Source organism: Zeus faber, assembly GCF_960531495.2.
Source record: "Zeus faber genome assembly, chromosome: 12".
Taxonomy (NCBI): Eukaryota; Metazoa; Chordata; class Actinopteri; order Zeiformes; family Zeidae; genus Zeus; species Zeus faber.
In genome coordinates, this window is record NC_137196.1 from 20,115,182 (window position 1) to 20,187,270 (window position 72,089).

Here is a 72,089-nt window from a genome sequence, read left to right on the forward strand (position 1 = left end):
AAAAAAAGGGTTGTACAGTCTGTGCCCATCAGGCTATCAGACTGCCATCACCACATCGAGGCTCCCACATCAACAACAACGTTTCTCGTATATAGTGCTTTATTTGGATATTCCGCCATCAGACCGGTTGCATCAGAATACCGTATCATGTGATTATCAACATCGTGTCAACAGAGGCTTTGACAAACTGTCTCAAATACACGTCAACCAAGTCTCAACTGATAAAGTAAAATTGACGTCCAGTAAACTGGAAACCAGGCAGAAATGTAAGGATAATACATATTAGTTATAGACCTTTATACACCGTGTCATTTAGGGTCGAATACTCCTTCTATAGTCTAGTCCTTACAATTACATGCATTACACGTACCCACTGCTCTAAAAGATAAAGTAGGAGAAGACTTAGACGACAGATGAAAAACCCTTTGACTTTATCATACTAAAGGATGACCTCTATGAAAAGGTTCTACATCAATTTCACATAAATTTGATTCTGTAAACGAAACCTGATTTGAGATTTCAGCCAAATGTTTCCGACGGCCCGTTTCAGATAAAACACGTGTATTTTTATTTTTATTTTTTCGTTATTTTTTAACCTGCGCTGTCAGCATGCTGGGCATACAACACAGAGTGTTTGTGCTGTTGCACCTAGGACAGAGTTTGGGTCTATAAACAACCAATCACTACTCCAAGAGGGCAAGAATCACCACGAGTGAGACAATTAAACAAAGAACCAAACCACATTTACATGGAAAAACATCGGACGGCAACATGTATTGAAAAACAGAGTTAATTACGTCCAGGAAAACTGCAACAGCAATTGGGCTTCTTCCTGTCATAGCTATGGTCGTAAATGATGGATGGAAGGAGAAGGATGCAACCAGGATGTTGTGGTGCGTTCAAAGTGTGTGTGTGTGTGTGTGTGCGCGTGTGTGTGTGTGTGTGTGTGTGGTGTCCACCAGTGTGTACATGAGTTATCCCAACTGGTTCTGGTGTATTAGGTCGGTATTATGTCACGGCGCCTCCAAGAAGCAGAAAGGGCCCCGATGCCCTCCTCCCGAGCTCCGCAGCTGCATAGACACCCCGCGGCTGCAGGAAAGCCCCGAGCACCCCGCCCCGCAGCCACAGAAGACCCCCGGGCCCCCAGAGAAGCCCTAAGCCTGCGGAGCAACCCCCACGCCCGGCCCAGAGGAGCATGACCCAGTCTCAGGGAGCACGAGGAGACCCCACAACCCCGGAGCGCACACATAAAACCCACCCCCAAGTGCAGGCCTGGAGCCAGGCCCCGCGCCCACACAGCGAAACCCACGCCAGAACCGCTCGCCCCACCGCAGCCGACTAGACACCCGTCGCAGAGAAGCCGTGCAGCGGTGGAAAAAGGCCCCACCGCAGCCCCGCCAAGTCGCAGCACAACCTAAGCCACAAGGCGCAAATCGCCAGGACTCCAGCCCAGCCGGCAGGGGGCCCACCTGCCAACCACACCGACCTCAGTGTGTGCTCAGTGTGTGCTCCGTGTGTGCTCAGTGTGTGCTCAGTGTGTGCTCCGTGTGTGCTCAGTGTGTGCTCAGTGTGTGCTCAGTGTGTGCTCAGTGTGTGCTGTTGGCGATTGCAGTTAAAATTGCAAGATGTGGGGGTGCGAGTCCTTCAGGCAAGTCGAACCCGAATCACCCGCGGTGGAGTGATGGAGGGTAAAAACACATTTATGAACTAACTGGGATGCCATCAGTAATGATCCATTCATTCATAAATGATAATTTATGAATTGATTAGTTGGTTGTTTGGTTGAATGGTTGATTTGTTGTTTAGTTGGTTGGTTTATTGATTGGTTGATTGATTGCTTGTTTAATTGATTGATTGATTGGTTGTTTGGTTCATTGATTGGTCGATTGTTTGGTTGGTTTATTGATTGGTCGTTGGGTTCATTGATTGGTTGTTTGACTGTGTAGCCCACTAGTTACAGCTTGGATTCGGCGTGAATGGCCACAAAGGGGTCCTCCTCCCTGTTGCTAATCCTGAAGTGCGCGCGGCCGTCGCCCCCGACATCGATCTGCTTTCCCGTGCACCGGACTCCGTCCTTCTGGCCCGAAATGACGTCGCAGTAGGTGCCGCCCGGCATGCCTGTGTTCAGCGTCATGTCCAGATCCCTGAGAGGACGGAGAAACAAAAGCCACGGATTTAAGGATCATGGATTGTGAGTGTGATTGTGAGGCTCATAATGATCAATCGTATATTATTTCGGGATAACGACGGCTGCCTGTTAATAATGACCGTGGTTATGGGCAACAACTTCTCTGTCTGGTTTCATGTCGACAACAGTAAATGCTAATGCTAGCGCTAACTGCAGTAGCAGTGATGCTACATGGAACCTCCATGGCAGGCTTGATGAGATGAATGTCGATATTTCCAATTTCACATCAATAACAGGAAATATGTTGTCATATTTTAAATAAAAAAAATTTCAGGAGGAATAGTTTGCTCCATTGTTGCAGTGTTAGCTACATTGCTGTGGAACTATTCTTCTTGAAGCTCTTAAACTGGTTACGAAATCATTCCAAATTAATATTCCATCTCAATGTATTTTTTTTATTTCGAAAGCAGCCTTGTAGCTCGCTGGACATTATCCCCTACTTAATATTTATTAATATTACTTTCACTTCAAGTATTAAGTTATTTGAGGTTTTGAAGAAAGGTGAAACTGTTGTCAACAAAATTTGACTTTAAACCTCTGCACTAACCCTACAATATTTGTATTATTTGGTGTTCAAAATGCTTCCCAATTGAACCGTCTGAATTATTCACTTTTCCAGCGAAAGGATGTATTATCTAGCTCATTATCCTCACCAGTCGTCGTTGTTGAAGACAATGAAACCACGGTTACCACGTCCAAAGGCAACCTGGTTGCCGGAGTTGTCCCACCAGTTGCTATGAGGCTGTCCGTTGACCACGTTACGGAAAGCAACCATGTTCCTGAGGGACGACAAGACGACAAGCACAACACCGACCACGTGGCATGTTTTACAAGATTGAGACTGTTGTGCCGTCACCAATTGATTTGATTTCACAATCGTATCATATGTCAGTGTTGAATCACGGCGCGCGGCCTCGTCCACTGTGTTTGGAGCGCTCACTGGATTTGACGCCATCGGTGCTCGCACACCCAGCCGCCTCCACAGGTCTGGTCTGGGTTGATGGGAACCGGCTTGGTTGTGCCGTTGTCATGGCTGGGAGGGCCCATCCAGTCATTCTGATCCTATATAATGCATACACATAACAAAAAAGAAATGGACATTCAGTGGAGTCGATCCAAAGTTACTGTTTATGTCACATAAGGACTTACATGAAAGGATATATTATTTTAACTCAACCTTCTTTTTTGATCATTGGGAGTCTTTTAAATTGATCCAATGCCATGCACCGAGCTGCAACAACTTTCTTTGGCAACCACAATTGCCCCTTTGTACTATGTATTGGATATCGGTATACCTGATGCCAATACTAGATCATTTAATTTCAAATGTCATTATGAAGTATTTGGTTATAAAAAAATAGACTTCCCTTTAAATTTAGTAATTGCCAAAAACAATGTCCAGAAGTGTGTCCCTATCTACACAACCTGCCCCCCTCCCATCCCTAATTTTGATTAAATGTTAAAATTCACCTTCCCGTTGACGAAGTGGCGGTCCCAGCGGAAGCTGGACATCACCCTGGCCACTCCGTAGGGGTGGGCTAGCATGTAGCCGACGGCCATCTTGTAGAGCCTGGAGTCCCAGAAGGTGATGATGGAGGCACCGCCCGCACCATGACCTCGCTGGGTGTCGTGGTTGTCGACGAAGACGAGTGCGTTGCCGTCGGGCATGAAGCCCCATCCCTCTCCCCAGTTTCTGATCGCATTGATCACATTCAATTGTGAACATTTTGTGAAGAATAACTGACTAAAACGTATATTTCAAGGTTTGGTAGACGTACTTGGTGTAAGACAGCTTCTCTCCGTTCCATTTGCGGAAGATTGTTCCCAGTTTGGCACCGTATTTGAACTCAGTCACTCTTCCAAGATGGAAGTACTCTCTGGCTGTAATGGGCTCACCGCCGAGATCAATAACCTGGAAGAAAAATAACACACTCACATTTTTATTGATGTCTTGTAGTGACTCCCCCCGCCAAATTTAGAAATCACAAACAGCGTGTTTCCCAAACAACCTCTCAAATTGCAAGACCAGAATCTTTATTTTATTTTATTTTGTTTTTCTCAGACGTTGGAATTGTTCTACACCTATTTCATCTCATTTACTTTGCTTTTCGAATAAAACGTCTGCAGCTTCTTCTCTTTTCAAAGAACCTGTGGACCAACATCATGTTCTTGTATTCATGTGGTTATCGATCCATGAATATTGTGTTGCTGATATTTCAGGTGATTTATTTTTTCCCATGACTCCAACTGTTTTCTGCATTTGTGGTTTATCTTCTTGTTCCGGGTTGTTTAAAAATGTTTTCCCCATTTACCTCCTGGAAGATGAAGGGCCGGGCTCCACCGGGGAACCACTTGCTGCTGAGGTTGTGGAGGCGGCTGAAGACAGCCGACAGGTCGCCGGGCCACATGTGCTTGCAGGCGTCCACCCTAAAGCCGGCCACGCCCATGTCGATTAGCTTGTTCAGGTAGCCGGCCAGCTTGCTCCGCACATACTCCTTCTCCAGGGCCAGGTCCAGCAGACCCACCAGGCGGCAGTCACGGACCTCAAACACAACAGGGCGACAGACACTTAGGGAGATATGCTCTGGACATTGGGAAGTCCAGGGACTGGACTCACCAAACTACAGGTTAGTGTCCAGCCAGCTGGTCATTATAGCAAAAGAACCCCCCCTCACTCTGAGGGAAGTTATTTTACGATAATAACTAGCTGGCTTAATGCACGGCTACTTACTAAATAAAAGTAGGCCTATTATTGATTTCAATTAAATATTGATTTGAGTGATTTAATAACCGGTTTGCCTCGTGGCTTTAGCATAGAAAAAATGGTCCACAACAACATTCGACAACTATTCGACATACAACACACAACAACATTCTGTTCTCTAGGTTGTGTCTCTGGAGATGTTTCAGTACCTGATTGGCATCTCCGTAATTCTCAATGTTGCCGCTGCTGGTCCTGCACTTGTCTTGGTTGAAGTCCAAGTAGCTGTACGGTACACTGGGGAAGTCCTTCTTGTTGGCGTTGAACCAGCTTCCACACACCGAGTGGGAGCCTTCTCCACCTCCACACATGTGGTTGATCACAGCGTCCACGTAGATGTTGACCTACAAGGACGGGGTCATTCAGTGGGTGCAGGTATTTTCTTCCTAGAGAAAGAGGAATACTGTCCTCTTGTTAGGTTCAATTAGGAAACATAAATTAAAAACAACAGGGCTGCCCCCAGGAAAGTCGACGAGTCGAATCATCAGCCTGAAACCTGTCAGCGGACTGAGATTCCTCAAGTCGAGCAGTCATTTTTTTTTGCATTACAATAACAGGATAAAACAAATAGGAGCTTAGAAAATGCACATGATAACATTTCAAATGGGAATTATAAATAACAGGAACGTAAATATATTTATATTTATTATAAATGTGTGAATCATCCGCGTCTGGACAGGGACACAGACATGGCTCTCCGTGTGCCACGATCGGCAGAGGGCAACACGGACAACCAAGCCCCATTCCTCCAAATAAAACAAGTAAAAACAGTGTGGGGGCAGGGCTCGGAGGAACGGCGCACAACTCGTAGCCTCATGAAGATTATTTCAACGCACAGAGGGGGGTGATCGGAGAGTCACAGAGAAAGTGTTCCCATAATGCACAGTTTCGTTCCATACCCACATGTTTCGTTCCCTAACCCTAACACTAACCCTAAGGAGACATAAAATAAAAACAAACTGTTCTAGTGCGCCGATTGCGAGCAGCCCATCGCTGGCTCGTGCATCGTCTGTACTGTCGGAGAGGGAAACAAGTGTAAATCCGATTCCACTGACAAAATTCTGAGTCAGGTACAGACCTAATAAATCGTCTGCCTCTTCGTCCGGCTGCTCCCGTTAGGGGTCGCCACAGCGGATCATCTGCCTCAAATACCTTCTGTTCTGCGCATCTTCCTCCCTTACACCAATCATTTGCATGTCCTTCCTCACCACATCCATGAACCCTCTCTTTGTCCTTCTTCTTTTCCTCTCACTGGCAGCTCCATCCTCAGCCTCCTTCTCCCAATGTAACTCTCATCTCTCCTACACACGTGTCCAAACCATCTCAATCTGGCCTCTCTCACTTTTCCACCAAACTGTCCAACCTGAGTCATCCCTCTAATGTACGCATTCTTAATCCTGTCCATCCTTGTCACACCCAATGAAAATCTCAACATCCTCAACTCTGCCACCTCCAGTTCAGCCACCTGCCTTTTTGTCAGTGCCACCACCTCTAAACCGTATAACGTGGCTGGTCTCACCACCGTCCTGTAGACCTTCCCCTTCACTCTTGCTGGAACCCTTCTGTCACAGATCACTCCGGACACTCTTCTCCACCCTGCATGTACTCTCCTCTTCACCCCTCTCCCGCACTCTCCGCTGCTTTGGATGGTGGACCCTAAGTACTTGAACTCATCCGCCTTCTCCACCTCCACTCCTTGCATTCTCAGCTTTTTGCTGCCCTCCTTCCCAATGGTGATTTGAATGCCTTCGTCACGCCTACTGCACACCTTCCTACTGTCTGACTGCTCTCATACATATCCTCTACCACTCTTACGTACTTCTCTGCCACCCCCGACTTCCTCATGCAATACCACACTTCCTCTCTTGGCACACTATCATATGCTTTCTCTAAATCCACAAAGACGCAGTGCAACTCCCTCTGGCCTTCCCTGTACTTTTCCATCAGCACTCTTAAAGCAAAAATTGCATCTGTAGTACTCGTTCCTGGCATGAATCAATACTGCTGCTCGCTGATCCCCACCTCTCCTCTTAACCTAGCCTCCACTACCCTTTCGCATAGCTTCATGCTGTGGCTGATCAACTTTATTCCCCAGTAGTTACCACAGCTCTGTACGTCTCCATTATTCTTGAAGATGGGTACCAGTGCACTTCTTCTCCACTCCTCCGCTATCCTCTCCCTTTCCAGGATGGTGTTAAACCAGGGGTGGGCAAACTTTTTGGCTCAGGGGCCACATTGACTTTTAAAATTTGACAAACGGGCCGGATCAGCACAAGATGCATACCTATCAAACATAAACAGAAATAAAGCATTATAGTGTTAATACACTTACCTTTTAGTGGGAACAGTGTTGTTGATCACCCATTTTTGCCAGTGCATCAAAGTCTGGTGTTTGTTTTGTCCTCTGTGCCATCTTCTGGATGTTTGGAAATTTGGCTGCGCTTAATGAAGCATTAAACTCATCCAGTTTAAGAGAGTTGAACTTCTCCTTTAAGACGGTGTCACATTGGAGATCAATCAGTTACAACTGCAACTCCTGTGGCGCCGTGCCAGGGTCTTGTGAGAAGGGACATGACACCAGCTGAAGTGACTTGTCAATTTTTCCAAAATCAGAGAACCGACGGCAGAATTCTTCATGCAGGTCGTCCAGTGATTTCCTGTATTTTTTCACATGTTGCGGGGCCTCTTTCAATGTAGCCAGTGTGGGGAAATGAACGAAAGACTTATTTGACATTTGCTTTGAGAGTAAAGCTAGCTTGGTTTTGAAAGGCTCTGACGTTTGTAAGCATTTAATGCACAAACTGGTCTTTCCCTTGTAACTTCATGTTCTGCTCATTCATGTCTGTCAGTATGTCCACAGCAAAAGCTAAATCACAAATCCAATCTGTGTCACTCAGCTCAGGAAACTTGTCAGCGTTCTCAAGTAGCTCCAAAAAAGAGATAATCTCCTGTTTGAGCTCCCACACTCGTTGACATACTTTCCCCAAACTTAACCAGCGGACATTAGAATGGTAAAGCAAGTCCCTGTGATCAGCGTCAGTTTCTTAAGAAACTTAATAAACTAACGGCTTCACCACGTGGTCAAGTGCAATCTGGATTTACACAGTGCTTCCTGGTGAATTATGCAGTTTAGGAAAAATTACCTCCTGCTCAGGGTTGTCCTCTTTCACCCTCTCCTGGATTCTTTTGAGCTGTCCGTTGTTTTTTCCCATCAGATTTGGTGATCCATCTGTGGTAACGTTGGCGAGCGTACTCCAAGGTAGCTTGTGCCTCTTGATGACCGCCGACACACTGTCATACAAGTTCTCTCCCCGTGTTTTCCCTTTTAAGGATTCCACGGCAAAAAACTCCTCTGTTATCTCAAAATTGTCATTAATCCCTCTGATAAAAATGAAAAGCTGAGCGGTGTCCTTTATGTCATTACTTCGTCCAGTGCCAAAGAATATAATGTAAATGACTTGCTTTCTTGTTTAGCTTGCGAGCTAAGTCTTCGTCAATTAATTCGACACGGCGAGTCACTGTCCTGCATGATAAGATAATTTTTTCAAATTTGTTCTTGCTCTCAGGACACAAGGTACCTGCTGTCTCTACCATGCACTCTTTGAGAAACTCCCCTTCGGAGAAAGGCTTGCTGGCTTTTGCTAATTTGAATGCCAGCAAATAACTTGCCTTCGTGTTTGATTCTTGGATGGCAGTTTGTCGGATAAAGGTGTTTTGCTGAGCCTGCAAGCCAGCTGCCAACCTCTGAGCGGTAGCCGTCCGTTCTTGCGTTGATTGGTTGTTAGCGCAATTAGCCTGCTTGGTAGAAAAGTGACGGCTGATGTTGTATTCCTTTAAAACCGCAATCGTTTCTTGGCAAATAAGACATGCAGCCTTTGACTATAAAAGAGTAGTAGCAGAGTAATAACAAAGTGTAGCTTGGGCACCGCAAAATCAAGTCACTGCGCCTAATGCACCACCTGGTGGAAACGCCAGGCATTACAGGTCAAGGTGAAATGAATGCAGTCATAATTATGAAATCTGTACCAATCTTCAGCGGGCCGGATTAAAAAGACCAACGGGCCGGATGTGGCCCGCAGGCCGTAGTTTGCCCACCCCTGTGTTAAACAGTCTCTTTGGAATGCCACTGCCATCTCACCTAAACATGTCCATGCTTCCCCAGGTATATCATCTGGGCCAACTGCCTTTCCACTCTTCATCTTCTTTAATGCTGTTCTCACCTCACCCTTGCTAATTTGCTGCACTACTTGATCCATTATCCCCACATCATCCACTCTTCTCTCCCTCTCATTTTCCTAATACAGACCTAATAAATAATAACCTAAAAGCACAACAACAACATTTCTATTTGTTTTGTTTGGAGAAACGGGGAATGGGGAGCCCGCAGCTCAAGCCACAACTGTCGGATCCAATCAAATAGATGCCCGTCCCAATCTGGGAGTTCCTGGAACATGTTCCTGCAGGATCCGGCACAAATTAAGGCCTGAAGATAAGGTAGAAGACTTTCTGACGATATTGTGAGCTTCCTTTTTTTTTTTGCAAAAATTCAATTTAAAGCTTTCCTTTATGTTAATATGGTTGCCCCATTGAACTGGGTCTAAACAAAGTAAGAATGAGTTGTAGAGTGGTAAGTTTTCTGAATAATAAGGCGTTGTGCTGTAAACAGTTAAAAATTATGACAACCAACATTTTTACAATGATAAGGCCAATCAATGTTTTTTTACCCCAACGTTGTTGCATCTGGTGATCATGTTCCTCAGCTCGTCCTCATTGCCAGATCTGGAGCAGAGGTTGTAGCTGGTGGGCTGGTAGCGCTCCCACCAGGGCCTCCACGGGTTGTGGATCATGATGTTCTCATTGGGAGGAGAGATCTGTATATGGACATATGAACAAGGTCCATATGCTTTTGGTATTTCTGTATTATGTAACATATTGAAAAACCAAGTATCAAAATATGTCTAATTTGGAATATATATAGTTTGGGACGATACCTGGACCCCTCCGAAGCCGTTGGGGGCCAGGTAGCGCTCGCACTCCTGGGCGATGTCGGCCCAGCGCCACTCGAACAGGTGCACGATGGCCATTCTGCCGTGCCGGGTGTGGGGCTGGTGCTGGGCCTGGGCAGGCCCCAGCAGGGCTGGCACCAGCAGGGCCACCAGGATCAACTGCTGCATGTTTCCCCTGGAAGAGAGAGGGAGAGAGAGAGAAAGAAAGTGAGAGAAACAGAGAGAGAGAGAAACAGAGACAGAAATGTATACCCAACTGAGGCGTCGCAGGGTAATATTTATCCAGGTGGAACCTTCCCACTCCTCCCAATCGGAGACAGAGTGAGTATCAACCAGTTTGTGAAACCAGCAGCTGAGTTCACTCTGGCTTTTCCCACTGGTTTCTACATGTCAGATCCAGTTGCAAGTCATAAACCAAGAGTCATCAGGTGTTTGCTACTGTTTAGGTACCGAAAGAGCACCAAAACGTATATGATTTAAATGACCAGAATATGTTTGTTCGACCTTGAAGTACATTTTCAATATACAAGGAATTTATTGTGGTAAGGATTTGTGCATTGCTGTACCAACAGCAAATCAAAAAGCATCAAAAATGTTTAACAGTCTAAAAAAAGGATATAATAATAATAATAATAATAATAATAATAATAATAATAATTAATTGCCAAATATATAAAGAAAGTTGACAAATAAAAAACAAAAATACTTACTTTCTTCGCTTACTTTATTTTATTAATGGCTCTGGGGGAAATTAGTTCTCTACAGTTAGTATCTGAGGTATCTAGGAGCAGTGGGCTTCCGGCGCCGGACCACCGGTTAGGGGGTTAACTGTCCTGTTTGAGAATGCTAGAAATCAAGCATAATCAAAAAATACTCCTTATTTTCAATAAATGCATGATTTGGAAAATTGTGTCTCACCTCGGTCCAATCAACTAACAGAAAGCTGCGAGCGAGTCTTTTGCGATGTGCAATTTGCAATGAAATCTTCACAACCTTTTTAGCTTACCAGGGAAAAGTTGCGTAATTATCTTTGGATGCAAATGATATAGTTTTGCATTTCAGGACTTCAGCTAAATAGTATTGTTATTTCTCCGGCCTTCTGTTTCTTCTTTCAAAATCCAAACTGTATTTACTGTATTAATGAAGATCAGGTTTAGATCGTCCTTAGGCAACTCCTTATGCAACACCACAAATTGATTACATAATATAATATTAATGATTATGTAATATAATATTAACATTTACATATGGGAGTCTCTATCCACATGTACAGGTTTAGGGAGGGAGACGTAGGGGGGGGGTGGCAGTGGTTCAAAACGTAAAGCAACTTGCGTATACAGGAGCAGCCAAATACGTTTAAAAAACCCTTCTTGAAGGTTCCTTTGTGTTTTTATTATCTGTCAATGTAATTTCAAAACCCAGTTTGATTAATAAATAGTAGAAAAATGTTAAACTGTGGAGTAAAATATTCCCGTTAGATTACATGGGGGAATGCAGTTTACTTACCAAGACGCTGAATTGCACTGAACAACGCTGATCGATCGTTTCCTTTAAAAGGACAATCCAGGTGAAGATCATTCATCCATATTCCATGTGATGTGAAGTCACAATGTTAAACCCTTTTGATAGAGTTCAACCTTTAAATCATACTACTTTTACAGACACACGGAGACATCGTTGTGGAGGGGGCGTGTCATTGACGTCACTTCCATAAACAAGACGAGAATCCAGTTTCACTTGTCTGTTAAAACTCTGTGTTGTTATTAATTACGCGAAGCATGTGGCAGAAGCTCTGAATCATATCTCGGACCTTAATCTGACCAGTGCGATAGATCCAAGTCAGTGTGAGCAGCATGTACTGGAATTTTCCACAATGATTGTCAGTGCTCCAACAGCGACTCTGAGAACGACAGCCACGCTGAATCTGATATTATCTCGGTCTTGGAGAACATTTCAAACAGCAGATTTCAAACTTAATGTGATGATGAAATGGAATATTTTTAAGACCAACTATACGCCCGTTGTTGTTGCAACGTAAGAAGTTGATGACGTGATGAAATCCGTTGAGGTTGGTGCAGATTTTCAGATTTCAGATTTTAGATTTTCTGAGACTCATATAATTGATAGACTCTACATTTCGTTGTGTTGTCCGTACTTTTAAACTCCAAAATAATTCCACTTTTATAAAACATGTATATTCTTACTGTTAAATAAAAGCTTTTTTAAAAACAAAAATAGTTGTGTGTTTTTGACACTGTTCAACGCTTTTCATGATTGGCCCATTCAGCAGTATGTTAATTAGCCATGAGGCTTTGTTTGTCTGCCAACCCTATTTGCATTCTGGGAGCTGACTGAATGAAGCAAGTCTGGGTAAAACTTTAGAGGTGATCAGAATCACAGTTTGCCACAACTTTGTCATTAACAAGTCATAGCTTTAAAAATATTTGCTTGATTTGCACAAGTTACACCTTGTTTGGAAGCTCTGATTCTCCACTTCCAAATGATGCGAAAAAGCCGAAGGCTGCCAAATGACCCTAAAGCGGTGGGTCACATATGAGTGAAGCTTCAGCAACTGGATTAATTGTTTCTCGCCCCAAATTTGTTCAGAAACACATTTTTGTGGATGATAAGGTGAAATCAGTGAACGTTAAGGAGTAAATACAACACAGAATAAGTGCTGAAATCCCGTTTGATGACGTTGTATCCGCATCGCCAGTGCCAGTGTCTGGTTCTCAGGGACCTCCCCAAGGTCCCAGTTCTCCTCAGGGAGGGCCCACAACTGTTCGGTCCCAGGTGATTCCCACCCCTATTTGAGACAAATAGGAGTGGGAATACATACGTAATATACATATAATTAACAGCGTATATGATATCTGTATTATATAATACACACAAAAGTATAATATATATATATATATATATATATATATATATATATATATATATATATATATATATATATATATATATATATATATATATATATATATATATATATATATATAAACTCACCGGCCACTTTATTAGGTAAACCTTGCTAGTATCGGACTGAACTGCCTTAATTCTTCATGGCATAGATTCAACAAGGTGTTGGAAACATTCCTCAGAGATTTTGGTCCATATTGACATGATAGCATCACGCAGTTGCTGCAGATTTGTCGGCTGCACATCCATGATGCGAAACTCCCGTTCCTCCACATCCCAAAGGTGCTCTATTGGATTGAGATCTGGTGACTGTGGAGGCCATTCAAGTACAGTGAACTCATTGTCATGTTCAAGAAACCAGTTTGAGATGATTTGAGCTTTGTGACATGGTGCATTATCCTGCTGGAGGTAGCCATCAGAAGACAGGTACACTGTGGTCATAAAGGGATGGACATGGGGGCCCAAAGTGTGCCAAGAAAATATCCCCCACACCATTACACCACCACCACCAGCCTGAACTGTTGATACAAGGCAGGATGGATCCATGCTTTCATGCTTTCTTGTTTGCGCCAAATTCTGACTCTACTCTACCATCTGAATGTTGCAGCTGAAATCGAGACTCATCAGACCAGGCAATGTTTTTCCAATCATCTATTATCCATCTTTGGTGAGCCTGTGCGAATTGTAGCCTCAGTTTCCTGTTCTTTGCTGACAGGAGTGGCACCCGGTCTTGTCTTCTGCTGCTGTAGCCCATCTGCTTCAAGGTTCCACGCTTTCAGAGATGGTATTCTGCATACCTTGGTTGTAACGAGTGGTTATTTGAGTTACTGTTGCCTTCCTATCGTCTCAAACCAGTCTGCCCATTCTCCTCTGACCTCTGACATCAACAAGGCATTTTCATCCACACAACTGACGCTCACTAGATATTTTCTCTTTTTTTGGACCATTCTCTGTAAACCCTAGAGATGGTTGTGCATGAAAATCCCAGTAGGTCAGCAGTTTCTGAAATACTCAGACCAGCCCGTCTGGCACCAACAACGATGTCACGTTCAAAGTCGCTCAAATCCCCTTTCTTCCCCATTCTGATGCTCGGTTTGAACTTCAGCAAGTCATCCTCACCATGTCGACATGGCTAAATGCAATGAGTTGCTGCCATGTTATTGGCTGTAGCTATTTGTGTTAACAAGCAATTGAACAGGTGCACCTAATAAAGTGGCCGATGAGTGTATATATACATACATACATACATACATACATACATACATACATACATACATACATACATACATACATACATACATACATACATACATACATACATACATACATACATACATACATACAGTATATACATATATATATGCAATACAATAATTTCAAGTCTACACGAAGATTGGTTGTGCAGAATCAAGCAGGGCATACTGGAAAGTGAAACGTAAAATAATAGTGTGCCATTCTCATCTGTTTCCATACTGCACTTGAGATAAACTAAACACAAAGATTTAAAAAATTATCTTTGACAATGAATGACCTTGAGACAATGAATGACATAAAAATAACAACAAATAGCAGGGTTAGCATTGAGGTGATAATGTACATAATAGCAGTGTAAGGTTTAGAAGATAAGGCAATTAATATATTTGAGTTACCATATTTCCTCAAATAAAAACAGTCAAATAAATCTCTTGATTCTTTGAATGCTGAATCTTTACTCAAATGAAACCTGGGCCGCCAATAAATGCCGGGGGTGTGGTCAACACAAGCAAATAATGGCCTAAGCCCTACCTCAGATTACGAGCAGGGTTGGGGGGAAATCCAAGGATGAACTACTGATGCCTGTTATACAGCATGTGTACAGTATGCCAGTTAAACATAATGTATATTTCCTCTGCTTTAATGTAAATTGATAAATTCATGAATACAATCATGCTATCTCCAACACTTTGTTGTCTTCAACTCATTGTGTGAGAGGCAAACCTAACTCTGAGAGTTGGAGCAGGGTGTTTTTTTGTCCTACGGTGTGCCGTGTGCACACCTTATAATTTACTATTACTTATTACTAGTACTCTGGAGATGCTTATTTGAAATATATTATTGATAGCTATCCAGCCCTGTTGCTTTTCAGAATGACAACTTATGCACGCACACACACACAAGTGTAATTGACCATGTATGCATTATGACTATTGATTGTATGATATAATTTTTATCTGTATTGCTGCATCACCCATTATTGTTTATTGCATGTTTTTGCTGTTTTACCAATTGCTTCCTACTTTCTGTTTTTTTTTTAAATCATTTGTATCAAAGGCTCCCAGTCTACAACTTTCACACAAGGGTACAGTACTGTCTCTAATGGCCGCAATCCACATTTTTTGAGTATCATCAACTTAAGATCATTGTGTGACCCAACAGGTCTGGAAGCCCCCACACCGAACCCACACATATGCAAATGCAGATCCATTGACGATCTATCTTACCATTCAGTATGACACTGCATTGTTTTACAACTATTTAAGATGTCCACTATCAAGTTGACTCACTATCATTATTGTCAGCATTTTATTTTGTCTTTTCGGTAAAAACTTTTATATTACTTATACTACACTAGAACATGGAACTAGTGCTGAAACCTTATTGGATCACGTCACTTCAGTGTTCCAGTGCAGTGTGAATACAACCGGAAGAAAAGCCCTTGGCCGTATTGTATTGTGAGGTCCCTTGTTTCCCGGAGCGAGAGGCTCAAATGTAGAAATTTGTTTTGATATTTCACAATTATTTTAAGTAAGATAAAGTTAGATAAGTCAAAGACCCTTATTTTTAAATCAAAAGGCCAAAGACTAGAACCTATTAATCCACACAATTGGCCAGGGGTGAAAATCTGAAATCTTTCTCAGAAATGTGATTGTGTTATTGTGAAGTTAGTGCCATCTCATGGTGACACACACTGCAATTGAATAAATGGGCGTGTTTACAGTTTAAATTAAACACGCCCTGTCAGGACACATGAGAGGGAGGGGAAATTCCAGCCAATTGGGAGCCGGTTGGGAGCCGCAGGTGGTAGGCATGAAACTGCCTGGAAGCTGGGTGCAATTTGGCTGTCAACCAGCTGGGACAGCGCTCTTCAAGTGGCTCCGACTGTAAATGTCCTCTATGAAAACATTCTATATAAATTTCACATAAATTTGATTCTGTAAATGAAACCTGGGTTAGGTTTGTAGGCAAATGTTTCCAACGGCACAATTCAGTAAAAACACGCTTATGTTTGGTTTATTGATTGGTTCAATAGTGGGTTGGTTTATTGATTGGTCGATTGTTTTGTTGCTTATTGATTGGTTGAATGGTTGTTGGGTTCATTGATTGGTTGTTTGACTGTATAGCTCACTGGTTACAGCTTGTATTTGGCTTGAATGGCCACAAAGGGGTCCTCGTCCCTGTTGCTAATCCTGAAGTGTGCACGGCTGTGGTCCCCGATGTTGACCTGCTTTCCTGTGCAGCGGCCTCAGTCCTTCTGGCCCGAAATGACGTCGCAGTAGGTGCCAGTGGGCATGCTTGTGTTCAGCGTCATGTCCAGATCCCTGAGGGGGTGGAGAAACAAAAAACACAAATTATGAGTGGAAAGGCTCATAATAATCAACAGGAAATTATTTTGGGATAACAACCACCATCTGTTAATAATGACCATTGTTATGGGCAGCCACTTCTCGGTTTGGTTTCATCTCACAAACAGTACATGCTAATGCTAGTGCTAACTACAGTAGCAGAGATGCTACATGAAACCTCTAACCCTGTCCCTATCTACACAACCTGCCCCCCTCCCATCCTTAATTTTGATTAAATGTTAAAATTCACCTTCCCGTTGACGAAGTGGTGGTCCCAGCGGAAGCTGGACATCACCCATGCCATTCCGTAGGGGTGGGCCAGCATGTAGCCAACAGCCATCTTGTAGAGCCTGGAGTCCCAGAAGGTGACGATGGAGGCATCGCCCGCACCATGACCTCGCTGGGTGTCGTGGTTGTCGACGAAGCCAAATACGTTGCCGTCGGGCATGAAGCCCAATCCCTCTCCCCAGTTTCTGATCACATTGATCACATTCAATTCTGAACGTTTTGTGAAGAATAACTGACTAAAACGTATATTACAAGGTTTAGTAGACATACTTGGTGTAAGACAGCTTCTCTCCGTTCAATTTGCGAAAGATTGTTCCCAGTTTGGCACCGTATTTGAAGAAAAATAACACACTCACATTTTTATTGATGTCTGAAGCTTCTTCTCTTTTCAAAGAACCTGTGAACCAACATCATGTTCTTGTATTCATGTGGTTATCGATCCATGAATATTGTGTTGCTGATATTTCAGGTGATTTATTTTTTCCAATGACTCAACCTATTTTCTGCATTTGTGGTTTATCTTCTTGTTCCGGTAGTTGTTTAAAAATGTTTTCCCCATTTACCTTCTGGAAGATGAAGGGCCGGGCTCCACTGGGGAACCACTCGGCGATGAGGTTGTGCAGGCGGCTGAAGACGGCTGACAGGTCGCCGGGCCACATGTGCTTACAGGGGTCTACCCTAAAGCCGGCCACGCCCATGTCTATTGGCTTGTTCAGGTAGCTGGCCAGCTTGCTCCGCACGTACTCCTTCTCCAGGGCCAGGTCCAGCAGGCACTAGATAAGTGGCCTGTGAATTAGACACTCTGCTAGACACTACTTCTTGACTGTGCTGTACCTTGACTCCTGCTCTGATAGCTTGTGGCTGAGGTACAGCACAGCGTCCTCACCCCCTAGGGACAAGACCGCGCCCAGCCCTCTGTCCGACGCGTCAGTCTGCAGACAGAAAGTTGGAGTGAGGTTAGGGATAAACAGCACTTGCTTCCCACAGAGAGCTGACTTTGCCTTTGCAAACTAGCTGGCACTTCTCTGACCACTGGACCGGCTTTTGAGCAGCCTTTGGAGTAAAATCACACAAGGGGCTGGTTAGCTACGAAAGTCGGGTACAAACCTCTCATAGCCGGCCAGCCCCAAGAACTGCTTCACCTCTTCTTGGTCTTGGGTCTTGGCATGTTCGCGACCGCAGCAGTTTTATCAAGCTGGGGACCCACCAGTAACCCAAGTGGTTACTCAGATACCGTAACTCCCTCCATCCCATGGCACACTTCTTCGGGTTGGCGGTAGGCCCCGCCCAGTTAGGCTGCAGCATACGCTACATGCGGACGCAGGACACAGTCCATGTGTCCGTGAAAGGTGTCTGACTTTCGTTCATGCCCCAGCCAACCGGAACCCCAAACCGGTCGGTCAGGATTTCCTGCGAGCAATTTAGAGCAGGACACAAGGAGCACCACTTACACCTCGTCCCTGGTGCCAATTGTCTAAGCTGAGCCCCCCCTGTCTTATAAGTCGCGCTGACGTTCCATGACCCAGCTGTCCCAGTGTATGTAACTTTGCTCTTGGGTCCATAGCGTACTGTATCTCATTCTTACTGGTTCTAGGTTTTTTCCTCTCCTGTCACGGCTCACTCTGTACAACCTGTCCCTATTCAGTGAAAAATACGGGTGAGTGAGCGCAGTGTCTGGGCGCACCAATACGCCATCGATTTTATCTACCTCCTCAATGGCCCCGCGTAGGGTATTGTCCCGCGACTGCGCCAGTAGAAAATTGTCCATTGGGAAGGTCAATAGGACCAGTGAAGATTCCACTTGGGATTCCCCTGCTCCCGTACCCGTCACACCTGTCGACAACCCCTCCACGTAACCGCTCGCCATGCATCACTCACATTTTCCTACCGACAGTACTGAAGCATCGCGACTCTTTTTAGCTGGCTGTCAAACGTCACACTGTTTATTTTGGCTAGCTGCAAAGCCTTGTGATGCTGTTTTTGGCTGGCTGCCAAACATTGCAACACGTTTGCCAATAGCCAGTGGCTACTTTGCAGCTCCAGCCAGAGACTCAGCCAGGCGTGGCATTGCAGCGGAGTCAATGATCATTATAACATCCTATAATTATCATAAACTGTACTAAATCATACTTAAATGTTGCAATAAAATAGGATGATTCCATCAATAAGTTATATACCAATACCAATATACCAATAAACTACACTTTGATACCAATATCTTATATTTATATACAGTATATTACACAAATATACTACACTCTGCGATATACTATACTAATTTAATTATAAACTCCACTTCTACTACTACACTTATATATTACACTAATCAACTAATATACTATACTTATGTATACTACACTAATATATTGTACTATATTAGTATATTAGTATACTATACTGTCATTGATTCCCCATGTGCTGAACAGAATCACCAAGGGGGGCTACAGGGTGTTGTTAGTGGCCCCACGGTGGTCAGGGAAACATTGGTTTCATGTGCTCCTTCACTTTGTTTACAGCCGACCCTGGCCCTTGCCAGTCAGGACAGACCTCCTTTCCCAGGCGAAGGAAAGATCTGCCATCCCAAGCCAGCTGTCATACAGTTGAGAACTGGCCCATTCTCATTCCCTCTCTCAGGAACTGAATAAGGCTCTCTTGGAGACCATACTGAAAGTAATGCCAGAGCACCCTCCTCACGCCTCAGTTGCAAAAAGAGATTCTGCCCTGATAGGAGGTTGGATCCCGTCAACTGCCCTGTGGCTGTGGTGCTCCACTATCTCCAGTCCCTGCTGGATTCCGGGAGGGCAACTAGCACCCTGAGGGTTAACGCCGCAGCTCTCTCTGTTTTGAGACAGTGGGGGATCTTTCTGTAGGGAAACACTGCATGGTGTTTCCCGGCTGCGGCCAGGCAGGAGTCTGAGGGCTCCATCTTGGAACCTCCCTCTGGTGTTAAGGTCCTTGGCAAAAACCCCATCTGAACCACTGTGGCTGTCGGATCTGAAGCTCGTGTCGCATAAGACTACTTTCCTCTTAGCCATTTCTTCTGCCCGGAGGGTGAGTAAGCTTCACCCACTGTCAGTGAGTGATGAGTGCTTGAGGTGGAAAGCCAAGAACACGGGAGTGTCCTAGTGGCCAAACTCGTTCTTCCTTCCATGAATCAGGCAATTGAAATGGAGGCATTCCTTCCTGATCCAGCTTACCAACAGGGAATGGCTCTTCATGCATTGTGTCCAGTAAGGGCACTGAAGGCGTTGATTGTACATGGCCACTGAGGCAGGCACACACTGTTCGTGTGATATGGCATTAAACAGTTGGGCCTCCCGCTCTCTGGGAAGCCTCTATACCACTGGCTAGTGGAGATAATTTCCTGGGCCCACTCCAGCCAGGGTCTCCCAGTCCCAGTCAATGAGACGCCCGCAGCAATTGGCTCTACGGTTCTACTTCCGAGCGGGTTGACGAAGCGGTGGAATCGTCCGTCCCTTCCGACCGATGTCTCTTGTCGCTCAGAGCAAGCTGAGGCGTTCAAGGCAGGAGGAAGAGGTGCTCACCGGATGCTTTATAGACTGCAAGTCCAGCCTCTTAAGGTAAGTCACATGACTTACCTTAAGTTGACATAACGGCTTCGAGGATAGGTAGAAGGATGGCAAGGTAAAGACCGTGGTGACGGCCATCGTTCGGTCTCATAGATCCATAGTTATGGACATAACTTATGTTATCCCTCATGTTTCTCTCAGGGTGAGGTGAACCCACACCGACGGTTAGGTGAGCAGTGTTGATAGTTTGTTTATGTTATAACTGACCGATAGATAGATATACTAGGTATGTTTACTGTTCATTTTTTATTTTCTTTATTCATTAATCGCTTTTACTGCTTATATTCCTCAAGTTTAAACTGCTTACATTTTTAAGGATTATTTTCCATTATCATGCCATACTTTATCATGTACAGATACCTGTGAGGTGTAATCTACATTCCTCTTTTTTACCCCAGATATTGTCCATTTTCATCTATCTATCTATCTATCTATCTATCTATCTAAATTAAATATTTGATACTTTATTTAGCTGGCTTTTAATGCATGTGCTACTCTATAGCATACCCTCTGTTGTTAAACATACCACCTTAAGTGACAAGAACACAAACAACAAAAAATAATCCATCAGAAGGAAAACTTTAGGGAAAAGAAAGTGTGAAAACAAGGCAAAAGGTTAGGTGTTAGGGCTGGGGGATGGGGTGGTAAGTGCTCACAGAGAAGATTGCCCCACCCCCTCTGTCGGGGTAAAAGCTAAGAATTTAAGGTTAGTATTCAAGTATTTATTATTTAAAGTATTTTTATTTGTATCCATATTTCCATCCATATCCATCAATATATTTTGCATATTCCTGACAGTTTTTTCCCAATGTTAGTTTCTTGAGTTTTCTTTCTTTAGTTTCTTTATATGTTGGAACTATTCCGTATGTCATTGCTAATCCAGAAAATATGTGTATTATTTTCAACTTAAACCACAAATATGTTCTGAGAGTAAGAGTCGGATATCGATTTCAGACCAACAGTAGGTAGCTCCACGTAGCTTCACACATGCTTGTTGGATCACTCCACTCACTTGTTGCTGCTCCACTCCTCCACCCCTCCATTGTTCCATCCATCGTTCCATCCATCCACCCCTCCAGCCGGATGATGACGCTCACTTTTCCCCCCATGGGACCTTGAGAAATCCAGTCAGTCAGACTAAGGTCTTTTCCTGGAAGGACGACAACCTGGAGGGACCAAGGCTACACCTCCGAGGGTGATGAAGGGATGAAGGGATGAAGTTGGAGGACAAAGCCTCCTTTCATGGCCCGGCACAGTCTGGTCTAGGAAGCCAGGTGACGGGGGGAGACCCGATCCCTTCCTCCGAGTTTTGGTGCGTCATGGGAAAGTAGGAAAACTGGATGAGCGGAGGGTGGTATTTGGTGGGTGGGGAGACAAAAGACATGTAGTACAGAGAGAGAGAAAGTGAGAGAGAGAGTGTGTGGGTGGGTGAGAAAGAATCAGAATCAGTTTGTTCTGCAGTACATTTTCATACACAGTACAAGGAATTTGTTGAAGTGAGGATTGGTGCATTGCTATACTAGCAATTGGCATTAAGAGACTTAACAGCCCGAAAAAAATGATGAAAATGAAGAAAGTAAGAAAAAAAAAAGTATAAAATTTGAAAATAAAATCATTTTAAATAATTTAAAAATAATAATCTATAGCCAAATATACAAAAATAGCATAGCAAACAAACATAAATAATAAAAATAGTTAAATAATATAAATAGTCATGTGTGTATATATATATATATATGTATATAGTGTGTGTGTGTGTGTGTGTGCGTGTGTGTGTGTGTGTGTGTGTGTGTGTGTGTGTGTGTGTGTGTGTGTGTGTGTGTGTGTGTGAAATGAGAGATGGGGTGAAGCATGTGGAGGGAAAGAGGGTTAAGAGGTTAACAGAGAAATACTGTAATGGGGAAGAGAGAGATGCAGAGGTGTACACTGTAGGCGGAGACAGGTGAGGAAAAACAGAGCTCAAAGAACTGGGGGGAGGTGGAAGAAAGAGGGAGAGGAGGGAGAAACGAGGGGACAGAAGACAGGCAGAATAAGTGATGAAAAACTTGGCCCTCTTTTTTGAGATTGGTTACTCTATGAGTGACTTAGTAAAAATGATTTGTTCGATTTTCCGGCTCTTTGTTCGTTTGGTTCAGTCGGTGTGGCTAGAATCAGAAATGGAATTCTCATAAGAAAAATTGTATTCTGTGAAAATTATAATTATTAAGTGTGAATCAAGCACATTCGATTTGAATCATGAAAAATGCCTTGATCATCCATTTCCATTTATATATACTCGCTTCATTGTTATCCATGTCTTCAGTGTTGTGTTCATATTTATTCATTCCATACATCATGTCTTGCTGGAGGAAGGTTATGATACAAACCACAAGGTGGAAAGAAGAGGAAAAGAAATGGTTCTTTCCTCACAGGAATTTCTCACGAGGTAGAAGGGAATATGTAAGCACGTGTATCCCTTCATGGCTTTTATTCACATTTTAGATGCCAGTTTGAGATTATTACTTATTCAGGTTTCAGGTTGGGGTGGGAAGGGAATTTTTTTTTTTTTGTTCCCATAAAACCCATAAAACAGAATGGAGGATGGAAGTCCTATACCGTTAAACCAAAAATGCTCTTTCTTGACTCCTCCAGTGGAAAGTTTCAGGGACCTTACTTTCCCTTTTTTTCCTATTCCAGGCTGATATGTTGTACAGATGTTGGGGAAATGTGTTTCATCTCACTGCAAAAGAATAACATCAGCAGCGGCGGCGGAAGTCACAGTCGAAAATTTGTTGACACACACACACGCACACACACACACATGCACACATGCGCACGCGCGCGCGCGCACACACACACACACACACACACACATACACACACACACACACACACACACACACTTGCCCTTGGAGACGCTTCTCACATCCAGACAATTAGAGAAACACATGTACAATGTAATCCATTACATGTCTGAATACTATTTCGTAACTATTTCATGGAGGGGAAGATGGATTACAAGAGTAGACATAATGGTTTCTTCTGATCGTCCCTTTTCCATCCTTTCCCGAAAGATGGATAGATATACCTAAAGATGAATCGTTACAGTCGTTTAGTTAAAGCACTTTGAAGTTCTCCATAGCAGTGAACTCAACCAATTCAAACCAGGGACCCTTAATTTGATACACATAAGACCACATGTGATGGGGTTTAGATCAGATTTTTATTTTTCGATATAATTTAGTCCCAAACTTATGTACTTGTCCGTACTAAAGTTAGAGAGAAAGAGTGAGACTATGAAACTATACACTATAATATTTGTACGAAAAAAACCAAAAAGAAAACACTGCTTGCGCTTTGCCGATATTCGGATTCAGCTCTTACTTCATGTGCTTGTAATGTTCTTGCTTCCATTCACAACACAGCCATACCAGCATTTTCAAATGCAAATGTTACTATGTCTTGAGGTGAGGAAATTGCCGGCACAAATTTCCCAGAATATTGATCCCTTCTCCCATTTCCATTGGCACGGTGGCTCAGTGGTTGGCAGTGTTGCCTCACAGAAAGAAGGCCCTGCATTCAAATCCTGGCCATCCCAAGTCCTTTCTGTGTGGACTTTGCATGTTCTCCCCCTAGTTCGCCCCTTTCACACACGCCGTCTGTTCCGGACCATTTCCTGTATGGGGACATGTGTGAATAGAATATCTCTTTATTGTCAGTGTACAAGTGCGATACAATGAAATTTGTCCTCTGCATTTGGCAGAGTGCAGCCACAGTGCCTTGGTCAGGGGCAGTGACAGGAGTATTATCCCTAACAAACATGTATTTTGATGGTGTATGGAGTGTATATAACACATAACATGGTAGCTATAACATAGTAACATCATAACATAGTAGAAGTTATACAGTCATATATAATAATATAGTAGAAATAACATTGTAACATATAATAACATAGTAGATATAATATAGTAACATAGTAATAAAATAGTCCATGTAACATGTAACATATAATAACCTGGTACATATAACATAGTTACATAATAATATACTATATATAACATAGTAACATATAATAACATAGTAGATATAATAACATAGTAACATAGAAATATAGTAACAGTACATATAACATAATAACATAGTAATAAAAGAGTAGATCTAACATACAGTAGTAACATGTAATAACATAGAAAATATAACATAATAGCATAGTAAAAATATAGTATATATAACATAGTAACATATAATAGCATACTAGATATATAATAACAATTCACTTGTTTTTTCCAGCTGAGAAACATTGCAAAGCTCAGGCCCATTGTGTCGGAGAGGAAAATGTTCACTCATGCTTCTATACTGTCTCGTCTTGACTACTCCAATTCCCTTTTCACCTGCCTCAGCAAAACATCTCCGGATTATTTACAAGTAGTCAAAAATGCTGCTGCTAAACTCTTAACCAGGTCCTTCAAAAGGTCTCATGTGGCACAGATTCTTATTGCTCTTCACTGGCTCCCCATCAAATTCAGAATCTGGTTTAAAGTTCTTGTCATCACCTATAGAGCTCTGCAAGATCTGCTGCAGCCCTGTGTCATCAGCAGGGCTCTGGAGTCCTCTGATCAGGGTTTGCCGGCTGTTCCGCGATCAAGACTTAAAACTGAAGTAGACTGTGCTTTTTAGGTTGTTGCTCCTAAACTTTGGAACTCTCTCCCTTTGGAGTTAAGATCTGTGGATCCGTTTGACTATGTATGTTCTTTATGTTTGGCAATTTTTTTATATGAAGCTATTTTTATATATATTTTAGTTTTAAGTCTGAAACATATGCTAGTTGTCTGTACAGCGAAACACTAATCCTCATCATGTCAAATTCGTGGCATATGAAAATGTATTTGTTTGAATAAACAGATTCTTATTATCATTATTGTACATTCTTGATGGACCCCTTGGGGACCCATGAACCCCGCGTTGAGAACCGCTGCTCTTTACAACACTTAGCCCTCCGGGTGCTCCTGCAGGCGGCGGCTGGAAAGTCCTACTGTAAAGAATTACAGATGGAGGCAATTTTATGATCCTCTTTCACAGTAGTCAGCGGGAAATTAGAGCTTTGAGGAGCAACAGTTTTTTAACAGGGAGGAACATTCCCAAAATGAATAACCCCCCCCTTGCTTGAGTCACTTTCAATCGGTTTTAACCATTTAAAGGGTATATATAGGTTTTAAGGTGTGGGTTTTCCATTTTATCCTGTTTGCTGTCATTGACGTGCAACTGGGTTTTCCCTTCGGAATATATGCATAATAGGCTTGTTCAAGGCATTTGTTGAATTTAATTTAAATTTAATCATCGAAAGAAAAGAAAAGAAAAAAATCGTCATTAAAGGGCCGTGACAAGATTTTTGCAAAACTAGTGAAATAGTTTGGTGTGGGGCTGGTGTGGTTTAAAGCAGCCACACCTGTCTGGGTGGTAGGTAATTGGGCCTGGGATCACTGTAGGCCTGCTGCTCAAAGCGATCAACGTGCAATGAGTAAATCACCCATCTCCACACACACAATGGGAGAGACTGTCATGGCACGTGTTCGGCTTGCTACATCTTGTCCACTCTCTGCAATAAGCTGGCGGGTTTGCAACACCTCTGCCTGTGTCCGTGTCGGAGGGCCCTCAGAACGGCACTCTGGTGGCGTGTGGCGGGCGGAGCTGCCACAGTGACACAAGCAGAGATGTTTCAAACACACTGGTTTATTCTAGAGAGCAGATGGACACATGTCATGACAGAGGCTCTCCCTGTCAGGATCCTGCCCTGCTTCGGTGTTCTATCCGTCTCGAGATCCCTCTGTCCCTCTCTGGCTCCCTCTGTCTGTGTCTGGTGTCACATCCCCGCCACTGCACACCTGTCCCCAGTCTGCAATCTCACCACCTGTCTCCACCTTCCCCCTCACTCCTTTTGTATTTAACCTGGTCCCCGTTCACTCTGCCCCTGTCAGATCGTTTGCGTGTGTCTCTTGAGCTCTCGGTCCTGTCTATGGTCCTGACTCCCTGCCTGCTCCTGGATCCTGATTCTCGGCCTGGTCCCGATTCCCTGTCTGTCCCTGGACCCTGATCCTTTGCCTGTCTCCTCATTAAAACCTTGCACCTACTCCCAAAACAGTTGTGTCCTGCGTTTGGGTTCACTTGACCATATTCGTAACACTCCCAGTGTGTGTGGGGATGGGTGATTTACCTGTTGCTCGTTGAGTTCTCTGACAAGCAACAGGCATACAGCAACCTCTGATCCCGGGCTTAATTGCCTAGACCCAAGACATGAGTGGCTGCTTAAACCACACCACAAGGTGGTCATCAAATGATTTTTTTTTAAACATATTTGAATATCTACGTCTATCCATCCCTATTGAAATAAAAAAAATGTCAGAAAAAAATAATACATTTAATCATCAGCCCTTGCTATGGGTAGGAGCAACCGGAGGAAGCTCACCATATTAAACACGACTGGATTATTGGAAAAGCCTCTCAGAAATATATAACCATCATATTTAGTCCCTTCATGTCTTACATTTTCAAGTAATTTTTCAGATTTCGGGGGGGTGGGAGGGACTGGGTGGATTCCACACGAGGAAAAAAAATGGAAGACATCTTATCAGGCGACAGAATAAGATTTTGTTGAATGCAGCATAGTGCTGTCGAATCGGTTGCTCACCTGTCTGACATTCTATACGCTCCTCAGAAACCCTCAGCCCTTTTTTCCATGATATCAACCCTTGTCTTAGAGAGAGAGAGAGAGAGAGAGAGAGAGAGAGCGAGAGAGAAAAAGAGAGTTTCCCTCTCCTCTCTAAAGGAAGAGAAGCAGTAAGAAAGGCCAGAGCACTGAGGCATCTATTGAAATAACGATGCTCTTTTCCATATCAAACACACATTTCAGCATCTCCACCAAATTTTGCTCTTCACTCGCGCTCGGGGGTTATAGTTGTCTCATCCCTTTTTATCCCCGAAAAAAATGAAAAAGAAAAAAAAGTTGGATTTTGCAGACACCGGCAAGGCTATCGAGCCGCTCCCCACAGCGAGCCTCTACCCCTGCTGGTCGGACGGCAAACAGCGAGGGAGAAAGATCTCAGGCTTCTTAATTGGCTGCGAAAGCGCCCGGCCACAAAAGCATATAAAAAAAAAAAAAAGAGTTTAAAAAAGAAAGGATGAATCCCTTCGGTGCAATGTGCTAGACAGATGTCTGTCTGTGGCGAGAGGGGTGAAGCAATCCTCCACCCCCCCGAAAGAGGGAGAGAGAGCAAAAATAGCAACTGCTCTTTAAAAGGAATGGAATAGGTAACAGTGCTGTAGGTCTTGGCGAGGGCTTTTACTTTGAAATAATGACAGGTTCGTCAACACAGAGCGCTACCGAACCTTTGTAGGAATAAGTTCAAAGCCTGTGGTTTGGTCTCTGAAAGATTTTAAACCATCCTCTGGTTTAGAAAGAGAAAATAGCAATTGGTCTTTAAAAGGGATAGAAAAGGTAACAGTGCTGTAGGTCTTCGTGGGGGCTTTTATTTTGGAATAATCACGCGTTCGTCCATTAACCTCGACTTGAATACACATGGAACGCCACATAAGCTTTGTATAAATAAATTCAAAGCCAATAGCTTGGTCTCTGAAAGTCTGAAATCGGTATCTTTATTTGTTTATAGTTGTTTTTGTTTTTGTATTTTTCTGTCTTGGTCCCAGAGCTTTGGACATGTTCTGGCCTAATTCCTGTCATCAGCTGGCGGCCGCCCCGTCCGGTGTTTTCTGCCATAACGGTAGCCAAGCATTACCTCCTCTCCTCCTAAGTACTGGCACACACACACACACACACACACACACACACACACACACACACACACACACACACACACACACACACACACACAACTTCATGGGAAGAGGAGAAGGAAACTGTTCCTAATATTGGAAAAAGATCTGAGCTCGATTTGCATTTATTCATCATTTGAATAAATCCCATGTGATGTAAATATATATTTTACTTTCTATTGAAATGATCACAAATAACTGTCAGTTTCTCAAGATAAGGTCTTATCGTACATTATCTTGTCTTATCACACATTATCATGTCTTATCGTACACTATCTTGAATTATCGTACGTTATCTTATCTTGTCTTATCCTACATTATCTTGTCTTATCGTACATTATCTTGTCTTATCATACCTTGTCTTGTCATAGCGTACATTATATTGTCTTATCGTACATTATCTTGTCTTATCTTGTCTTATCTTACATTATCTATCGTACAATATCTTGTCTTATTGTACCTTGTCTTGTCTTATCACACATTATCTTGTCTTATCGTACACTATCTTGAATTATCGTACGTTATCTTGTCTTATCTTTTCTTATCCTACGTTATCTTGTCTTATCCTACATTATCTTGTCTTATCTTGTCTTATCCTACATTATCTTGTCTTATCGTACCTTGTCTTATTGTACATTATCTTGTCTTATCGTACCTTGTCTTATCGTACATTATCCATCGTACGTTATCTTGTCTTATCTTTTCTTATCCTACATTATCTTGTCTTATCGTACATTATCTTGTCTTATCTTGTCTTATCCTACATTATTTTGTCGTACATTATCTTGTCTTATCGTACCTTGTCTTATCGTACATTTTCCATCGTACATTATCGTGTCTTATCGTACCTTGTCATGTCATACTGTACATTATATTGTCTTATCGTACATTATCTTGTCCTATCGTACATTATCTTGTCTTATTGTACCTTGTCTCGTCTTATCGTACATTATCTTGTCGTACATTATCGTACAATATCTTGTCCTATCGTACAATATCTTGTCTTACTGTACATTATCTGGTTTTATCTTACCTTATCTTGTCTTATTGTACATTATCTTTTCTTATCTTACATTATCTTGTCTTTTCTTGTCTTATCGTACATTATATTGTCTTATCGTACATTATCTTGTCTTATTGTACATTATCTTGTCTTACTGTACATTATCTGGTTTTATCTTACCTTATCATGTCTCATTGTACATTATCTTTTCTTATCTTACATTATCTTGTCTTTTCTTGTCTTATCGTACATTATATTGTCTTATCGTACATTATCTTGTCTTATTGTACATTATCTTGTCTTACTGTACATTATCTGGTTTTATCTTACCTTATCATGTCTCATTGTACATTATCTGATCTTATCATAGATTATCTTGTCTTATTGTACATTATCTTGTCTTATCTTACATTATCTTGTCTTTTCTTGTCTTATCGTACATTATATTGTCTTATCGTACATTATCTTGTCTTATTGTACATTATCTTGTCTTATTGTACATTATCTTGTCTTATTGTACATTATCTTGTCATATCATACATTATCTTGTCTTATCATACATTATAGTGTCTCATTTTACATTATCTTGTCTTATTATACGTACATTATCGTCTTATTGTACATTATTGTCTTATTGTTCCTTATCTTGTCTTATCGTACATTATATTATCTTATCGTACATGATCTTGTCTTATCGTACATTATATTATCTGATCGTACATTATCTTGTCTTAAGGTACATTATCTTGTCTTATTGTACATTATATTATCTTATCGTACATTATCTTGTCTTATCGTACATTATATTATCTGATCGTACATGATCTTGTCTTATCGTACATTATATTATCTGATCGTACATTATCTTGTCTTAAGGTACATTATCTTGTCTCATTGTACATTATATTATCTTATCGTACATTATCTTGTCTTATCGTACATTCTCTGGTCTCGTCATACTTATCTTGTCTTATGGTACATTTTATTGTCTTATTGTACATTATATAAGTCCTCCTCAGTTAACGACCTATCTGTTTATCGACCGTTCGGACTTACTACCAGCTCTGTAACCAGTCTGCATGTACAATACCACGGCGTCTCAGCGTCAAGCATCTCATCGCGCATCACCCTTTATATACTGTATACACTATATACACTCTATATACTATACACCATATACACTATATATACTATATTCACTATATATTATATATACACTGTACACATCTCATTTCATTACTGTCTCAGTCTCATTCCCACAGTCTGTCAGTGTTCACTACACGTATGTTATCGCACACCAGCTCCTCTGGGAGAGACACACCTCAGGGTGCGTCTAAAAAGTGCAATGCATCGTATTGATTGATGGTCAATGTGGAGGAAATTTACCGCTCTAGTCTGAATCTTTTCACTTTTGCTCTCCTCACTTCTTTCTCCTTTCTCGAGTCCGTTCCAAACACATGGGGTATTAATTAAGGAGTAAATCTCTCTCTCTCTCCCTCGACGTGGAGGAATAGAGAGAGGTAAAGTACTCTAAGGACGATCCAGTGTTGTATTTAAGTGTGTTTCATACAGTATTTGCTCCGAGAAACTGTCAAAAACATCCTATTTGGAGCTTTAAGGTGCATGGGCCATCTCTCACATTTCATGTATAACTGTACACCAATGCAAAAAAAAAAAGGCAACCCCTATCGTTGAAAGTATTTATTTGGTCCTAAACCATGGCATTAGTTCAGTCATTTTCCTAAATGGCCAAAGGAGTGCGGTTCAAATGCATTGGAAAGCTACCAAAAGGATTTTATTGACCATAAAGATTGAATTCAATGGGATTCAAAAACTTTTCATCCTTCAACTTCTATTAAGTATTGAGGGTTTACGGACAGACCACACATTTTCCACAGATTATTGCTATTGTAAACATGGATTTAGATTGGATTTACATGGGTTTACCTCATAATTTTAGGCTAGTATATCTTTTTTTTTTACTATTTATATAAGTCATTGATGGGTGTTTATTTTGCTCTTTTCACCTTATGTTAACTCCTCACACAGAGGTACCACAACGCACGCACGCACGCGCGCACGCACACACACACACACACACACACACACACACACACAGTACCACTTCTGAATGAGAATGAGGCCAAGCGGAGCCATGAAGACCCAGTAGAATATCCAGGAAGTCGTTGGAGAACATCCATTCAGGGCTGTGGAAAGATCATCTCTCCACCCAATCCAGCGGAGTCGGAGCTGCCCGAGCTGTGAAGTTCACAGATGAATGAGAATCACCCGATGGAGCTCTGTTCATCCCACAAACGGTCTAATCACTGAGGCCCCAGGGCACCAGCTATGACACCACCACAGCTGTTTTGGTGGGGATCCAAGTAGCCGGTGTGGGGAGCGGCGTGGTGAGGGCTGTGGTTCCACGTGTCCGACACCAGAGGGCGCTCGTAGGACTGTGTGAGCGTCAATGCGCTCCGATGGAAAGTGGACGCTGATCGGTTTCGTTACAAGTTGTATGGTTTAAATATACTGCACCATATATATATATTTATTTTATAGCAGCAGTTTTCTGTATCCTTGTTATGACTTTCTGTCCAGACAAAAAAAAAAACATACAAAATGTACCAAATTGGCGTATACATAATAATCCCTTTACGCAAATAACCCCTGACAATTCGATTTTATTTGAGTTCATTGTGAGTCATGTATTTCAGAATGAATCCTTATCTCTTTGCATTCTGCTCGTCCGTCTCTCTTCTATCATAAATTGCGGGTGACACGCTCTATTGCCATGTTACCTTATCACCGGGTTCAATTGACTGTATCACTACATTTCCTGGTCGCCCACACCCACGGTACAACGCTGCACACGGGGGCTCCGAGGGGAGAATCCCTGTTTCAAAAGTGCTCTTTTTTTTTTTAATCCCGAATATTTTACTTACTTTGTTAGTGAATTTGACAAAAAAAAAAAAAAAAAAAAAAATGTAAGCCCCACCTGGTGTGAGCCAAAGCCAATCCCACGCAGGCCGTTATTAAGTGTGTGTGTGCGAGTGTGTCGGACATATCCAGAGCAAGTTTGACAAACCCGCAGAGCGGGGAAAATGTGCTCGGCAACGGTTTCCATATGGTGCAGCCTGGCGACGTCATGGTTTCCTCCGCTTGTGCTTTCTTTCGCTTCTAATGAGATGAGAATTAAATCAGCGTCACGATGAATGAGGAACCATCGTCCACAAATGATAATATATAATGTCTATATAGTACCCCCTCCCCCTCCGGAGCACTCACATGCCGTCCCGGGCTTTCCTTGAAATCCCTTGAAAACGCTTGAAATCCTTGAAAATCCCCTGAATGAGCTCAAAGCTGCATGCGACTTTAATTTCCTCCCTCCCCCGCTATCAGAAGGGGAAGAAAAAGAAGAAAAAAAAAACGTCTCTGACAAACTAATGTGCCCACATTTCTCCCTCACTTCCAAACAGGAGCTTTAAAAAGGGACAGAGCTTCTAACTGCGTCTGTGGTCGTTTAAGTGCGTGTGTGTGTGTGTGTGTGTGTGTGCGTGTGTGTGTGTGTGTGAGTGCAGGGGCGGTTGGCGTTGGGTGCGGATGGGATGTGTTCCATGGTTTATGCCTTCATGTGATTTTCTGTGTTATATTCGTTCCAAAGGCATCAATTTGGGGAGCTGCCCTCTCGTCTCGCTGGCCGGTAATATAAAGCTCCATTCCCGTGCGCGCCGTGCGCTCCGTGCGCGGCAGCTGACCGCAGGCCAGGCATGCAGCCGCCCGCCCCGCAGGTCGCGCACACGCCCACCCTGACCCCGGGGCCACGGCCGGCACGTCGCCCACCAGCCCTCAAATTAAAGCGTTCTTATGTCTTTATATTGTATTTAAATTCATATTCAAACATACTTTCATACATACATACATGCATACACGCAGCGAAATGTCGAATGCGTGTATATTCTGGCTTCAAAAATCAAAAATGTGTCATTCATTTGCCTAGGTTTTTATGTATTCTATTTTGGTAATTTATTTGGCTTCTTTTAAAAATATTTGGCTATTTTCAATTTTTTTTTATCTGCTTTTAATTGGCTATTTTTTTTCACAGACCGTTAAACTTCTTTTTTTTTTTTTTCTTACGATACTTGTGTCTGTACAGCAATCCTCACCAAGTCAAATTCCTTGTTTATTAAAAACGTCCTTGGCTGAATAAACCGGTTCTGATTGTGATGTTTCATGGGCCTACTGTGTTCATGCCGTGTGCCCTTGTTCCTCGACTACTGCGTAGGGGAATGGGTTTTAACTCGTAAAAACTGTCCTCGTCAGTTTTTATCAAATGGTGTTGAAATGTTTATACCCCTTAAAAAAGCCTCTTAACACTTTCCAGTTCCAGTGTCACTAATTCCAACTCTTGGCCTGTCTATAAGCTCCTCTAATAACATTTTTTTTTTAATCAAAATACTGCATTTATGGACAAGTGTGTAAAATAACCATACTGTTGTAAGAATATATATATATATATATATATATATATATATATATATATATATACATACAAAATAATTTTTTATTTTGTATTTTTTCCAATTTAAATCATGAATCTGAAATCTTGAAGATCTGTAGAGTTGACAGGAAAAGTGAAACATAAAGGAAAAAATGCTGCTACCTGAATCATGGTGCACGCTGTGCTGTCTTTGGAAACAATGACACTTCTGCTTTGGGGAGAAATGATTCCACATGCGGGAATGTGTTCTCCTTCTCCTCCTCCTCCTCCTCCTCCTCCTGGTTAAATGATTCCAGACCTTCCAGCTCCTCTTGCTATCGGGTTTGCGCACATGCTGGCGTGCCCGTGAGAGTGCGCGTTGTGTGGGCAACACCCACAAGTTCACACAATTTAGTCTTATGTCAAGTTTACACTAGAGGACTTTGGTTTGGATTTTCCACTCCCGTACAAATTGGTCAAGATTGTAAGAGAATCTTAAAATGAAGGTGATCTCCTGTCTCCTGTGTGATTCCCTGTGAGTAATCGAGTAATCATGTTCTAACCCTTCCGTAAAGTGCAGCGGTTCTCAATGTGTGGTCCAGGGATCGCCCAGGGGATCCTTCAAGAGGTTCCCTCGATCCCCCAAAACGATTACTAGTTCATCTTCAGAATTTACAACACTGACAGTTTTGTTCGTAGTTATCGCCATAACCGCAATTTAGACGGATATGGAAGTTTGGGAGTAAATCATATCTGAAAATAAAAACCGTCTCAGATTGGATTCGCGGAGACTTATTCTAATCAAATCGCTGGTCCATGGCCTGACGAGAGTCAAATTCAGTGTCTTTGATAGGGAGAAGGTTGAGAACCTCTGCTATAGTGTGACGGAAAGAAGCTCTTAAATGTCTGCCGCTGCCTTTTGAAAGTCCCTGGAAAGTCAGTTTGTGCATCTCTCTCTCTCTCTCTCTCTCTCTCTCTCTCTCTCTCTCTCTCTGTCCAGCATCACTTCGTCGAAAGGGTTGTTGGGGCGTTCGGGCCGGAGAGCGACCAGGAGACAGTCAACACCGGCGCTAATGTAAACCCAGCTGCTCGGCCGTCTGTCCGTTTGAATCTGACTCAGGGAAGAAGCGCGGCCCCGCCTCTGGAAAAGCCAATGAATCAACGTCAGTCAAAAATGTTTGTAATGGTCTTTGATATTATTGCAGCCCCCCACCCCTCTTCCAGCTCTCGGCCAGGAGGCGGCTCTCTGACGTCCAGATGCTGTGAAGGTGGAACCACTGGAGAACATGTTCATATTGTGAAACAGTGACATCGAAAATCACAAATGTGTTTTTAATCCATGGCGGAAGGTTGAGTTTTAACCTCATGGATCTTTGGATTAGTGATGAAAGGTTTGACTCTCTTCCTCCGTCTCTGTTCCGACTCTTCGTCGGTTTGATTCACACTGGTTGAATCCACGGACAAAGTGAGGAAGGACATCTGGGGGAGGATGAACGAGAGTCAGATGAGTCGGCGCGGCTCAGAGTTGTGAACGGAAATCTCGCAAATTCTTACAAGAATTTCATTCTGTCAAAGGTAATTATTTTTAGTGGATTGCAAAGCGTAAACCTGTCACATTCAGTACAAATCACTACTTCTTTCCACATTCATTTAATCCTCCGTAATTATATTCACTTCACGAGTTGAAGACCCACTCGCTGACTTGAAACTTAAGGAGCTTGTTGGGCACGTTGAGGCGAATGCCTGACTCGCGGCTCGCGGCTCTCGGCTCTCGGCTCTTTTCGTTCACAAAATCCAGATTCAGAGCGAGCGAATGCCCGTGTGTCTGGCTGCACTTACCGAGTCGTGAAGAAAATCAACCACCAGCTCAGACTCGTTTGAAAGATCGTCAAAAAGAAATCGTTCACTGCATTCAAATTGCTTGCGCAACTTGTATCACTAATAAGGATATAGCCTTTTAATTATCCACTAGAATGCTCAATGGAGATATTTTACTGTTGTGTGTGTGTCTGTGTGTGTGTGTGTGGAGGGGGGTGACTCGACATATCCCACAGTGATGGAAAACCAATGTGCTATGATGTGCCCCCAGACCAAGACCAAAAAAACTGCTCATTTGTCAGAATGACTCCAGACTCCAGTTATTGAAAATATTTCTTCATTACAAACTAATCGCTTGCAACTCTTGCATCATTACTCGGGATATAGCCTCTTAAACAGCCACTACCGTGCTCGGTGTAGATATAAGATCACAGTAAGGAGGGGGAAAAAACGTGACTCCACATAACCCATAATGATGGAAAACCACTGTGGTATGTCTGCCCCCCTTCCTCCTCCTCCTCCTCCTCAGTATAAGAGTGACTGCGGGGGTCTGTTGGAGAGCTTGTGGAGCGACGCGTAGGCACCGCAGCTTTACCGTCACAGTGGAAACAGTGCACGAGCCAGTCTGTGGTCGCTGTACGCCGTGTTGGAAAGCTCCCAATCCAATCCATGGACCGGGGGAGGGCGGGGGCGATGAACATGGGAAAAATAGTGAATTAACAATAACAGCACCCTGCTACCACTCATTCTCACTGCCATTCAAACCTGAAAATACCCCCAGACCACCAGAGAGGAACCGGCCTCGGGGTAAATAGACTAAAACATTAGTTAAGCAACGCGCCGTTACGATGCTATTGGGGGGTGAGACATACTGTAATGGAGGGTCCTCGATGGGGCGGAACAGAACGTCCCATTCATAATTCCATATGTTGTGGGTGATGTGATTACAGTCCTCTGGTAATCAGCCCCATGTGTTTCCCCCAAAAAACCTCTGACCGTGGTTGTCTTGTTGCTCTTCCACTTAGGGAACCCAGGCGAAAATCTCGGAGGGAAATCAAATCAAGCCAATGTGTTTTCCATTTCGACCGCTCTTCATATCAAGAGGTACGGTGACATCTTCCCTTTTTTTATTTTTTTTTTTTTTTTCACCAAGACCCTTCAAAATTGGGCACTGACATACTGCTAACCTCATTTTGAGAAACACCTCCATAACGTCATGTGACGATACGCGATACGCTCCAATGACCAGAGGCATTCGTTCACATCATTGTATAAACAGTAATTTATATAATAGATTGGCAATAGCAGCGCATTAAGACAGACTGCCAGTCGTCATAAACCGCAAATATTGCAGTGTTATCTCCAGAAAATTAATCTATAATCAACGTTTTCCTCCCTCAGACAGGAGTTGGACGGCGATTCATGATGTGATTAAGCAGAAACAAGGCAATCCAAGTCGTGACTTAAATGTTTTAGTGCTGCCTGATCCGCTGGAGATGCCAGACATGGACCCAGACCCAGACTTTGGCCCGACACTCTATGGCCCCACGATGCATTGAAGAAAAAGTAAGAAACACCTTTGGCCAAGAAAGCAGCATCAATACAAAACAAACATACTCCTGTCAAAACTATGGAACGATGTTCTTTTAATAATGGAGCGTGGAGAACATGCAGTCCTTGGGTTTGCCTTAAGGTCCTGCTGTTTGTCCCATTGTTTACTTTTACAGGGCTTAATGCACAATTTAAAAGGAATTTCACCCAAGTTAGCATAAAGCCAATTTGCATGTTGTAAACTTCATGAAGTGACAAAAAGTGGTCAAACACACAGTCATGGGCGATCACGGTCACGGTCCTTTCTGGCACGCAGTCAGGTAAAGAAGTTGCTTTTCAACAATGGAAACATGAGATTTTAATTTGACACCAGCTAATTATTGGTGAATATCTTAAGGGAAGTCCTATAAGAGTTGCCTTAGAAGTCTCAAAGGACTTTCCTTGAACACCATGAACACCACAGACAACAGCAACCATAGCCTATATCCCCTAGACCCTAAATTGGCCACGGGAAACACCATATCCTATTGAAGTGATCCTTCAAAGTGGTCCTCGAAAGGGGGACAGATGAGAGCCCAGGTCAAGGTTGAGTTGACGGAGGGACTGGCTGTTTCCTGCAAAGATGGCCACCTAAGTTGTGCGTCACTTGGGTGGCTAACATAGTTTAGGGTTAGTACGCTCCAAGTGATTCCTTTCTGGCAAATATTTGCGTGGTTCCATCGAGAAAAAAAATCCTGCCTTTACCATAATAACACATTGACCGATTTGTTTTCGCCTAAAAAGGTAATGCCTGGTTGACAAAAAAAAAATAGTTTCCCTTCAACCAGTGATTCTTTTTATGGATGAGATACCCATGTGTTCCCTGATTCTTGTAAAGGTTACTGGTAAGATTAACCCTTTCACCGTCAGCAGTGGTTGAAAAAGTAATGGAAAGCTGCAGTGTACTGTAAGTGGAGATGTTACTTAAAAACGATTCTGGTAAAAGTGAAAGTTACCCATCAGAATGCTACCTGAGTAAAAGTCTTAAAGTAGCTGATATTAAAGGCACTTAAGTATCAAAAGTCAAAGTAAATGTCTGTGGAGGAGAAAAAGCCACACTTTCTTGTCTTGAGCTTTTCTTTTGCTCTGGTTTCATTCTGGTTGCCAATATTTCTGTATTTTTTGATAAGCATAAGCAGCACTTCTTTAGGCACTTCACACTTCATTCAACTCTGACATAGGAAAACATTTGTTGGAAACATGGCCACGGGTGTTGGTCTCCATCAGTGGTAGTAGGTGCAGGTGACCAGGGCAACCACCCGCCCCCAGTCTGGAGAGCCTGGTACCGGTTGAGTACCAGGACCATGCCCAGGCTCTTCCCCTGCTTCAATCGGCCGCAGACTATGCACGGACCTCAGGGACACCACCCGCCCCTAGTCTGGAGGGTCTGGACCTCGGGGACCACGGGGACCGGCCCGGACGCCCCTGGGCCCCCCAGGTAAACTGTGTGTCTAACCGGTGACGACGTGCAGGTGGAGCAGCATCACCGCTCGAGGATGCCGTCGCTGTGGCCGCAGCTCTCCAACACGCTGCTCTAGTTGTGGCTCTCTGGGACACGCCTATGCTAGTTCAGTTGCAATGCCGCAAAAACTCAACTTAACACGGGCAGGGTTGCCAGATCTCCACGACAAACCCAGCCATCCCCCAAACCACGGACAAAAAATAACAACCCTCTGTAACACTTAAAGTAGCCCAATTCGGTGGACAAACCACAGACCTGGCAACCCTGAAGGCGGGCTGAGAGTGTTTGTTTACACTCAGCTCTTTGCTGATATGACCCTTGATTGGAACATGAACCTCATGATAACTGCCTTTCACTAACATCACCGGCTCCCACTTTTCCTCCGGTTTTATTTTAAAGCGAGTAACGAAGGTGTTCAGGGGAAATGTATTGGAGTGAAAGTCAACTTTTTGGGGCTGAATGTAGAAAAATAACAACTCAAATAAAGAACAGATGCTCGCAAAACAGACTTTGTTACTTTACACCACTGGCCGTCAGGCATTTGCTTCATCACTAAAGTGTGAGCAATGGGCTGACAACGACAAAACATCCAATAATGGACCATGACTCCTGTCTCTGAATGTGAAGATATTCTCACGAACTGAGAAACATCCATTAATGCAGGAAAAAAAAAATTTTAATGGAGAAAATTTATCTAGCTTTATTTATATCTTCTCAATTTTTTGTCCTGATTAATTGCTTTCATTTTCCAACGTACAACTCATCTTTTAAAGGTTTATCTGCTGAATACACAACACTAAGGAGAGCAGCCTTAAAAAATCACTTTGTCATAACAAACGCTGAATCCTCTAAATAAAAGTGCATGAAGGATGACACAGCGATTAAGGATAAACCACAACAAATGAGGTCTGCTTTTTACTCCTTTACCCTTTTCTTTTTCTTCTTCTAATCTCCCTATGTATCATCTATCTATATATACACCTATCCATCTATCAAATGTAAGAGACTAGAAACAGGAAGTTGCACCGCTTCCCACTGGCAACCAGCTGTCTGGATCTATCTATCTGTCTATCTATCTACCAACTGCCTTCCAGTGGTGGAAGAATTACTCTGGTCGCGTTTCTGTTGAAATCTACTTCATGTATTAAAAGTACTTGTCAGATCCAGTGCCCTCATGCTGTATAACTAAGCCTATAATACGGCATAAAGTACGACTGTGTATTTTCTCTGCAGATGAGTGCTCATGCAAATCCTGATTACAATTAAGTGTTATGTAGTTAATTTCATAGTAATTTATAGATATATATATCCATCTATAAATACATATCCAGAATAGTAAAATAAGAAATGTAACAGATAAAAAGGCCAAAAGTCAAAATTGAATATACTGAGGTGCAGATACCTTATAAATGTAACTTAAGTACAGCAACTAAGTACTTGAAATGAAATACTGTGTTTGGTGCCAGCAACCCAGACCTCCCACTGCAGTCCTTGAAGAGGAGCGGACGAGCGACCTGGAGGACCAAGAGTCAGTGGTTCAGGTCCTCACGATAATGGATGTCCCCGTCTCTCGGGGCTTGACACTGTGTTTTGGTGTGTTAAGTGGGGACGTCCCCATAATCTCAAGAGAGAGAGAGAGAGAGAGACAGAGAGACAGAGAGACAGAGGGGATGAAAGGGTGAGGTAGACAGACAGACAGACAGACAGACAGACAGATAGATAGATAGAAAGATAGATAGATAGATAGATAGATAGATAGATAGATAGATAGATAGATAGATAGGAAGGAAACTTGGACAGCTGCCATTACTTCTACAACTGGAGTATCGTTTATGGTGTTATCATTTTAAGTTCAGTTGGACTGTATGAAATATTACATCATACATCATTCCTTATCATGTCTTATAAGTATTATTAATTGGCCATTGGTCATATATCGCTAATCTCCGCTGCATTTAGACGCACACCTGGTCGGCCCAGTTGGTAGGAAACCTGTTTCCACAACAGTGATTTCTCACTGCAAGGTCCCGGTAAACCCGTCAGGACCGGATGGAGAGCTCTGGGAATTCGGACGGTCCTAAAATCGCTTTCTCCTCCATATTGCAGAGAAACTTCCTGTTGGCTTCACCTCTTGTTTCTATTGACCCCGGCGGGGATTACGTCACGGCACGCCGCACAAAAGTTCAACTTTCGCGCAGGAGTCCAACTTTCGCGGAAAGGTTCAACTTTCGCGCTTAAGTTCAACTTTTTCGCGCAAGAGTTCAACTTTCGCGCAAGAGTTCAACTTTCGCGCAAAAGTTCAACTTAAACGGTGCCCCGGACCTCCGCGGAGCGCTGCGTGGAGGTCCGTGCGGCACTGCGCCTGCACTTTGCTCGGCGTGGATCCCGAGCTGCGCAACAATACACACCAATGGAGATCAGAGGGCGGGCCCTCACGGCTGCATGGTGCCACTCGCAGCTATAATCAGCGTGCCCAGACATACACACATTCCTGTCGGTGGTTACGCGGTCTGCAGTGTCTAGCATGCATCCACCTCTCCACCCCTGCAGCCCTCCGCTTCTCCACCCCCCTGCCTCTCCACAGGTTCCGGCGAAGCGAGGTTCGGATCTGATAAGGAGTGAGAGGTCAGGGAGTGAGCTGCCTTCCATTTTGAAAACCTGTTAATAACATTCCACCTTCATATACGATAGTGGGTTCCACATGCTGCTATGAGGGATGAAGCTCATGTGATTTTCCTTTTGAATAGGGAACACACTTATGTTACTTGAAGTTTACATTAAAGTGTGCGAGAAGTAGCCGAAAATGCATGAAAATTGGTAAAAAGCCAAAGGGTTGCCACATATAGACAAAAATACACGGAAATTGGTTCAAGGAAAAAGAACAAAAGATGGTCAAAAGTAGCTAATAATGCATTCAAATTGCTGAAAAGCTAAAAATTTATGAAAGCTGGTAAAAGGGCAAAAGGAGGCCAGGTAGCCACAAATGTAATAATTGAAGCGCATCTGAAGTGCAACTTGGTTGAACCCAAAGTACTCGTAAAGCTAAAATAAAATTGTGTTTGGAGTTTGTCACAGCACCGAACAATGTGTTATTAACCAGCGAGCCAAATTTGAAGGAAAAAAAAAATCACCAAGTACATAAAATTAAGCTTCAAAATCGTGAAAAATAGGCAGTACCTGCTGCTCTGAGACTCTGGGGCGTGTGCGCTGAGGACGCTGAAACCGCGCCCATTGGCATTAACTGTGTAATAATATATAAACGTTTACATTGAAGTAACTTCCTTGTTTAAATGTTCTGCTGAACCCAGTCCCGTGTGTTGAGTTGTTCACCTCACATCGCTGCTGCTGGACTGCGGGGCCGCATTAGCATGCAGCTAATGCTAACATACCCAAACACCGCGCGGCCGACGGGCCGAGGCTCTGATTAAAAGTCCTTCTGAAGAATCGACTTCGCGCGTGCAACGCCGAGGGCTGCCGGAGGGACGTGGAGGCACCCACAGGATCGGCTTGGCATGAGCTTACCGTCTCTCTGAAGACGCCTTTTACGCCAGGTGTTTATTCCTCAAACATGGTTTTATCCCATGCTTAGCTTAGCTTAGCTTAGCTTAGTTTATTTCACCACTGTTTTCAGCAATTACTCTCGTAACATGTATGGTGTGTTTGGAAACAAATCACAGAATTCACTTTACGGGGACTTTAAGATGATGGATGGTGGATGGTGGACGGCGTAGTATATTTTGTGCTTTTGGTTGCCAAAATTAGCCAAAAATACATGAAAATAAAACAGATCTTTAAGCAACACAATTTTACTTTTTTTTTTTACCCCAAAATAACACCTTCCAAACCATTTTGATGGTACACTGACTTGTAAATATAGAGAATGGAACCTCTTTCCTTGCCACCCACCCTCCTCAGAACGCCTTGCACTATGTAACTTCTGTTTTCGGGTACGAAAGTGCGTTACGCTTTACGGCACTACTTACTTCACTTGCTTGATGTTCGGCTCCGGTAATTATGTTTTTTTTTTCCCTGGTAAAATGTATTATAAAAAAATTCAATAAATTATAACCTTGCAGATCCAAATGTCTGGTAATAATGCTCGTACAAAACGGAGCCGCTCCACCACGGGCCAGTCAGCCCAGCCGGCGCCCGGCGGCCCTCGCTTTTATCGCGCCACGGCGTTTGTTCCACCCTTTGACTCACGTGCGCGAGCCGATCCGGCGGGCCGAGCACATCTGGCACCTACACCGGCAGCAGGGGCCCAATCCCCGCGCACTCTCTCCACACGGCTCCCCCATTTGTAACATCGACTGTTATCGAAGCGCAACTGATAAGGTTCAAATTTGTCCGGCAAAAGATGTTATTTTGGGACACTTGGCCGTGTTTTACCACAGTAGGGGCGGCAAATCCCAAATACCAAAAGTTACATAGTGCTAAGTCCAACTTCTAGCACACTATGTACAACTTGACTGGTTTCGATTGGACAAAACTTTAGTCAATTTATTGTGACTACATTAAAAGTATAGTACGCTTTCAGATAACAGGATTAACTTTTAGTCTGTTTTCTGAAAATGTAACCCCAGGTAAAAATGATATGTATGCCTCAAATATACCTTTTCTCCCTGGAATCACGGTTCTGAAGTCCATAGAAAGCACAGGAGAAAGCTGACGTTACCGAGAACAGCAAGGATTCTCAATTCTGGAGTCATACACATTTGAACGTACAGAACCCTCATCATCGCTGGAGATGTGTTAAGTGAGCGTATCTTCTCCTCGCGCCAGGTTTCCCCTTTTGGCAAAGCCTACAAAGGCACGGAGATATTTTCCCCCCGCAGTCTGATTAAAAGCCGTCTGCTAGAACAAAGCCTCGGACAAGATTTTTTGATTTCACGTCTGTGTTTTAGCAGCTTTAGCTCTGGGCTACGAGCCGTGCCAGCCACGCTCAAAGAAAGCCACCACTTTATTCCAGAATAATTATACAACACAAACGAGAAAAAAAAAAAAAAAAAAAAAAATTTGCCTGGGTTTGTAATCATACGCTTCCAAACTACAGAGAGAGTCGCTCTCCCAAGTCAGTCCCGGATGAAAATTGTAGAGCGTCCCTGGAAAGAGGAGGATCTATAAGGAGCGCTCGGCTGGTCCGGGAGATGCTCGCCTTGTCCAAAATGGAACCGAGGGTTCGAGTTTCACTTCTTCAGGAGCCTTCCTTTAAATTAGGTCGATCCTTTTGGGCAGCGGTCCCGAACAAGCAGCAAGGACATGAACAGAACCAGAACAGGACACGGGGCGAGGCTCCATCATGCGATGCCAACGGGTTCAATTGACGTCTCTCGGTATCGCTCCTTTTTTTAGGAGCTGCCCTCGAAAAAAAGCTGAACAAGCACCACATCAAACCCTGCGGGGGTAAGCCGTGGATTTATCGGAGCGGGAAATAAAACAGCACACGTCCAAAACCATAATTTCACCGAAACTTTAAACACATTCCATCACCGCCAATGAATACCCCTGCGATTGTCTTTGGGTCAAATAGGCACGTTTTTGTTTGGCTTTGCTTTCATTGACTTCTCCTGGGGTGACCTCACCCATAGAAAAGCGGATACTTGTTTCGTATCATTCATGAGTGTCCGCAGAGCAACCTGAGCGCCTCACGTATAAAATAGAAAAGAGTTAAATCTCCTTTTTGAAAACATGTCTTGGCACTGAATGACATTATTATCAGTACACCCAGAGGGTAACATTGGCTACAGCAGGTTGCCAGGAGGGAAGCAACGAGGCTTCCTGTTTCTAGTCTCCTACAACATATAACATATGAAGACGGTCTTATATTATTGTGAGTTACCCGTTTTGGATTAAATTTCTTTTTTTTAAGGCTTTAACGTTCGCCCCATTGGAGAGTATTTTAACACAGTGAGCTGCTGCTGCAGAGTGGTATGTGTTTCAATAGCCAAGTGTTCAGCAAGGTTGTTTACTGTGCAGTTATACTGTACAGTAAATACAGTGAACCAACATTTTAATAAGGCCTGGGTTGAAAAATGCCGAAAAATTTGCTTTCGTGCAGAAAAATGTATTGTACTGTGGTATTTTATCTCACACCCAAATACAGTGATACGTCTTGTTAAGGCTAACCAAGAATAGGGCTGAAAAAATAAGTTAAAATAATTGCTCATATCAGGTATTTTTGTACCCTGTTGACACTGGGAAAACAAAGTTAGGGGATGATTATTTCCCCTCATTTGGCTTTAATTATGTAAAATACTATAGTTAAAGTGTTAAAGTGAATACACTTGGAATAGACTGCGGAAATAACCTTTATTATCTGCTGTTAACAGCGCTGTGCCCATTGATGTCATTTGGCTTTCATTTGGTCTTTTTTTATCCATATGAAAGAAAAGAAAAGGAAAAAACAAACCTTTCACTATAAAGAACCTCATTAGCGCTATAAAGGAACAGGTTGCCAGTTGCCAGTCTTACCCGCAAACTAAGTGAAAATATGTGGGTGGAAACAGGACTAACAACTGTTACCAAGTTTTTTGAAGCGGTTGTTGAGTTGAGTATTTAACCCCTAATTTATTGAGTAGATTTACTCATAGAAAAGTGAGAATGTAATATATATATATATAACAAAATAATAATAATAATAATAATAATAATAATAATAATAATAATATTAATAATAATAATATAAAAGTACAAGCTTAGAAAACTCTCTTGTTGTCACAAAGGTCCTGTCTCTTTTGGGACCTAAAGTGACTTAATGAAAATCAGACTCACAGCTGTGTCTGCTGGATGAGCACCAATCAGGTGTCAATTTAATATATATATATATATATATAATATGTATAAATATGTTTTGGTAATGATGTCTACAGTGCACATGACATCAATCTTGTGCTGCTGGTGACGTTCTGTTTGTTTCCTTTCGAGTTCGGAGACACCTGAAAAGCAATATCAGAATTCACTATACGTCGTAGGCCTATAATGTTTTTTTTTATTTCTTTCCCCTTTCCCTTTCCCCTTTCTTTCTTTAACGTCTGTCGCATAACAGATGTCAGATGTAAACAGTTCCAGTGTTTCCAAAATGTGTTTTGTGTTTCGGTGGCGATCGCTGCCATCGCTCCGTCAGCTCCGTCTTTCCACATCACACCAAGGGAAAACCAAAAACCAAGGGCAGGACTATGGCTACCACCTGTGCTTCCACTCCTTGTTCCAATCATCTTTTACCGTTTATTATTCTTCAAGCCCCGGGAGCCCCGCTGTCCAAAATATGAACACGAAAGAAGAAGAAGAAGAAAAAAAATAATACAGAAAATTTCAGATCTCTTTGAAGGATCGTGAAGCGAATCTGGAAAACATTTCATCCTGGCCTCTCCCGCCGCCGTATCAGACGTTTGGCTAAAATTCGGGGCTATTCAATCTCTTTTTTCACATTCTTGGGCACTCAGCAAATGTCTGAAATTACCTCCGCACCCCACAGCCACTTCACGTTCATTTGTCTTAGTGCCTCCCGCTCGTCCCTCGGCGGATAATGATCATTTTGCACCAGAGCGGCGGCGGAAAACTCATCTCGGGGTTCGCTGTCCCGATTGGTCAGAATTTCGTCTGCTTCGTTTTTTGTTGAGCGCTGATTGGAGGCCTGTGCGTTCGAGCGACGCAGCTCACTCGGATGCTCTGTTGGGCTAATAATGCTGGAATCGGGCATGTGAGATTACAGTTTATTTTCCAACCCATCTCACATTTCTGCTACAAACTCGGGAGGACAGACTCCCGGGGACCAATACCATTACCACCGCTTGGTGTGAAATGCATTCTGGGATACTTGGCTGTCCCAAGTCCACACATGTCACCACCGATGCATCCTCGATAAAATGGGCGGAGCAAGTCCACATCATTTGGACTGGACTTGGCTTGATGCGTACTTTGAATTGGAACAGTACTTGGGCTGCGACTGATGACGTTTCACAAGTCCACAAGAACACAAGTACAGACAAGAACGCACATTGAGAAAGGGCCAAAGTGTTTCATTTCCCAAATTTTGTTTCATTTTATGAACTTATTGACTCTCAGATTGACCCTGACTTCAGATTGATTATAATATCCTCAACGACCTTAACTAAAGTGCAGTGTATGTTGCTGTATATATACTAATTAAACACATATAGATAATGAGAAATAATAGAGAATGGGATTTGTGAGAATGTTCACCCCAAATCACCCCGTGGAGCGCATTGGACCTGGCCTGCACTTCTCATCTTTGACGCCCCTGTATTGAATTTAAGTCAATAAATTGGGGTTTAATTCCTTTATTTGTTACATTAATTACCCTAAAACGGTCATTTAACTCAATGAATGACAATTTATTGGGGTCTATTGGCAGGTTCACTAAATTTAATACGGCAATGCTGTATTTTCCAAAATCCAAAACTTCTGTGTAGGTGTTTCTCAACTTGAAAAGTGGAATTAAGATGGTTATTTTAAGGTGAGGAATCCTTAAATAGATATAGCTTCAACAGCTTAAAGCCTTTTTTCTTTTTTTTTTTTTCTTTTTTTTAAACTTGATCCAATGACTCCAAACCGATGGCTACCCAGCACAAGGCGGTGGTGCCACTGGATTGATGCTCCGCTGAAGCTGCGGTGGGACCTCTCTCTCTCGCTCTCTCTGCCGGGGGAGGAGGAGGGGGGAGAGAGGCGGACCCTGACACAAGTTTCCAGACTGCTGATTTGATAAACAGAGGATTTTCCATCCTCTCTCTCCTCAGGTCTGCAGCGCTCGGCCAGCCTCCCGCCGCTCCGTGCGTTTTTTGGGAGGCGAACGATCTCCTCCTTTTTCCTTTTTTTTTTTTCTGAGTCTCCTTCACCTCCAGTCTGGTTGCCGGACTTGTTGGGGGGAGCGGATCACAACAACCGGGGCCTGATTTTTAGGCTTTGACAAGCATCCCTACCTAAAATTTTTTGCCCACAAATGGCCCTGTAGTGCAAACACATCTTTCTTGTGGATTGTTGTGGAAAGGGACTGAGTCTAGTTTTTTTTCTAGGGCGCCCCGGGGTTTTTGTGCATCTTTGCGGTCGCGCACCATGGAGATGATGAGGTGCTCGACGAGGTGGAAAACGAAACGGTGGCTTTGGGATTTCACGATTACCCCCCTGATCATGTTATCTCTAATTCTACAAGCTGCGAATGTCCGAGCAGGTAAGAATGAATTCGTTTCCCTGACCGGGACACCCGTTTGGCACCGTCTAGCAGCGCATCTTTCACAGACCCGACCAGACTTTCCATGCCTATAAATTATAATTATTACATGAAATGACACCGTTTGTTGTTTTGACCTCTAGAAAATCCGTATTGTCTGCAACGGAACTGGCAAAGGAACAACACATGCAATGCGTAAAAGTATGAATGCAATGCGTAAAAGTTGTGATGCCATGCGTGAAAGTTTGTAAAACGGACTCTTCATCAAAATCGTCCGTGTCTCACATCTATGAACTGACAGAAACTTAAAATTATGTTTACTATCCATCACACATAAACCACCGGTAAAGAGAGTCTGTAACCCCCCGCCCCCCCTCCCCCCCCAGGTGTACCATCCTCTCCAAAACGTGCTCTCAGGTGACGCGTCGGGCAGTGCGCCTGTAATAAGGCTGTATCCTGTGAGGGTGAAGAAATGTTAAAAAAAAAGCAACCCTTTCTGTCCATAAAGGAATTAAGTTGGGCAAAAAGAAGTGTGTGTGTTCCTCTACGTGCGGTGCAGACAGACAGGGCCATTTGGTTTTACGCACCGCTCTTTTACGCATCAGGATTTATGGCACATGGCCCGGGGAGCGAAAGATCAGATGAGTTACGAGTAGGTGAAGATTGTGTGAGCTTCGTAAATAGAGAGTTCCTGTTGGATAACCCAGTGCAGCGGAGACTATAGGAGACAACCAGCATTGTGGAGCTGGAGAAGCACCGTTTCTCCACACTATCCTGGTTCCCACTAAGTCCAATAAGGGGCGTTGATGGAAAAAAAACCTTCCTGGTGTTCTCCCCCACTCAAAAGCACATACAGTATGTAGGTCACATTAAAAGTTTTTCTTTTCTTTCCTTTGAAGAATATATAAAGCAGCATATGTCTCTTCCCCCGTGTCTGAGATCATAGACTGTCATGACAGTCCAAAGTTATGAAGTGGAATTTGAATTTGTTTTCTTGGCTTGATATCTTAATATCTTTTTACTGGGTTATGAAACAAATACAATGATGAAAGTATGATTCATTTTCACAAAGTCAGGACTTGCTGGACATGTTTTCTTGCGTTTCTTTGCGTTTCTTTTTTTTTTTTTTTTTTTTTTCTTTTTTTATTTAACAGGGACAGTGCACATTAATAAACATTTCTGTAAATGTGCCAGAGTTTTTTCCTTTTTTTTAATCTGTAGTCCCTGGACAGATGTTACCGTACAGAGCCACCATGAAAACAGATTATAAAAACACAATATGAGACCGAAATTACAAAGTGAAGATTGAAATGACAAAGCTCAGTACGTTTGTTTGTTCATCATTCCAAGGATGCGCTTCATCCCGTCTGGGAACTTCCTCTTTTTAAAGTCCACCCTTTTCTTTCAAACGCCGTCACCACCAATGCCATATCATCATGAAATGGCAATGATGAAGATTGATGGGCAAATTGACAATGAGTAAATATATATATATATATATATATATATATATATATATATATATATATATATATATATATATATATATATATATATATATATATATATATATATATATATATATATATATATATATATATATATAAAGTGAATTCCATAGTGGCATGGCTGGCCATCCTTCATCTCTCTGTGACATTTAAACTTAACCATAATTGCATGATGTGCCAGCAAACATTTACAGCCTTTCCAATGTACTGTAATTGCCACTTGTGCTGCCAACCTTCAGCGGATGGCAGTGAGTCGAGCGAGAGAGAGAGAAAAAAAAAGAAAAATCAGCAAGATATCCCCAGAAGTTCCTCCTTCACAATTCAAAGCCACAAAGGGGGGGGGGGGGGAATCAAAATGTCAGGGATTTGTGATGACGCAAAACTGTTGAGATCTACGCAGAAGGTTCTGACATGCCTCCGGTTACCGACGATACAGCTGAAATAACCGAAAAAAGCGGCTCTGTTGAACTCCATGGTTTTTGTTGTGTGTATCAAAGCTCGGCTGCTTTGGAAATGAGCTTTTCTAATGGTTTTAGCAGAGGCCTCACATGTCAATGTGTGCCGCGCCACTTCAGAGAAAACTCTCCAGCTTCTCTCGCCCCTTCCCCCCTTTTCCACTGTGCTAGTGGCTTGTTAACATGTCAGGTAGTATATCACCCAAAGTCCCCAAACAGCCAGCGACGAGAGCTGTCGCCGAAAAAAAAACGTGTGAGATCATCAGTGTCGGTTTAACTCTCGAGGACGAGGCTGCGGAGAGGGGCCTCAGGAACCACCGCGGTCGGTACTGTAAGCAAGTGGCTCGGCCCGGCTCTGTGGTCTCCCCACCTTATCATTAGGATTTCGGAGGAGACGTTAACTCCCTCCAGGGAGGAAGGATGCTAGGGATGGAGGGGGGAGAGGGGGAGAGGGAGGGAGGGAGGGAGGATGGGAGTCTCTACTCAAGAGGTGTGGAGCATCTTAACAATTTAGCGCTGAAATGCTCATTAAGTGTCTTTTATGGGGTTTGGAGGCCTTCTGTGAGGACTTGGTTTGGGGGAGGAAAGGGAGTTTAGAGTGTGTCTGTGTGTGTGTCGGGGGGGGGGGGGGGTGGGTGAGGAAGGATGGAGGATGGGGGGAGGGAGGGGAAGAGGATATTCCTGGCCAATTCAGCACATCTGGAATATATGAGGCCTTGAGGTATGCAGTAATGCAGAAAGGCATTCTGAAACTCACAAAGAGACCTTTGCTTCAGCTGTTTTTGTGCGTTTGTGTGTCTGTGTGTGTGTGTCTGTGGGTGTGTGTGTGTGTGTGTGTGTGTGCGTGTGTGTGTGTGTGTGTGTGTGTGTGTGTATGTGTGTGTATGTGTGTGTTTAATATCCCAGAACCAGTAGCTCTGTACTTGGGACACTATTCAAAAGGGACACAGACTGTTTTCCTCTTTATGAGGCGTTTGGTTGCGAGTCTTTGTTGTAGTTGTAGTTTTTTTTTAGTAAAGACTCCAGACGACTCGTTTGAATGATCCTTTGAAGGAAAAGGGGAAAAAAAACAAAAAACTGTCAGTTTCTTGCCAGTTGTTTAAATTGAATCGTACACTGTATTTCGGTCGCATCGGGGACTGGAATTTTCTTAGTGGAAATCAAAAGAGAGCGTGTTCCGCCTCCCGCTCCGTTTTTCCCTGGGGAGTCGAGTTGGGATGTGCAGTCGTATCAAACGGGAGTTCTCAGGAGACCCGAAACGAAACATTTTCCAACATGTCCATCAACTTTTTTAGGAGGAGCAGATCAGATCAAATGGATCCCAAAAAACCCTGAGATGAAAACCTCCGATCTGAGAGACGTTGACATGTTTGATTTGCCACGCAAACTGTTGTTTCATCTCTCATTTAAGAAGGCAGGGGGGTCAGGGCATGGATGGATGCATGGATGGATGGATGTATGGATGTATGGATGGACGCATGGATAGATGGATTGGGGCATGGATGGATGGATGGATGGATGGATGCATGGATAGATGGATGGGTGCATGGATGGATGGATGGATGGATGCATGGGGGAGGATTGGGGGGTTCTCAGTTATGTCCCCAGTGTTTCAGTTGAGAGGGGAAAAGGGGAGGGAAGGGGTTGGTTGGGGTGAAGGGAGTGGTGCCAGCGCCATAATGGGTTCAGCATGTTGACTGCTTGTAGCTCCGCCCACGTGACCCCCACCTGCGTGGAGGGGTGGGGTGGGGTGTGTGCGTGTGTGTGTGGGGGGGGGGGGGGGGGCAGGAAGTGCCTGATCAGCACTTCCTGTACTGTCCTCGCTCGGCCAGATGGCCCCCAAGAAGTAACAAGCAGCAAACGTTCTATATAAGTTCTCTATATATAAATATATATATATATATATATATATATATATATATATATATATATATATATATATATATATATATATATATATATATATATACATACAGTTTATAGTTATACTATAGTATATAGTATCTAGTTCAAAAGAAAGCCATGCATAAACATCTACATTTTTCTTATTTCTTTTTTTTCTTTTTTAATTATGATACAAACCCTCTTTTGCCTTTAACCCATCACTGTTAAAATTCCTCAGACCGCTCAAATGTCTTGTAAAAATACCTGACTTTAGGCACTTTTTTTTCTTTCAGCAATAAGAATTCAGGGTAGAGTAAAGATATACGGTCATACTCCTATAATATGCCTCAATTAACCTCATCTGCTTTTGTGGAGTGATGAAATGCGTCACTGATCGAAACTATTTCCCCGCGATGTCCACCCATCGCTATCAAACACAAAAATCAATTTTGTTATTATTATTATTATGATGATAAAAGGAGATTTCACTTCACATCGTGCCGGTTCTCTCTCCCTCTCTCTCTCCTCTCTGGAAGCCATTATCTTCCCAGTGGGACGTTACTCTGACCATTGAGACGTTGTTTGTTGTTCCTGGGCTTTTGAAGAGCGAGCATCCTGCCTCTGGACTCGCTGAGGGACGGCTGGATGCTGATGTGGCGACCTGCTTTGGTCAGCGGCGTTTTTTATGTGTTTGACCGGACTCGACAAGGGATTTTTGGAGATTTTGACCCAGTGTCTTCCCTGAGCGTTAATCATTTGGACCCACAAAATCCATAGGAGGTCCCTTTATTTTCTCATAGAGGGAAATATCACAAATGTTTGACTGGAATCCGATGTCTTTTTTGCATTGTGTATTGATAGATGAGTGGAAAAAGAAGCTGATCCAGCTCTTTACTATGAGCCTCAAATCACTCACACAGAAAGTAATGATCACATATCGATAGCAACAGCACATTATTTTACAATTTCAATGTCACCACCTTTACAGCCTTAACTGCAATTTCCACTGCTTGTTGTTAAATTTAAACAGCTTGTGATGGCAAAGGCAACGCAAAGCATTCCACACATCTGTGCATTGCGTCCAATTTCTATAGCATTAAGCCTTTCTTTTCCTTAAACTTTTGCTCATTAGGTTTCAAGAGAAAGGGTACAGCAAGCTATTTGGGACTCGGCTTCTCTCTTTGCACCTCAGTTACATTAAACAACACGTTAACAACATTCGTTCAGTTGGTTTAGCCAGTCCCTTAGACCCTGCAACAGATCTTTGCCCTTACATGACCAGCTGAAGCTGTTTGTATACATCCCGGAAAGGGGCCCTTGAATCAGGGGCTGCCTCCAGCTAGTTATGCTGAAGAAGGTTGAAGAAGGTAATGGGTACAGTTTTTGTCAAAAAAAAAAAAGAAAAAAAGGAAAAAAAAAGAAGATCAATAACATCTTTTTTTTTACAAAAACTGTACCCATTACGTTACCTTACCTTGAATTAAACCACCTATACTTTTTCGATTGCTTTGTGCACTATCCTCCGATGTCGTGCCTTAGCTTGGATCAACTACTCCTCCTATCTCAAAATTTTTAACAGCAGACCAATGGCCAGTGAACGGTCAGCTGCGTGGGTGTCTTACATCAACTAACCCCACCTTTGCAAGCTCGCTTTTTGAAAAAACCTAATTGGCTCCCTTAAAAATCCCCCATAATCACACTGTAAATCATAAGTTGCCTTGGGGTAAGATGCGAGACTCAAAGACATGGTGAGAGGGAGAGAAGCAAGGGATTAACAAAAGAATTATGGGTTTCAAGAGGTGCAAAAAAATGAAAGAAAAATCTCTGCAGAAAGATGGAGGGGGAGGCTGTGTGGGTGACACACACATTGCATAATACTGAGCTGCCCTTCCATCGACAGAAAGGGGCTTGGTAGTGTTAAGTAGCCTGTAAATCTACCCCCCTCTGGGTTTTATCACTAGATGGCCGAGTTTTGTGGACGGGGGCCATTTGCAAGGGGGGCCCAATTATGGCAGACGAATGGTTCCCTAACATTTTTACTGCTCCGCTGCCAGGCCGGCTCATAAAACGCAGCAACTGGTTGAACTGACAGGTTTGGCCAACAGTCAATGACCACGCAGAAGCGTCATGAGTGTAAATGTTGATTTATCACCTACGTGTCAGGCTTGATTACAGGGATTGCTTCGACTATGGCTGTGCACATGTAGTGTGTATGTCTACTCCTAGTGAAAAGCTAGATAACGCTCTCTGTACTTTCATCCCAGGGATGGGAAGTCTGTCTTGAATATCAGTCACCTCAACATATACAACCCTAGGAGTGTGTCTTAACTACTGAAATACCTCAACTTTGTACCCCAACTTTCCGAAACGTATCATCGCGGAGGCATGAAATCCATGATAACATCGTTGTCGTTGTGTTCCCCGTCTGTTTGAACCATGACACCGAGTTTCCTGCTTCTCCTTCTCACCACAGCTGAACCAGTGGACGTTCTGAAGGTCCTCGACTTCCACAGCTCTCCGGATGGAGTACGGAAAACAACAGGGTTCTGCACGGTCAGGAGAGGGTCCAAACCCGACGTAGCCTTCCGGGTGGGCAAACAAGCCCAGATCAGCGCTCCCACCAAACAGCTATTCCCAGGTAAATATCCACATTAGGGGGGGAATTCCAGGTTTCAGAAAGTAAAAGTCCCCTCCATTATTTTGAGCTAGTGCCAGTGCCAGTGGAATTGTAAGCTAGCGTCAACCCAGAGGTCCAGCCAATGGGTGAAATCTGCTGGATCAATCCATGGGTGGAGCAAAAACATGAACTTTTCCTTTCTGAAAATGGAATTTCTAAACCACCTCTAGCTCTGCAGTTTCGGGACACTTTCTTGACACGTAAGCTCCAGTTCAGCCGAGGACAGGAAGACCACCTCCAGAACTGAAGTTCGCCACTGCTATCAATTACCACGGATCTACGACCAGAACATCCAATGTGACATTCCATGGGCTGATCTTGTTCTAAAAAACGCGTCTTTGTTTCGGATTCGATGGCGGGCAGCCCTCTTGTGTGCTGTGTTTGGCTGCTGAGAATGAGTCCAGCTGGGATCTCGGTATTGAACGCACATTGTCTGACTCGCTAGTTCGGCGGAGCCTCGATGCCCGGCTCTGTTTGTGAGAAAGGAACCCGAGTTTGTTATTGTGGGACGGCGTCCACTCAGACAAACAGAAACAGCTCTTTGATAATGTTTCCATTCTGTCGGCTACTGTCTTAGACAGCTTACCGCCAGTTTAAAATGGCCGGTGAGCCTAAAGATTTGATAATAAACTAAAAGGGAAACACAGGAACTCAGTCATTAGTCACGGCCGTAGGAAAGCAAGCGTCTGTTGACAGACGCGAGGAGGCCATTTGTCACTTTTCAATCCATGCCATGGGGGTTTTCAGGCCAAGATGGAGAGCGCGATGTACTGAAAGCACAATACACTATAGCACAATGTAGTCATATAAAGGTTTACAGCCACCGGTGGCTCCTTACCTCTTTACGATCTGAATCGCAAAGTTGACCACTTTTCCCCATACTGGCAAAGGACCGTACACAAATTATTATTTGGGACGTATATCATGTTAAAAAGGGAAAAGAATACAGAAAACAAACACCAGTGCATTTGTGCTGGGCCTCTTTCAATTTGGCCGGATTGTAAAGGAAAATACGGGGCAGAGAGAGTAGTGTGCAGAGTTTGCAATTATGTTATTGTGATTCTTGGCCGTGCGTAATTGCCCGCAATCCTTTTAGGAATGGAAATTCCAACACGAAAGCACGGCGGAGCGAGGCGGGCGGAGTGTTTGGTCGCTGGTCGGTATAGAAAATAAGGTGTCAAAATGTCCTCAGACAGGATAATGTGGCTTTTATTTGATCATCCACTGCCGTTATTTTCTGCACTGAACCCTATTAACGGTTAAAGAACTATGTTTCTTCAAGTTGCTCTATTTATTGGCCTTGTTAAATTAATGTTTCTACAGGATCGCCTTTTAATCCTTTCAGAGGATGCCAGCTTCACGCTCCCTTTTATTTATAAAGAGCAACCATGGCTCGTTTGTCTAGACTCTGGCGTTTTATGTGAAAACCCAAAATGTTAGATTTAATGGCCTGGTCATTTTTCAATTTAGCCATTAGAAAACACTTACACTTGCAATGACCTACATCCATAAAACTCAAGACAAACTTAAGCCTGGATGTAGGAACACATAATTATTTGCATCAGAAATGCAGATTAAACAATACCTTAAAGGGACCGTACCAGTGTCAGATTGAGTTTAAGCCTGTTTATCAGTCCGTCCTGTAAACGACAGAATCTCCTGTGTGACTTATATTTTCGTTAGAAATGTAAATTGGAAGTGCTAAGTTCCCGTTGACACTGGGTCGAGGAGATCATTTTAAAGAAGGTCTCTCACCATATTATTTTCATTCAAAACCCCCGTGGACCTTCAAGGAGGAGTGTTCCCAGAGGACTTCTCCATCCTGTTCACCGTCAAGCCAAAGGCCGGCCTCCAGTCCTTCCTGCTGTCCGTGTACAACCAGCAGGGCATCCAGCAGCTGGGCGTGGAGGTGGGCCGGGCCCCCGTCTTCATGTACGAGGACCAGCACGGCAAGCCGGTCCCCGAGGAGTACCCCCTGTTCGGCTCCATCAACCTCGCTGACGGAAAGTAAGTGGATTCGGGAGTGGCCGAACACCTTTTTACCAGCCTGGGCGATGGCAGGGGTCATCCGGCCGATGAGCGTTTAGTTAGCGTTTCCTTTACTGAACATTAAAGTGATAATCCGTGATAAGTGATAAGACTTTTTCGTTGTTACAGTAATTGATCTAAATGCGCTTTTTTGAAGATGGTCTTTTAAGGATAGGAGTGCTATAAACTCTTACCTGATTGTTCTTGTGTCTCAAAGAGATAATCGACAATGAATTTCGTTTAGATTCTATGTGACATGACGTTAATAATTATCTTGAATAATTTGCTATTTGCTAGATCTTTAGTTGTACTGGATGCCAAAGATGCAAAGTAATTATAGTCATTTTCTCACCGACTTTCACAAACCACTAATAATTCATTGCTTTCATATGTTCAGACATTTAATGCCTATAGAACAAGTTGGAAGGGAATGTCAAATTGATTATTGGCAACAATTTGATGACAGTCCTTTCTTTCCCTGGTTTATTTACGGCAGTGAAACTTTGATGCGCAGAAAGACAATGGGCTGACTCTTAAATCGCCAAGCTGTTATATGGAGTGAATGCAAAATGCTTTGTTAAGCTTTCTTAGGACTTTGAGTAAATGCAAACAGAAAGGATTTAATGTGATTTAATTTCATTAAATTTGAACAGAAAAACAAAATGTTCACCTTCAGGTTTCACTGGGCTACTGCATATTGACCTCAAAATTCCGCAATGCATTTTCGTTCCCCAGACAACAGTAAAAAGCAAATATAGCAAATATAGCAAATATAACAAAACGTTTTGATGATGCTATATTTGCCATAATAAAAGCCACATTTTTCAGGGTAAAGTCAGATGAGTACAATAACGTGTACTCATCGTCTAACTTGTCAGTGAATGAGAGGGTGGCAGCTACGCTAGAGTAGGATAAAATATGCACGAATCACCAAGCAGCCTCCTGATTTGCTGCCGCGTTGTCTCCGTAGATGGCACCGTGTGGCCATCAGCGTGGAGAAGAAGAGCGTGACCATCATCGTGGACTGTAAGAAGAGAGTGACCAGGCCGCTCGGCAGAAGCGACCAGGCTGTCATCAACACCGAGGGCATCACCGTCTTTGGCACCAGGATTCTAGACGAGGAAGTCTTTGAGGTAAGGCGTCCATGTTGACTCCCTCCCCCTCTGAGATCATGAATTTTCCGTCAGATCGGAGGCATCCTGGTCTGTTGCATGTCGGTGCAGAGGTTTGCTCGGACGCTGTGTCTCCGACTCCGCATCCAAGCTCTACGAACCTGTACTGTATGAATGTCTGCTTTAAGGCTTTAAGGTGTCCCCATGATTTGCACGGGCGTGTCCCTCCCAGAGCATTGAGAAGAAGGGTGCTGGATGCTAATGTTGTGAAAGAGTTTCCCAGTCTTCAGTCTTGCTCTTTCTTATCGGTAACTTTCAGCCAGGGCGCTGGGGAATCGTCTTACCCTAATAGGGACGTAATTGGAAGCATATTGTGGATTCTGCTCACAACAAGTTGGGTTTAACTTTGTTAAAATGAACAATTGACATGTCAGCCGTCCAATTTCCAAATGCCTTAGAGGTAAGGCATTTTTTTATTTTCCTTTTATTAGATTCGTTAGTTAAACGCTGACTTTTGACAGAGCGGAGCAACAACATTGGCCTTGCCTTCTTAGTCAGAGCCTTAGGTGGAGTCCTTGGAAATACCGCTAGACACTGCTTCTTTATTCCTCTACGGCGGTGGGTGGAATTTGCGTTAAGGCCTGACATAACAACAGTCGTTTGAACCCATTCACAGAAACTCCATCACAGACGCGCCTGTTTGTGGTTAATATTTTGGAAGTGGTATGTTGATCTGAGCATTGATTCCTCTCTATATCCTTAATAAACCTCAACATCTGGTCCTCATGAGTTCGTACAGGGTTGGCCCTCGCTACCTGTTCTGCTGAGGGGAGGTTTGACCTCAGCGGAAAATGTGAGCAGCAAAGCCAGATAAGAAGACAATAGCCCCGCTTTGATGTCGGCATGCGGAATGCCGTAAATAAGAGAGAGTCTGTTAAAGGGAACCCCTTCAGGTCAAAGATGACGGTAAAAAAAAAAAAAGGAGCCGCTGGAAGATCCTTCGCTTTCTCGCTGCCAGACGTCTTTGACAGCAGCTTTTTTTCTCCCGGTGAATGTGGGTCTAAAATGTCGCACGAGGACAGGACACTGCAGGTACCGTAAAACAGTGATAATGTTGACTTTGTGCGGCGGAGACACTGTTATCCGGTCTTCCCACTGCTGAAGCGGTAGAAGGTTTGGTCACAGACATCACGGGCCAAAATGTTTAGGTAGGGAATTAGGTGAACCCTCTTAAAAAAAACCCTCATAGGACTTATTGGTGTTGAAGTCCAGGATTTGGTCTTTTGTAGGCGTTCTTTATTTGAGTGTACAATCAACTAAGTGGAGCTAAATTACAGGGCAATTTACTTCTTTTTTTCGTGCCCAGAAAAGGGAGAAAAGAGTCAATCAATTTCTTTGTCCCGAGAGGCCGTTATAATCCACGTAAAAGAAACCTCTAGCCGTGCTGCTGCGGCGGTGTGCCAAGCAGAAGTTGATTTTTTGAGCTGTAATTATTTTCGAGTTTTGTCTCTCTGTTGATTCCATGCTGGCTATGGATTTGTTAACAAACGGTGCACTATCGACTCAGCCCAAACGCGGTCTCACCCTTTTTCGTGCTCATAGTCACGACAATGAATCTATTGAATCGCGTCCCGGAGCACGATTGTGCGACTTTTTTCGTGCCACACGTGACGAAATTGAAACCAATTAATTTAATTGGGGAGATTTTCTACGACTTTAGAAGCCGAGGGGCATGGGGAAGGAGGGGGGGCGCAGACACGTACACTAAAACTTAACCTAACTTGACGAAAGTACTGCACCGCGGGGAGGTGGGGGGCACGGGGGGACCATGGATGCATTAAAATTTCAAATGCATGGGGATTTCTTGGTGCTACCCAGGACGGAATTTAAACCAGTTCATTTGAATGGGGGAGGATTTTCTTCGACTTCAGAAGGGGGTCGAGGGAGGAGGGGGGCCGCAGATACGTACGCTAAACTAACCTGACGAAAGTACACCAGCGCAGGGGAGGGTGGGGGGCGGGGGGCATGGGTGTTTTAAAATGGAAAATGCATAGGTTTCCAATTTAATTCTGACCAGCGTGAAATAAATGCGGGATGCTGGTTTCGCTCGTTTGCGGATCGCCTCCCCTGTCGGTTCAGTCAGGGACCAATACCATTTGATCGTCCGATGCGCAGACGATTCCGTGTTTGAGGGACGGGCGTCGACCCCTGCACCGTACCTGAGACCTAATGGACTAAAGAGGTCGTGGGATCTTGAGCCCTCATGAACCGTGGAACACCTCGCTAAGTTTTGACTCTCTGCATAGGTCGACGGTGAGCGTTAGAAAGTCCTTCGACCGGTGGACATATGTTTACCTTTACCGCCGCAGATCTCATAAGCAGGTGTTGGAGCTGAAAAGCGAGAGCGAAGCAGGGAGAGAAAGTTTGGGGGGAAAATATGATCAGCGTGCGGTTCGTGGCACAGCTGTTTAAAAGATATGGCGGCCGACCATCCGGGCCCTGCAAATATTTTTTTCCCCCCTTTTCTTTTCTCTCTTTGTCCTCTGCCGTCATTTCCCTCCCCCCTTCTCATTTTTTAAATAAGCACAAGATGTGCGAGATTTGAAAACCCGGGATCGAAGTGTATCGTTTCCATCCCAGTTTGACGGGAATGTATGAGCAAATTATGAAGCTATTTTCTAAAGAGACAGCGATGGGGTGAGCAGATAGAGAGCGATGACTTGTTTATTGGTCTGCAGTTGCGTCCCGGGCCCCGTCCCTCGGGCGGGACAGTCCCTGGCGGAGGGGACGGTCCCCAGACCGACGCCCGGCCCGTGAATCACTGTTTATGCTCGAGCTGGCAGCGGGAGGGACGGCTCCACCGCTCCCCATCTGTTAGCCACTGCTCCGCTCAGAGAACACCACACAAGGACATACACTCGTGAGGTCATCACTCTGTGAGTGATGACTTTCATCAATCTTTTTTTGGAATTTATGACTTGGGCTATTTGGAATATGTTGCACGGTAAAACCTCTTCAGTTCCACATTGTTGTATTTGTCTCTCTTTCTTGGGCATTTTCTTTCATTCCTTTTCTCGCCCCATATCTCTAGTATGTATTTGATGGCACATGATTCACGTACGTGTGTGTCTGTGTTTTTGTATATATATGTGTGTGTGAATATACAGTATGCCAAACCCTCTATCATATAATCGACTTAAGTAAAAGTGTTAAATATTTCAGTATTAAAAGTCCAACAGAGTCTATAATATTGCATCAACTACCACTGCACCTTTTTCTGCAGATGAGTATTTATGCAAATCCTGATGACAGCTTACAAACACTTAGTAGAGGGAGCGTCAAAGCCATTCACAAATCTAAGTATCAACCCAGTAACGTGTTCGAAATGAGTAAAAGTGCACAGTGCACAGGTATTTTCTTCCAAACGTAGTCAAGGAAAACCTTAGTAAGAACTTCAAACTTAAGTACAGGAACAAAGCACTTGTGCTGAGTTACTTTCCACCACAGGAAGACACACGCAGGTGATGTCAGCAAAAGAACTGTCCCGTCTCCCTCTCGCACGTGAATGTGTGTTCCGTACCCGTGCATTAGTCTGACTTGTAACCCACCGGTAATGACACGGTTGGAGGCTTATTGCCCATGTCCAGGTGCAGCTGGTCCTTCAGGAGCAGCTGGTGGAGATTAATCTGGTATCTGGAGTTACCGGCCCAGGTATCTGGAACAGGAAAACGGATCCCACGACAACGGACAATTAAATTAAAAAAAATCTTCATGCAGGCGATTAAAGAGATGAAGCTGTATTTTCAAAATTCTTTGTTGCACGGAGGAAAAAGTCTGTGACCTCCCTCAACCGATGAAAAGTTTGTCCCTTTTTGGTGATCGGGCTCTTTATGAGTGACTGTGAAATTATTTTGTCCCATTTTTCCGACTTCCGTTCGTCCGAGTCGTGAATGGAATTCTCATGAGAATCGGTTGACTCTGTCAAAATAATAATTATTGACTATTTATATTGGTGGAAGTGTAAACCAGCCACATCCACTATTCATTCACCGTCACCCTTTTAGCAAATTAATTTCAGGAATTATCTTCCGCTTAGAGTAGAAGATTGGCGACTCACGGCTCTCGTTCGGCGATCGGTTCAGGAGTGGCTGCCTCTGCGTGGGGTCGCCTGCGACTCTGAGCTCCGGCGGCTCCTTCGGTTCGCGGGTTACAAGTCTCAGTTCAGCCTGCGTGTCCGGCCGCGGCTACAGAGTCACGAACTCACGACTCCCGAGTCATTTGAAAGATTTGTTCGCTGCGAACCAACCGTTTGCGAGTCACCGGCCTCAGAACCTCCCGGGGAAAGGTTTTGGCCCACGTTCTGGTGCACTTGGGGGTTGGATTCCAAGTGGGATCACACATATCCACACCTCCCACCTCCCAGCGTCTTCTAAAACACCGCAACCATTTCTCAGAGCAGCAGAGAGCAGAACTTTTTCCACAAAAATTCAAATTTGCTGTGTACTTTGCAGCTCTGTCGGAATATCCAGCACCTGAAGCGTTTGGATCTCTACAACCTTTTCTTTTTTTTTTGGGGGGGGGGGGGGTTGGGTTGTTTTTTTAAGTTTTGGTTTTGTTTATTTCCCGCGTCCAAGTCTACACAAACCTAACGTGATTGCTTAGAAGAAAGAAAAAAAAAAGACGGGGAAGAGAAAGCCGTCCAGTCCAAACTGTGGGAGGGGAACACATCATCGCAGAGAGAAACAAATACACAAATGAGATCCTGGAAGATCCATGGACAACAATTAACGGGGGAGAAAAGAAGCAGAAAGAAAACAACCTATAATGACCTCCAGATTTTATTGTATTTTTTCCCTTTTTTCGTGTCTTTGCGGTCGGGGGCCTGACGGGATGAAGTTTCTTTTTCGAAATATCGAGGGCAGACGAATGTTACACGCCTATCGAATATTAATGCCTCTTCCGCTGGTGGTAGCTCGCTCAGACCATATGCTCTCACTTCACCTCTCCGCTCACTCTCTTGCCTCTCTCTCTCTCTCTCTCTCTCTCTCTCTCTCTCTTTCTCTCTGGTCATCACTCTCTTCTGCCTCTTTTTGGGTGGGGAACGGTGGGTCCCATGACCCCGGCGGCTCTGAAGAGGTGGAATTTGGCCGAAAGGCGTGAGAGTGACGTTACTGTAGATAGAAATTATGTATAAAATCTATGATAGCCACAGGGGGTCATGGGCTCCGGCCTAGTGAGTGGAATGACTGAGTGGTGTTCCAGGTAGTGTGCCACCATACTAGGACGCATTGGAAGAGTCTCAATCATTGCGGCGCGGTGCCCAATCTTATTTAAGATTAAAGCAGAAGGGTGGTACTTTGACTTTTAGTCATTTTGTGTCCGGGGATTTGTACTTCCTACTGAAGTAAAAGGTCTGAGCACTTCTTCCACTGTTAATATCTTCTCACAAAAACACATGAGGACACAATGAGCCATTTTGGCTCAAGATCCATAAATGTGGTGGTTTTATAATGAAAAAAACAACCTCTAAACCCCCTCTAAATGACTCCAAAATGACCTCTGAGGCACATGTTTTTTTTCACTTAGCCCACTTCTGGAGATTTCCAGATTCTGACCCCATATCATTTACGAAACTCAGCTTTTATGCCGCTATTTTTATTTGCATTTGCATTCTTTACGTACAGAGTGAGGGTGATGAGGTCGCGTGTGCGAGCTGGTGCCGTTAGCGTTATGACCTTTAATCGGACGAGGGGAGAGCTGGGGAAACTCCTGCGATTCCTCCTCATCGCCTCTGATCCGGTGCCAGCGGTAGCCGGCGGCATCTGATCAGAACCTGGAGAGGGGTGGAGGGGGGAGATGGGGAGGGGCGAGGAAAAGGGGGAGGAGGGGGCGGGGGGTGCAGCGGATGAGGTAATGCATGCTGATCAGCCGGCGTCCACCATGCTTTTGTGATTATGGGCCTCCGTCCGTCTGATCCTAATGATGTGGTGCCAAGCCTTCAAGGATCTCATGGCCTGGTTGATCAGGCTCTAGGTCGATCAATCTATCGATGTATCTATCTGTCTATCTGTCTATCTATGTATCTGTCTATCTGTCTATCTATGTATCTGTCTATCTGTCTGTCTGTCTAGCCATCTGTATAGAGAGCTATATAGAAATTATATAAAATTATAATTATAAATAAACATATATTATTTTAATATATATCACATATATAAATATATATATTTATATAAATATATATTTTATATATATATTTATATAAATATATATTTTATTATAATTATTTTTTAAATTATTTTATTATTATTATTTCTTTCGCTACGTTTTCTTTTTCTTTGCTTTGTAGTGTTTTCATGGTGTGACGGTGTTGTTAAAGCCATTTCAGGTTTTGAACAATGTTTAGTTCCAATGTTTTATTTTCTTCCTATTTCCTTCCTCCTTGTTTATTCACCGTAGAAGACTAGTGCGAAGCTGTGACTCATTCAAACACACACACAGACACATACACACACACACACACACACACACACACACACACACACACACACACACACACACACAGACATATACACACACACACACACACACACACACACACACCTGCACAATGGATGGCCTGGTTCTGTTGTGCAGCAGACAGCTGATGTATCCCAGCATGCTTCTGGCCAGAAGAAGAAGCACTGTAGATCATTCTGAGAAAACCTTGAAGGGGAACACCAGAAGAATGCAGCAAAATTCAGAATTCATACAATTAGCATCGACAACAGCAGCATGAGAGGCAGATGGGGAAACAGAGAGAAGGAGGGAATGGAAATGGAAGGAAAGTGAGGTGGAGTCACTCAGAGCGACACAATGATTTAGTTACTGACCGACTGTGTGAAAGAGAGAGAGAAAAGTGCGAGGCGCAGACAGACAGGAAGTCAAAGAGCGAGAGAGTGAGAGGAATTACAGCAAACTTTGGCCCTCGCAAAACTACTGCAAATGTTATAAGACCACTTTTTATTGCTGCTCCTTCCTATGTGGGGCTTTTATTTTGTAGGCTCTTGTCCCAAGTAATTGATATATATAAATAACTGTATATACACACACCGATCAGCCACAACATTAAAACCACCACTAATAGCCCCTAATATTGTGTAGCTCCCCCTTGTGCTGCCAAAACAGCTCTGACCCGTGGAGGCATGGACTCCACAAGACCTCTGAAGGTGTCCTGTGGTATCTGGCACCAAGACGTTAGCAGCAGATCCTTTAGGTCCTGGAAGTTGTGAGGTGGGGCCCCCGTGGATCGGGCTTGTTGTTCAAGCACATGCCACAGACGCTCCATTGTATCAGAGCCTAACTCTGGACGTCCACATGATGGAGAAGAAAAAATGATTCATCAGACCAGGCCACCTTCCTCCATTGCTCCATGGTCCAGTTCTGATGCTCACATGCCCATTGTAGGTGCTTTCAGTGGTGGACAGGGGTCACCTTTCTGTCATAGCAGCATTAACTTTTTCAGAGATTTGTGCTACAGTAGCTCTTCTGTAGGATCGAACCAGACGGGCCGGACTTCACTCCCCACATGCATCAATCAACCTTGGGCCCCATGGCCCTGTCGCTAGTTCACTGGTTGTCCTTCCTTGGACCACTTTTGGTAGGTACTAACCACTGCATACCTGGAACCTGTATGCAGACCTGTTGTTTTGGAGATGCTCTGACCCAGTCGTCAAGACATCACAATTTGTCCCTTGTCAAAGTGGCTCAGATCCTTACGCTTGCCCATTTTTCCTGCTTCCAACACGTCAACTTCAACAACTGACTGTTCACTTGCTGTCTCGTGTATCCCTCCCCTTGACAGGTGCCATTGGAACCAGATTATCAATGTTATTTACTTCACCTGTCAGTGGTTTTAATGGTGTGGCTGATCAGTGTGTGTATATATATGTGTGTATATGCTGTATATATATATATATATATACAATTTTTATATATGCTATTTCTTATTTTATTTTTTTCCACTTCATTTTTTAATGATTCCGATTTTTTCTTTTGAGCTTTTTTTCATAGACCCTTGTCCTCAGTAATGGATAATTTGATATATACTTTATATATTATATACTTTTATATACTTTTGAAAAAAATTGCAACATACTAAATGATGCCAATCTGAAAGGAACATATTCCCAGTTGAAATGACTTCGTTTTAGAAACTTTTCTTTTTAAGTCAGTGGCATTTTTTGTGGACCAACCCATTTGGTTTGAAGTAAGACACTGAGCATATCTTTTTCTATTCAAGGTCTAAGACCAGTTTCAAGGTAAACTCCTCCTAGATTCTAGATAGAGTCCTCAAAATTAATGTACTCTTCCACCTTGTTTGAAGGAAGACATTCTCTCCAGAGAGCATCTCCCTTCAAACAAGACGGATTCCAAAATTGTATTTTCAAGGTCCCTTCGACCAGATTCAAATTAGACTCAAGATCTTTCGACATTCTGGATAGGACTCTCAAAGAGAAATTTTGTCTCCCTCCAAACACAGCCTAGTCTATATTCTCCTATTCAAAGTCTTGGATCAAACTCAAGGTCATTCCAGATTCTAGAAGCCTCTCAAAACAACATAACTAAACCGTCTCAACAGCAGACACCTTCAGACAATGGCTCTGTGGGTCAGTTAAGGCTCCCAGGACTGAGTATATACGCATGTGTAGGGCCCCCCCCTCCCACATCCATAAAATTGATTTATATTTATGTGTACTGCTTGAACTTCATGTTGAGTCCTCAAAAAGCCAGCTTGCGATTTACTGGACACACATGACGACGCAGGACCAATGAATATCTAATGTGTTCCAGAGGACTAAGCCCTGGACAGATGCGGCCGCATGTAATTTAATGTATTCTCTTTCCTTTTTCTCCGAGGGCCACCCTGACTCCTCACGCAGATACCTCCAACCCCCCCCCCCAAGCAAAAAAACAAAACAAAAGAACAACTCTGGATCTAATGCACATTTCTCACAAATCACTTAAGCTATTCCCCCCCCGTTGTTATTAATTCCCAGGTGGGGTTTTTTTTGGGGGGGAGGAAGATGAGATGCAGGTCGTCTGAGGTACCCCTGTGGTCCCTGGGCGTAGTTTGACATTCTCCACATCAGCGGACCCAGAGAGTTTGGCTTCTCGGGACAAGATCACAAAAAAAAAAAACAACAAAAAAAAACAAAAACAAAGACAGAAAGAAAGAAAGGCCACTTGGCCAGCCGAGGGGTTGGGAGAGACAGAGGATCTAATTTCCTTTTCCAAAAGCTCATGAAAAACAGACGGCCTCAGATATTTCGCATAAGTACAGACTTGGGTTTCGTACTTATCATCCCATTCCTGCTGTGGTGAAGAGGAGGGTTGGGGGCCGGCCCTGACAGTGTCTCTTTTCTGAAGTTTGTGGGGTTAGGGTTGGCGACACACAAGCACCAACACACACACACGCACACACACACACACAAGCACACACACACACACACACACACACGCGCACACACACGCACACACACACACACACACACACACACGCCCGCACAAAGTATTCATGCCAAAAATTCAACACGGTGACCTTCTTACTCCCCTTCCCTTTTATTTGCCTCGCTGGGAGGCCTTTCTGTGTTTTCGTGTCACCGAGGGTGCTACCAGATGGAGGAGAAAGCGAAGCAGCTGAGTCATTCCCGAAGAGGATTTAAAGTGGCAATCCATGACATTGTCTTGAACTGCGTGATATTTCTTAATACGAGGGCGCTGTTACTTTTTGGGAATATTCATCCACGTTAACCGTGGCTGCCTTTTATTTCCTGCTCATGGCGGACCCTGCCACCAACAAATGGAAACTTATTATACAGTTTATTGTTGTATTAATTGTTATATATTTGTTATATTGTTTATTATAAAGTGCCAGCTAAATACATACGGGATAAATATCAAATACCGGATTTTTATTTAACAAGATTATCTCACGGATTACCACTTTAAAAGTGTAGTGCTACCGGTTCAGCGCTCTGCATTGGAGTTGATGTTTACTGACAAACTGTAATAGCATTCTCACCATAGTGGTATCATAGAACACAGATTTTCCAGCTTCTTTGGCGGTGTGGGGTGAAGACCATTATTCTGCGATGTATTATTTTGTTGTATTTAATGGTAAACTCTGGTATTTTTTTCAATCTAAACCTCATTGATTCCCATTGATCGAAAAATAAGGTTTAGGTTTAAAAAAAACAAGAGTTTTGCTTTAATTCTTGAGATATATATCTATATATATATATATTTTTTTTTTTATCCATCACACAGTAGCTGGGGTGAAATAAAACAATGACAGGATCTTCCCTTCCTTCCTCCCCCTCTCAGGGTGACATCCAGCAGCTGCTGATCGCGGCGGACCCCCGTGCGGCCTACGACTACTGTGAACACTACAGCCCCGACTGTGAGACCCCCAGCCACCATGACACGCCCCAGGCCCAGGAGCCCGAGGAAGAGGTGAGGGGAGGAGGGGATGCGGGGATGGGGAAGACGGTGAGAGGGAAGAGGTGGAAAGGGGGATGGGGATTGGGAATAAGAGGGGCAGTAGGAGAGACAGAGGGTTGGGGTGGGGAGGGAGCCTAGGATGGAAGCCAGGGGATGAGAGGGAAAGAAGGAGGGAGCGGGGGAAACAGGGGGCGAGAGAAAGTGTTCGTACAACTGACCAGGAGCTTGGTAGGTAGTTGGATAGATAGATGGATGGATTGGATGGAGGGAAGGAAGGAAGGAAGGGAGGAAGGGGGAAAGAAAAAACAAAGGAAGGAAAGATAGATGGATGGATGGATAGATGGATAGATAGATAGATAGATAGATAGATAGATCTCTAAATTTCTTCCTTATCTTTTTTTTACCATTGGCAGTGGAGCACAGCCTCTCTTTGTCCAAATCCCTTAATTGAAACACAATGCATTGTGTTTGGGTTATTTCTCTCTCTCTCGCTCTCTCTCTCTTTCTCTCTCCCTCTCTCTCTTTCTGCGGGCTGCCATTTTCCTGCAGAATGCTGCTAAATAAGTGATGAGCTCACAGTGGAAACTTTTCCTCTGAGCGGTGGAGCCTGGTGATTTATATCAGTAACGAGCTGTGCAGGCGCTGCCCAGACGCCCCGGGAGCCAGGCTGGAAGACTGTACCTGGAAAAGACCCCTGGGAGGGAGGGAGGGAGGGAGGGAAGGAGGGAGGAGAGAAAGAAAGAGGGGAGGAAACCTAAGCCGCTCCTTCCCGGAGAAAGACTGCCTGTACCTGAAAAGACCCTGTCCGCGAGGAGAGAAAGGGAGGGAGGGAGGGAGGGAGGAAGGGAGGAGGAAAGAAAGAAATGAAGGGGGAGGGAGGAAAGAAAGGGAGGATGAAAAGGATGAAAGAGAGAAGACAACAAGAAAGAAAAATGGAAGGATGAGGAAGGAAGGGTCGGATGGGTGAAGGAATGCGGATGCAAAGAAGGGCAGAAATATGAAAAGAAAGAAAGAAAGAGAGAGAAAGAAAGAAGGAATGAAGGGGAGGAAGAAGGAAGGAAAGACAGAAAGAGAAAGAAAGAAATCAAGGAGTGGAGGAAAGAAAGGAAGCGAGGAAGGAAGGAAGAAAAGACTTTGCACTGAGCTGCTCCTCAGGGTCCAGACAGGGTGGCTCTGGCTCTCTGAGGAAAGAAGGGATAGAAGGAGGTGGATACCGTGTAGGAGGGTTGTCCGAGCGCCCCCGAACTTTGACCCCAGCGACCTCCGACCTTCTGCGATGGAGGGACTCGCGGCCCTGAGCAGGAAGCCCGACAGAGCAGTAGAGCCGTGAGGCCGGACCCTCTTTCGCAGGAGAGCCTGAGCGTTCCAGTCTAGCCAGCGGTGAAGGTCTTCAGCCAGCAGAGCCATAAATCACCCCTCTCTCTCTCTCTCTCTCTCTCTCTCTCTCTCTCTCTCTCTCTCTCTCTCTCTCTCTCTCTCTCTCTCTCTCTCTCTCTCTCTCTCTCTCTCTCTCTCTCTCTCTCTCTCTCTCTCTCTCTCTCTCTCTCTCTCTCTCTCTCTCTCTCGCTCTCTCTCTCTCTCTCTCTCTCTCTCTCTCTCTCTCTCTCTCTCGCTCTCACTCTCTCGCTCACTCTCGCTCTCTCTGTCTATCTTGCATAATCTGGCCTGGCCTTCTCCCCTTCCTCTCCAGCTCTTCCTGTCTGTCTTCACTCTTCCTCCCCTTCTCTCTTTCTTTCTTCATATCCCTCTCTTTTTTGTCCTTCTCCTTCTCTCTCAGATCTTTACATTTGTCTCTCTCTCTCTCTCTCTCTCTCTCTCTCCCCCCCTCTCTCTCTCCCCTCTCTCCCTCCCTCTCCCTCTCCCTCCCTCTCTCTCTCTCTGTCCAGTGGTCGGTTGCCAGGCAGGCTGTCGGTTCACTACTCCTTTTATGACTTTAGCAGTTATCCTGGGACTAATATGTATCCCAGCCCCGATAGAGCGGCAGATTGCGGGAGCCACTCCGCTCACTGAATCTGGCAGCGCCCTGCTCGGGCTGGTCCAGCGGCGCTAAGGAGAGGCTCGGACGAGGTAGACGACGAAAAAAAAAAATACTCGACAGAAGGGGGCCAAAGAGAGAGAGAGAGAGAGAGAGAGAGAGAAAGATGTCTTCGTGGCTCGAAGGACACGTGGGGAAAGGGAAATGCATCTGGACATTGACTATTCAAAAGAAGGAGGAGTGCTCCCCACAGGGTCCGTACGCCCAATGTGTTTATCAGCGGCTTTCCTATTGGTCGGACGTCTCAAAACCACTTTCAAACGTTATTTATCTATTTCGATGCTGGAACATTAGGTCAAAAGGGGTTTTCGTGGTGGAGATCATTGAGATGTGTCTCCAGTCTGTTGCCCTCGTCGCCAATTCCCAAACGAAAAACCCGGCATAAAAAGGCAAAAAAGTCGAACCGCCCGGGCCAGTGATTCATTCAGAAAAAGCGACACTTCCTGGTGGGGCGCGTGGGAATGTTAATTCCGGCGTTTAAAATTCCCACCACTTCCTATCGTATGGGAACAGCGGTGGGCACAGGCGGTGCGGGCGCTTTTTTGGGGGGGTTTTGAGCGTTTTAACGGGCCCATTAGCAGAAACCCAGGGGCCATTTGTGGGCTCCAGCGAAGAGCTGGGAGATGCGGCCGATCTTTCATTGGGGCCACATTAATCCCTCAGCATGCTGTACGGAGTAAACAAACGTGTGTTTTGGCTCGGAGGCACCTTTCTACCAGACAATGTGGGAAGCACAAACAAAGGGGGTTTATACTTGAGGGGTGTGTGTGTACAGGCTGGGGGGGAGATATAAGGACGCTCCCTTTCATCAATATGGATGCAATTTCGCAAATTGCATTTACGGACGCAATCTTTCCCTTACCCGAAATATATATATATATATTTTTTAGAACCGTGCCCCGAGCGAGCACGTGATTTCTAAAAAGCGCCTCCGTTTTGAATGATTGAGACTCATATACGGCGTATGAGTATATGAGTTCCCACGCCACGCGCCATGTAAACAGTATCCGTTGTGTTTACATGACTGATTGCCCTCTTCTTTCTATCCGTCCATTTTTTCGTCTTCCATCTGCAGTACACTAACTATGACTACGGGGAATTCTATGACTACAATGAAGGAGAGGTAACCACTGAGCCACCCCCAACCGAAGCAGCCAAAACCGAGGTAAACGCTTCACCGCTGGAGGTGTACGGTATATCCAGAGATGGGGTGCATGAAAACACACACGCACACACACACACACACACACGCACGTACGCACACACGCACGCATGCATGCACACACACACACACACACACACACACACACGCCCATTGATTAACAACCTCCGTCCTCTATCCTTCTAACCCCTCTTCCCAACTATCTTCTCTATGTTCTCCACACCTTCAACTCAGGTGGATCAGGGTTACGTGAGGCGTTTTTAAAAGTCCAAGGCGTTACCTGAAGACCTCAGACAGGGTAGTCATTGCAGCTGTCACTATCTCCGGCCTGCCCTCTCACTGTCCCTTGTTTTTCGTTTTTTTTTTAGACAAAAGCCGGCGATGCGTACTACAGTGAGTATGAATACGGCACGGCGGAGGGCGGCCAGCCCCAGGCTCCTACGGACACCGCCGGACAGGGCCAGGTGAGATAGCACCTCCTCATTCGACCTTTGCTGAGCGTTCCCAACTTTTATCAATTAAGGGGCAAACTAAGCCGTCCCCCACGGATCTGACGGGAAGAAAATAAATAAAAGATTCTGAGCTAAACGTTCCAGGATGTAAAAAAAAACAAAAAAAACAGCCCTGCGGCTATTCCAAGGCTGTTGCCCAAATGAAGGTTTTGGGGTTCAACAGCTGCAGAACGATCTTTGAGCGTGACATCTAATCACCCTGGTTAAACAGATGATTCTGCTCATTTGGGGGTTCCTGGTGTTTACGTCATGTCGAAGCGGAGACATCATTTCACAACAAAAAAAAAAATCTCTGAGTAGCCCACGTCACATGATTTAACGTCTGTACTTCTAGTCTGGGATTTAGAAGGTTTCCACTGTACTCTCAAGAGCCAATTTTTGTGACTCGGTAAATCTATGGCTTACTTTGAAAAATGTGAACAATTCTCGATCATTTAAAACGCGTCTCACTTGGAATCTCGAATATTGTTAAACAAGGGGCTTTGATTACACTGAATTGGCCAATGTTGATGGACTGGATCAAAT

The 72,089-nt window shown here is 43.8% G+C and overlaps 2 protein-coding genes across 2 annotated transcripts in view; one reads left to right on the plus strand and one right to left on the minus strand.

Annotated features, from left to right (window-relative positions):
* Positions 1 to 1,651: 1,651 nt before the first annotated feature.
* Positions 1,652 to 11,586, minus strand: LOC307238465 (alpha-amylase-like). Its single transcript, XM_080011452.1, has 10 exons — positions 11,462 to 11,586; positions 9,941 to 10,130; positions 9,674 to 9,820; positions 5,102 to 5,293; positions 4,501 to 4,731; positions 3,967 to 4,100; positions 3,659 to 3,881; positions 3,129 to 3,250; positions 2,842 to 2,967; positions 1,652 to 2,144 (listed from the first exon to the last, which is right to left on the minus strand). The coding sequence occupies exons 2-10, from the start codon at positions 10,121 to 10,123 to the stop codon at positions 1,955 to 1,957; spliced, it is 1,548 nt and encodes a 515-aa protein (XP_079867578.1). The 5' UTR covers positions 10,124 to 10,130; positions 11,462 to 11,586; the 3' UTR covers positions 1,652 to 1,954.
* A 35,796-nt stretch (positions 11,587 to 47,382) lies between these two features.
* The window catches only part of LOC307238512 (collagen alpha-1(XI) chain-like), a 93,883-nt gene continuing 69,176 nt past the window's right edge, over positions 47,383 to 72,089 (plus strand). The window contains exons 1-7 of the mRNA XM_080011518.1: positions 47,383 to 47,709; positions 54,030 to 54,194; positions 56,027 to 56,240; positions 57,232 to 57,394; positions 67,739 to 67,867; positions 70,966 to 71,055; positions 71,421 to 71,516. Coding sequence (XP_079867644.1) covers positions 47,595 to 47,709; positions 54,030 to 54,194; positions 56,027 to 56,240; positions 57,232 to 57,394; positions 67,739 to 67,867; positions 70,966 to 71,055; positions 71,421 to 71,516 — 972 coding nt within the window. The 5' untranslated portion in view covers positions 47,383 to 47,594. The remainder of the gene's footprint in view (positions 47,710 to 54,029; positions 54,195 to 56,026; positions 56,241 to 57,231; positions 57,395 to 67,738; positions 67,868 to 70,965; positions 71,056 to 71,420; positions 71,517 to 72,089) is intronic.

What these genes read in the sequence shown, in the direction of transcription:
- LOC307238465 (XM_080011452.1), bottom strand. Translation starts at nt 10,123, where the DNA reads ATGCAGCAGTTGATCCTGGTGGCCCTGCTGGTGCCAGCCCTGCTGGGG. An exon ending in GGCCCTTCATCTTCCAGGAG is followed by an intron (nt 4,101 to 4,500) that starts GTAAATGGGGAA and finishes TTTTTCTTCCAG; the next exon opens with GTTATTGATCTCGGCGGTGA. An exon ending in GTCTTCAACAACGACGACTG is followed by an intron (nt 2,145 to 2,841) that starts GTGAGGATAATG and finishes CCGTCCTCTCAG; the next exon opens with GGATCTGGACATGACGCTGA.